The 59,207-nt window shown below is 44.9% G+C and overlaps 2 protein-coding genes across 3 annotated transcripts; one reads left to right on the top strand and one right to left on the bottom strand.

Annotated features, from left to right (window-relative positions):
- Positions 1-4,412: 4,412 nt before the first annotated feature.
- ABCG8 (ATP binding cassette subfamily G member 8) lies at positions 4,413-23,512 on the bottom strand. 2 transcript variants are annotated; one of them, XM_061155505.1, is made up of 13 exons: positions 23,304-23,512; positions 17,948-18,049; positions 16,920-17,070; positions 12,667-12,905; positions 12,072-12,204; positions 11,711-11,980; positions 9,944-10,106; positions 9,779-9,856; positions 8,736-8,935; positions 8,240-8,316; positions 7,293-7,560; positions 6,166-6,293; positions 4,413-6,081 (listed from the first exon to the last, which is right to left on the bottom strand). In XM_061155505.1, exons 1-13 carry the CDS (start codon positions 23,364-23,366, stop codon positions 5,944-5,946), a joined length of 2,010 nt encoding a protein of 669 aa, XP_061011488.1. In that variant the 5' UTR covers positions 23,367-23,512; the 3' UTR covers positions 4,413-5,943. The 2 variants fall into 2 exon arrangements, with proteins under 2 accessions (XP_061011488.1, XP_061011487.1); XM_061155504.1 differs by having other exon boundaries at positions 17,948-18,052.
- Positions 23,513-23,605: 93 nt separating this feature from the next.
- ABCG5 (ATP binding cassette subfamily G member 5) lies at positions 23,606-52,215 on the top strand. The gene is made up of 13 exons (XM_061155506.1): positions 23,606-23,882; positions 24,551-24,672; positions 33,625-33,761; positions 33,853-33,951; positions 38,428-38,560; positions 40,355-40,494; positions 41,498-41,627; positions 42,093-42,306; positions 42,389-42,594; positions 43,429-43,567; positions 46,974-47,159; positions 50,835-50,947; positions 51,768-52,215. Exons 1-13 carry the CDS (start codon positions 23,746-23,748, stop codon positions 51,959-51,961), a joined length of 1,950 nt encoding a protein of 649 aa, XP_061011489.1. The 5' UTR covers positions 23,606-23,745; the 3' UTR covers positions 51,962-52,215.
- Positions 52,216-59,207: the final 6,992 nt, after the last annotated feature.

Here is a 59,207-nt window from a genome sequence, read left to right on the forward strand (position 1 = left end):
CAGCATCAGGGTCTTTTCAAATGAGTCAGTTCTTCGCATCAGGTGGCCAAAGTATTAGAGTTTCAGCTTCAGCATCAGTGCTTCCAATGAACACCCAGGACTGGTCTCCTTTAGGATGGACTGGTTGGATCTCCTTGCAGTCCAAGGGACTCTCAAGAGTCTCCTCCAACATCACAGTTCAAAAGCAGCAATTCTTCAATGCTCAGCCTTCTTTTATAGTCCCACACTCCTAATTTACAGTCCCCCTGCCTCCCCTTTGGTAACCGCAAGTTTTCTATGTCTATGAGTCTGCTTCTGTTTTGTATATAGAGTCATTTGTGTTATTTCTTAGATTCCATGTGTGTGGTATCACATAACATTTATCTTTTTCTGTCTGACTGACTTGACTTAGTATGATATTCTCTAGGTCCATCCATGTTGCTGCAAATGGTACTGGAGTGGGACTCTGTCCAAGGCCAGAGAGTGGACTCTTGTTTAACACCAGGAAGTAAACTGAGGAGACACACGGACTGACCAAGCCAAAGACTTCATTGGAAAGCGGCTCCTATGTGAGGAACAGCAGAGTAAGGGAGCCTGGGAGAACAGCTCTGCCGTGTGACTCGGCATCGGGTGTGACAGGGACGGGGTCAGCCTTCCGAGTTGTCTTGGCTGGTCATTATCCCTGTGCCTGTATTTGGTCCTGTGCCTTGGGGTCCTCAGCCATGATGGATTCCAGAGTGAGGGTTTCTGGGAGGTTGGCAGGACATATTATGGGCTGGCATCTCCTCCCTCCTTTTGGCCCCTCCTGAATTCTCCTCAGTTTTTCGTGGTAGCACTAATATTTTTTTATCAGGACCTCCTGTTGTGAGACAACTCATGCAAGTGGTTATTATCGTGCCTGACCAAATCAGGCAGTTTCAGTCGACAGTTTCGTAGCACACATGGCAGTATTTCATTCTTTTTTACGGCTGGGTAGTATTCTGTTTAGTGTATGTATGTAAATATGTATATTTACACCACATATTCTTAAACCTTCATGGCAAATAGATGGGGAAACAGTGGAAACAGTGGCTGACTTTATTTTTCTGTGGTGATTGCAGCCATGAAATTAAAAGACGCTTACTCCTTGGAAGGAAAGTTATGACCAACCTAGACAGCATATTAAAAAGCAAAGACATTACTTTGCCAGCAAAGGTTTGTCTAGTCAAGGCTATGGTTTTTCCACTGGTCATATATGGATGTGAGAGTTGGATTATAAAGAAAGCTGAGTGCAGAAGAATTGATGCTTTTGAACTGTGGTGTTGGAGAAGACTCTTGAGAGTCCCTTGGACTGCAAGGAGATCAAACCAGTCCATCCTAAAGGAAATCAGTCCTGGGTGTTCATTGGAAGGACTGATGTTGAAGCTGAAACTCCAATACTTAGGCCACCTGATGTGAAGAGCTGACTCATTGAAAAAGACCCTGATGCTGAGAATGATTGAAGACAGGAGGAGAAGGGGACGACAGAGGATGAGATGGTTGGATGGCATCACCAACTCAATGGACATGGGTTTGGGTGGACTCCGGGAATTGGTGATGAACAGGGAGGCCTGGCGTGCTGTGTGGTTCACGGGGTCGCAAAGAGTCAGACATGACTGAGCGACTGAACTGTACTGATTTTTAAACCAATCGTCTGTTGATGGGCACTTCAGTTATTTTCATGTCTTCAGTGTTGTAAATAGTGCTGCTGTGAACACTGGAGTGGATCTATCTTTTCAGGTTAGAGTTTTATCTTTTCTAGATACATGCCCAGGAGTGGGATTGGTGGATCATCCTGTAGCTCTATTTTTAGTTTTTTGAGAAACCTCCACACTGTTTTCCATAGTGGCTGCACCAATTTACATTCCCATGAACAATTGTAGGAGGGTTCCCTCTTCTCCACACCCTCTCCAGCATTTATAATTTGAGGAGTTTTTGATAATAGCGATTCTGACTGATGTGAGGTGCTACCTCATTATATTTTTTATTTGCATTTTCCTAAAAACAAGTGATACGGAGCATATTTTCATGTGCCTGTTGACCATCTGCATATCTTCACCCTATTTTTTTTGATTGGGTTCTTTTTTTATTGCTGGGGAGTTGTATAAACTGTTTGCATATTTTGGATATTAACACCCTGTTGATAGCATCATTTGCAAATATTTTCTCCCGTAAGTTGTTTTTTCATTCTGTTGATGGTTTCCTTTGTTGTCCAAAAGATTTTAAGTTTGACTGAGTCCCATTTGTTTATTTTTGTTTTTATTTCTTTTGCCTTGGGAGGCTGACCTAAGAAAATATTGCTTCTATTTATGTCCAGGAATGTTTTCTATGTTCTCGTCACAACCCCTGCTTTTAATAATTACACAGAAGCAGGTCTCTGCCCTCTTAGAGCAGGGGGGGCTCAATGAACTGTGTGCATGCCTCTAGAACAGTGGTTCTTCTCCTTGGCCTCCCATCCCCTGAGGAGCATGTTTTAAAACAGACCAGTGGAACCAATCTCTGAGGGGGTGCATCCACACTGGCATTTACTAAAGCCCCAGGATAGAGAGAGACAGAGAGAGAGAGAAAGTTCTGCTGGAGTTTCTGCATCTCTCCTGCCTTGGCATCTTGCCCCTTGTTCCGTGACCCCGCAGTCCTGCACACCGTAGCCCACTGAGTTATTAAAACCTTTTGCAGAATGAAATCATATGATGTACCTCAGTGACTGTCAACTCTCCCTACATGCTAGAATCATCGGGGAGTTAAAGAAAAAACCCAGTGGTCTTCCCCCTTCTCCAGTCAGGCCTAAAGCCACTAGGTGACCACAGCCTGGGTGTGGGGGGTGTGGGCTGTGAATGGGGGTGGGAGGGATGTGTGATGGGCCAGAGCGGGGTGAGAAGGGCATCTCTGCCGACTTGGAGACAGCTTGATTTGGGAGTTAAGAGTCTTAGCAGGATATCCACACAGGCGAAGGAGTGCGGTGCAGTTGGAAGATTGGTTATATATAGGAGATGAATGAAATGAGCAAAAATATTAAGGTTAGTGAAAGCCAGGTTTCTTACAATGGGAGGAGGGAGTTACAATTGTGAAAAGAGAAAAATCCACTCTGTGGTGGTAGATTGGAATTGGATGTATCGGTGTGGGAGAAAAATATTAATATATATAAAAATTTGGACAGAGGCTACCCTGGTGGCTCAGATGATAAAGCATCTGCCTGTAATGCGGGAGACCTGGGTTCGATCCCTGGGTTGGGAAAATCCCCTGGAGAAGGAAATGGCAACCCACTCCAGTACTCTTGCCTGGAAAATTCCATGGATGGAGGAGCCTGGTAGGCTATAGTTCATGAGGTCGCAAAGAGTCGGACACAACTGAGCAACTTTACTTGTTCACGGGTGTGTGCACATGTGTACACACATATACACATACACATACATACCCATGTATATATTCCCACTGAGAGGGCCTGGAAACAGTGATGCCCCAATGGCAATGAGCATACTTATCACTCATATCTTGGCTTCTAATGGCTTCTAAATGCCATTTTCCACTGAAAGGAACCAAGATTCTTTAAAGAAATGTCTGCTTCCATGATTGGAGTGGGGTGGGGTGGGGTGGGAGGTGGGAAAGTAGAAGATGAGTCTGAAACAGTTGCAAAAGTGTTCAGAGAATGAGGGGGACTTATCAAAAGGAGGCAGAAGCCAGCTTGAAGAGGCTCTCATGGCCACGTCAGGGACAGTTTGAACATCTATATTAAGAATGATAGTAAAAGATTATAGCCCACTGAATAAAATAGAAAACCACAAGTTTATACTGATACAAATTTTAAAATGAATTAATGGAAAGTTTGAGGAGCAGTTTCAAAATACCTACCTACAAATGCTTATTAATAATTACAAAAGGAGGAAAGACTGTTGATCATGTGAAGCCTGGCAAGTATTCCTTTGATCAGGTGATCAAAGTTAACATCAGTTCAGGACAAACTGAAATCGCATGCCACTGAGAGGATGCAACGAGAAGGGCACAGTCCTCTGTGATACTCCTGCCAAAGGGGCATGACCTGAATTTAATCATAAAAATGTATCAGACAAACCAAATCTAGAGATAATCTACAAAACGCTCATGTGTCAAGGTCATGGGAGTGAAGGAAAGTTGAGAATTATTCTAAACTAAAAGAGACCAAAGTGAATTGACGCCTAGATCCAATGCTTGGTCCTGACCTGGCTTCTTTTGCTATGCAGGACATTGTCAGAACAGTAAATGAGTCTTGAGTACAGTCTGCCCTTTGGATGGTGGCAATGTAACAATGACACATGTGCAGTGTTACAGTGACCTGTGTGAAGTGTTACAGTGTAACATGAATATCCCAAGTTGGATGGATGTCTTACATAAGGGAAGTGTGCGAGGCACTGCTCTTCAAGCCTGGATGTACATACAGATCACCTGGGGATCTATTTATTTACTTTTTGGACGGGGATATTTTTTTTTAATTTACTTGTGGCTGCGCTGGATCTTCATTTCTGCATGTGGGCCTTCTCTAGTTGCAGGAAACAGGGACTGCTTTTTGTTGGAGTGCACAGGCCTTCTCACTGCAGTGGCTTCTCTTGTTGCAGAGCATGGACTCTAGGTGCGTGGTCTTCAGTAGTTGCAGCATGTGGACCCAGTAGTTCTGGCTCATGGGCTTAGCTGCCCCTAGGCATGTGGGAGCTTCCTGAACCAGGAATCGAACCTGAGTCCCCTGAATTGGCAGGAGGATTCTTAGCCACTGGACTACCAGGGAAGCCGGGGGATCTTTCCAAAATACAGATTCTGATCCAGTGGGTCTGGCTGGTGCCTGAGATACTGACAGTCTAACCAACTCCCAGGCAGGACCTGCTGGCCCAGGGCTCACACTTCAAGTAGTGATGGTCTAGGAAACCCGAGGAGAACATTCACTGTTTGCCTCCTAACCATCTACCTTGCTCCCTCTTGTTGTTTCAGACTCTGGTTTTCCTCTGAAGATAACTTCCTCTTTGCTTTCTGGGTATCTGTTTTGGGTCAGCTGGTCCTCAAAGCTCAGACAGGAAACACATGACCAGTCACTGCAAAAGGTTCCAGGCTGGTCTAAGACAGCCAGAGAGGTGAGATGTACCATGAGAGGCCCGGCTGAGCTGACACAGTGTCTATAAACCTCTTTATCTTCTGGAGCCTTTCTGGGCTTCCAAGCCTTACAGTGGCCCAGGACTTGCCTTCTGCCCACTAACTCCTATAGGCCTTTCTGACCTCACATGACTCCACCACATATTAGGCCTATGACCTTACTTAGTAAACAGTCTGTGCCTCTATTTCTTCATCCACAAAATTGGATACCGCCTACCACAAAGGGTTGTTTTAACAGAGAACTGAATAATGTGATCCACATAAAAGAGTGTTCTGCCCTGAATCTGGCGCAGAGCAATTGCTCAATAAATATTTAATTGTTCAGTTTAGCTCTTGGAGCACATGACCCCATACAAAAGAAGAGACAGCATCTCACTGGTATGTTTTAGATCATTTTCTGTATTGAGAATGGCTCAGAGTTTGGGGACCCTGGAAGATGAGGCCAAACACTCCACTAGCTATTATGTTACTGTTTCCACATGGCCTAACTCCTTGATTCATACCTAATTTGCTCCCATCTTGTATTAGTTGCCTATACAAATATATATATCAAAAGGAAATAAATTAATGACATTGTAGGTGTCCCCCAGGCATGGTATTCAGGTTCCCAGTAAACTCAAGCTCCAGCTGGTGATCAGAAATCCCTTCTGACTGTCTTTATTCTACTGCCATCCTGTGGCCATCCTGTGCCTCTGCAGCGGTGTGGACCGGATGTAGCGGAGCTTAGTCCTGGGCCTCCCCGTGTCTGGGAAGGGGCTCCTTGGGAGGAACGGAGTGCAGCTGAAGGGCCTTCTCGAGTCCCCCACCAGCAGGCAGGAGTCTGGGCGTGAATCACCAGTCCTGACTTGATTTCTGTTTGATGAACCTTAAGGACAGATAGTACAGGATCACGAAGCCACAACTGATGCCAATGACAAAGAAGTAGATGGCGTAGAGCGGATAAGAGTTCAGGCCCATGGAACTGAGGATCTGGGGACAGAGACATCAGGGAGCTTGTTAAGAACACGCTCAGAGGGCTGCTGTCTGTGGACAGCCAAGGCCTGGGCGACTCACCATGTCTCCTGGGATACGGATGGTGATGTTGCCAGCTTCCATGTAATAAGCGTGCCCACCAAACTGGATCTTCATCAGCCCTTCAAAACACCATCGGAGGAAGGACACCTTGGAAATTAGCGCGGGCACTGGAGAGAGTGAGAGTCATATTATTCACAGGGTCTAACTACCTGCTTCCAAGGAAGTGAGCCTGCAGAGAGGCGTGGTGGCTCTGACCCAGGGGCAGAAAATCCCCGGAGGGAGCTGAGCGCAGGGGAGAGAACAAAAGGGCAAAAGAGCAGAGGGGAAGCTGGAGACATGGACTGCTGGGACAGAGGGGCCGAGTGGCTGCAGGATCGCTGTGCACTTGACCTACAGTAACTCCACAGAGTAATTTCATTAGGTGTCCAGGATGTGCTTGACCTACAGTAACTCCAGAGAGTAATTCATTAGGTCCAGCACATGCTCAGCTTCACAGAACCCATGGACTTTGGAGTCTCAGCAGCCCCACACCAGAGATTACAGAGAGGACCGAGTCTGTACCCTGACCCCACGGAGGCACCCTGGCTCAGGGTGGAGGAGGAAGCAGTGAGCCCTGGCCGGCTCATCAGGAGAGGCCTATGGAAGGTGAAGAGGGGTGATCCACAGGCTCAGCTGTGAAGGTGTGGAGCCTACTGGGGGCTTCAGAAGAGTCGGGTGGAGGCAGCCAGGAATGAGCAGCCCCGGGACCACTGGGATGAAGCAGTGACTGGCTCTGCGCCTTAGGGAGCTAGCGCTGCAGGGGTGAGGGTTCAGACGTGGCGGAACCAGGGTCATAGACACCAGACTATCACAGTTGGCCCAAGATCAGCTGATAGGAGCCAGGGCGGGGATAAGGCAAGAGGACGTTTCAGAAAGACACTGGAGGCAGGAGTGATTTGGCTCACTGGTGATGCAGTGAGGGAGAGTCAAGGGTGGCCCCTGGGTGTCAGCCGGGCTGTATGAGAAGGTGCCATCTGCCGCACCCCACCATGGAGCCCTTCCTTTGGAGCCTGCTCCCAACTCTGAGCGGGACCGAAGTGATGAGCTCACAACGCCAGAGGAAAGCAGACTGATCCAGCCCCGGCGGGCCTCAAAAAGTTTGAGCAGCTGAGGAGAGCCGAGCTCACCTGTCCACAGATTGTCCAAGCTTATCATGAAGCCCCCAGTCAGGTAGAAGGAGTTGTAGAGAGCGTTGCCGAGGAAGGAGGACATGTGGAAGGTGGGCAGCAGGGCGGCGGTGGCCAGGGCCATGGCCCGGCAGCAGAAGACCACGAGCCACACCAGCAGGACGTGCAGCAGGAAGGGCTCCAGGCCTGGGCGCAGGTTGGCCAGCCAGTAGATGGGCATCCCGTAGACGATGATGTAGACGCAGTGTTCGGGAAGCTCCCCCAGGATCTGCAAGGCATGCGAGCCAGCGCCTTTATCTGCTGCTGATCTTTCCGTGTTCAACGGCAGCAGCCCCCGGTGTCCCCAGCCGTCCCTCCTGGTGGTGACTGGGGTGGCCACCAGGGGGTTAGTGGGCACAGGTGTGTGGGACCCACAAGCATGGACTCACTGCTGACTTCCCCCTGCAGGTGCTGTATGCTCCCTCTAGGGCATTTCAGAGCTCTGGAGACCTGGTTTCAAGTCCTCACTCTGCCTACCCAGACACGGTAGCTGCGTGGCCTGGAGGCAGCCACTTAACTTCTCTGAGCCTCCACTTCTTTGAAATGAGGACCATCAAACCTTCCAACCTGCTTTCCAGGGACGTGGAGAGACTAGAGAGGTGAAGTACGCTAGGTGTAGGTGTTTCCCACCTCTTCTTTGTTAGGTTTCTGGTGGCCAGAAAAATGTCATTCCTGGTCCACGGTCCTGGCCTTCTGATAAATGTTTAAAAAATTTATCAGAGACTCATCAAGTCTCTGAAACTCTCCTAAGTATTGTGGCGTCTGCAACCACAGATGATGCTCAGCCCCACCGCTGAGCAAAATGCTTCCCTGTAACTTCTGTATGATGTGGAGAAGATTCTTCTGCCCTCTCTCTGCCCTCTTCTGCCTCTTCAGAGTGGCACTCACTCTGAAGCCTGACTAGTCACCTTAGCAAAGAAATATGGCCCGGCCGTGTACAGCCCATCTTCTAGTTCATAGTAAAGCAGTGCCCTCTCCGAGTGACCTAAAAAGGGGAGAAAAGGAGAATGAAAAAATGAAATTACAGTGTTGCTGTTTTTGAGTCTCTCTTTGTACAATTAAAACTAGTTTTATTGCCTCGATGTCATATATTTTTTTAAAAAAGGCAATTTTTGATCCTAATTTAGATGTTTATAATTCTGTGACTTGCGCATTGCTGTCAATATAACTCCTGCTAGGAGAGAAAAGCCTCATACTCCTAGGTAATTTGTTCTCATGTGCATACTGATATTAATATATGAAGTTTAAAAACAACCCTCAGCTTTTATTTAGCAGTCATGGTGAAACTGTTCAGCAGACCTGTCTCCTCCAGGAGCTCAGCAGAACTCAGGCCAACCCTGGTCCAGTTCAGAGCATGGCTGACACAGCCGTGTGTGTGGGTCACAGACAGCAGGCCACACTCACATTTGGAGATGACATCCAGGATCACGTTGAAAGGGACAAGAGCTCCGATCATGAACAAGAGGGCCGCTGTGTCCGTCAAGGAGAGCTGGACAGCCCCGTGGCCGTAGTAGAGGAACCCGATGATCAGGGACATCAGGCAGGCCTCCGCCCCATGGATGAGGAGGGTTGGCAGGTCTCGGAAGTCGTTGGAAATCTGACGACTTAAAAAAACAGAAGAGGTGCCAAGGGAACACCAGACCCCAGCACTGTGACCTTGGCAATGTCCTGTAATCTCTGTAAGCCTCATTTTTCTCCTCTGTAAAATGGGAAGAGTGGTGCCCACCTCAGTTACTGTGAGGATCAAGTGAGGTGACTGATGAGCGCATCTGTCTCACAGTGGGTACTCAAGAAATGATTGTGACTTTTACCAACACTGTATCACCTTGCAATTTTATTTAAAGAAGTCATCCTGAGGAAATAAGCAATCAGAAGTGTAACGATGTATGTACAAGGAGACATAAGACTTCTATCCCTGGGTCAGGAAGATACCTTAGAGGAGGAAATGGCAAGCCACTCTAGTATTCTTGCCTAGAAAATCCCATGGACAGAGGAGCCTGGCAGGCTACAGTCCATAGGAGAGAGTCAGACACAACCAAAGCGACTTAGCATGATCTCATTTATATATTAAAATATTTATGTGCATGGAAACATCTTGGACTCACACCAAACACTCAGATCTCATTTTCTGAGCCCTATGAGGGCTCGCGTAGCAGGGAAAATTCCCTTGTCCACTTGAAGGTCTCCTGTACCGATTTAATTTTTTACAATGATTCTGGGTGATTTCTACGAGCATCTGGCTAGCAAGGAAATATTGATTTTGTTTAAAGACTCAAAGGAACAGGAGTTCTCTGTATCACATGGAGGGCTGGTGCTGTTTTTTTTCAAATGACTCTACCTCTTCAAATTAAATTCCTCCTTCAAATTCACTTTAGCTCTAAAGGGCTTGATTTGATACAACTAAGACTTTTGGGGGCCGAGGGGGTGATGAAGTGGCAAATAATTACCGGATCAGTATGGCAAACTGCTGTAGGGGACCGGGCAGCTTAGTGGGAGCCTGGAATGGGTTGGTGTCAGGTGCCGGGCTGTCAGGAGATAGAGAGTGTCACGGGGGTGTAGGGACAGCCACTTTCTGCAGGGTGCTCTCCCCCCAGGGCCACCCATTGCCTTACCTCTGCACACAAGTGCCCACACCCGGCTCCTTCGACTCTGCTGTCCATAGAAAGTCATCAAAGCCACGCACTTTTTCTTTAAACAAGGCCGCAAGGGACCGAGCCTTCTCCCTGGTGGCCACTTCCTGCTCTTTGCTTCGTCTGTCAATGCTGGTCAAGTCCACTGTAAGCAGTGGGAACGGGGCCCTGGGTGACCTGGGTCTCACAGGGGCTCCTGGCCCACGATGCGGTCAGAGGGGACCCTGGGACACGCTCCCCACCCTCTGAGAGTGGACCACAAAGTGATGCTCAGAACAGACAGAGGCAGCGAGATGCCCAGGGGGAATCATTCACCTCTCTGCCTCTTTCCTCTTCCCATTTTCATGACACATCTCAAGGCAGGAAAACATCTCAGAGGGGCCTTGTAAATCATCAAGGGTCCCCTCACTGTGTAGGGCCATAACTTCAAGTGTCAGATTCTCTGGGCACTGCCAGGCCATGCCCTCAGATCCGTGAGAGCCAACTGCCCCAGGGCTTGTGGGCAAGAACCACCCCCCACCAAAAAACAATAATAATATAAAATGAAGAAAAAGATTTGTTTTTTTCCAGATGTGGGCACCAGATTTCTGGCAACTTCTCTCTAGGGTTACAGTATGTTGCTTTCAGTGGCCAGGCTGGCAGATGGCCTCTGCCCCCTTATCTGGGGACGACTGGCCCGAGAATGACAGACTGGCAGGAAGCCAAGCTGGTATCTGAGCACAGGGAGATGGGTGACCTCCAGGTGAGTTCACAGGGTGAGTGAGTGCAGAGGGCGAGAGCGAGTGGGCCAGAAAGAGTGGCCTGTCCTCTTGGGGGGTTGGAGGGTGGATACTGGGAGAAGGGTGTTTCCTCCTGGGCATGGGAGGTGAGAGGCCCATTTCTGCACCTGCCTGCAAGGACTCCAGTCTTCTCATCTGTAAGGACGAAGATGACCGTGGCCTGGCAGGGCTGCAAGGGTCAAAGGGACACCCTCTGGTGCTTGGCACCTATGGGCCTAGTGTCTGCCCTCAAGGAACTGGTCCTTACCCACACGTGTACTGGGAAGGCCCTTGCTACACCAGGCCATCCTGGGAGGAAGGCTGGGCTCCAGGTGATCTATGTTTGGGACAAACCACAGCGGCTGCTCTCCTGGCCCTGGTGCAGCCATGCGGCCTGTCCAGCAGCCATGGCATTGCTCAGCACTCAGGACCCAGGGCCTGCTTTCAAGGTGGGCACCTGGAAAGGCAACTGTCCCTGCAAGATTTGAGGGCCATATGCTGAGGTCTCAGGACCCCAAGCAGGAAGGCATCTCTGGTGCTGATAGCAATTTTCATACCTAGAGATTCATGGGTCAAGGCCCCCCAAAAGGCACTGAACTGGTCTGTGCCCTGGGCCCACAGCCTCTGGGTTCCCTGCCTTTGTGGGGGAACCAGAGCATGGCTTTAAGATTTCCTAGTGGCTGCCAACTCCAAATTTCCTGTTCTCCCTACAGAACCTGAATAAAGACCATAATTCCAGAAACTGATTCAAACTCTCTTGGATTCTATCTGCTCTGGTTTGGAGCTCTCATGATGTTCTTCATAGCCATGCGCACAAGGGTGTGCCATTCCTATCATTTGATGCTGGGTAAACTGAAGCCTGTAATGCGCCCCATCTCCTCCCCTGCCTCCATCCTTGGTCCTATTCCCCTGAAGCCCCTGAGAGTTTCTCTTCTGCCAGGGTTGGGGTCGAGGGGAGCCCTGTTCCCTGCCTCTGGCCGGGCTGACTCACCATAGTAGTCGGCAGGGTTGCTGTACCGCGGACAGGGGTGGCCGACTGCGGCGAAATACTGAACCATATGCTGGGCTGTGCCCAGGTAGATGGTGGTGCCAGACGTCATCAGGAGGACCAAATCAAACAGCCCGAAGATATCAGAGCGCGGCTGGTGGATGGAGATGAGCACCAGCCTGTTGCCTTTGGCCAGCCTGGACAGTGTTTTCACCAGGTTGTGGGCCGTGAAGCTGTCGAGCCCAGAGGTGGGTTCATCCAGGATAAGGATTCCTTCCCAACAGAGAGAAGCCTGGTTTAATGGGCAGCACTCCAGTTGGACCGGATTAAGCCAGGCGGCTCACGTGGGCCCCTCCGGCCTCACCTGGGTTCCACAGCAGCTGCACCCCGATGCTGACTCTGCGCCGCTCGCCCCCCGACACGCCCCGCACGTAGATGTTGCCCACGCGCGTGTTGGCGCATTGCCGCAGCCGCAGCTCCGCGATCACGTCGTCCACCTGGGTGAGAGGCAGGGCGGTCCCGGGGCTTTAGAGAGGCTGCGCGGGCCTGCTCCGGGCCAGGCAGGTCGGGCTCCAAAGTGGAAAGATGCCTGAGTTTAAGGCTCTGGCCTACATTTCCCTGATGCAATGTTTGTTCCCGGATTCTTTCCACGCATCCGGAGCGGCTCGCACTGCTGAGCAAGGCACCACTTGCTGGGACTGTGGCCATGCCCCGGCTCCCCGCCGGCACGGATAACCGGAAAACAAGTAAGCAAATATTTATCCCACATTTGGGGCTAAGATGGGACAGCGGAGGAAGGAAGGCAGGGCTGAGCGTTTGGCGGACTTTTTCTGATGGACAGATGGTGAGCTGGGTTGTTCACAGTTGGCCTGGAATGGCTGGACCCTGAGGCAGGGAGGGAAGGATGGGCACGGGAAGGATGTCATAGCTTCTTAGGGTCACTGGGATGAGTTAGTTACCCTTTTGTCACGCTGGGCCTGGGAGAAGTTTCTGGGCAGGCGCAGCTGGGCAATGAAAGCCAGGGTCTCCCGGACGGTCAGGTTGGGGAGCAGCTGGTCATGCTGGCGCACGTGGGCCACACACTTCCTCACCAGCTGCGCTGTGCTGGGCTGCCCATTGATCCAGATTTGGCCTGACTTAATCTTGCCGCCAGGGCCTCGCCCGGTGATCACGTCCAGCAAAGAGGCTCTCCCACAACCTGAGAAGCCACCAGAAATATCCCTGAGGGGGATATCCCTCGTGGTCCAGTGATTAAGAGTCTGCTTTCCAATGCAAGGGACCCAGGTTCAATCCCTGGTCCAGGAACTAAATCCTGACCCAGAACTAGGAACACTCCCCACTCTCCCCACCCTCACAACCTCCCCCAACCCTGACCCAGCCACATAGACAAATATTAAAGAGAAAATGTATTCCTGAGAATGGAGCTTCTGCAGGGGCCAGGTTGGAAACTTCTGCTGCCCACACACCCTCCAGCCACCACCTTCTGCTCTGTCCTTCCCTACGGAAGGTGGCACAGCCCTCTGACCTGCATGGAACAGCCAACTTGAACATCCTTGGGAATCTTGGGTGTTCAGGTCAGGCTGGCCTGTGGTTACGTGATAGAAGGCCGGAGTCCTGGTTGTCACAGGACTGCCTGTGCCCAGAGTGTATGTCCCCTCCCCTAAGCAGGGCTGGTGTTAACTGCACTAGGAAGCTTAACTCTTTTTGCCTGGCAAACCTGCCAGCAACATTTCATCATTTCCCATCATTTGGCTCAGAAGCTGGCATTGTGGGAAAGACTAGTTTTGGAGAATTAATAAGGTGTCTTTTAAAAATGCAAAACTGGAATCTGTTTTCAGAAAGGGAGAAAAAAATAGAGAAGTAATAGACGTGGAAATGATTTTTAAACTACAACACAGTTCTGAATTTCTCTACACTCTTATTTTTATCAGTAGTACTTTTCACTTTCTCTTTAAAAAAATAGATCCATTACATACAAATTAATGCCATCTACTTCTGAATGACATAGTAATTGCTATCAATTTGGGGAAGTGTCCAACTGGATCAGGTTCCATGAGATTCTGTGACAGCCACTTAAACTGCAAGTCAAATAGGGCTTAGGGTCTGGGAAGGGGTTCTTAAACAAAGCTGCCAGGAACAGCTCAGTCCAATTCCCCTAGGCAGGGTTTTAGTTTCCTTATTGTAAATTCCTTTTGGAGTGCAAAATTTCCAAGTAGTTTTTAAACAGAGAAAGCGCCAACACACAGATGTAACGACTCTTTCTTGCCACATTCCCAGGCCTTCTGCAAGCAGCCCCCTGCCCATAGCCCCATGTCCCCTGTGCATAAAAGCAAAAATCAAGTGGCCTCTTCAGTCATCCTTCTGCTTATGGACCAGAGGTTCTCAGCATAGAAAGGGACCTGTCCACTGCCTCCTGGGTGCACCTCATTCAAGAGAACTTAGGAGGCACAAAATAGCCAGGGGGGGAAGCCAGAGGGAGGGTTCTGGCCCTACTCCTGGGTCAGCCAGGACATCATTGGATCCAGGCTCTGGAAGCACAGGGGACTTTCCCAACACAGGGACCTTAGGATTCCCAATCAGGGGGCAGGAAGACCACATTTCCTGACAAAACTGTGAGAGGTGTGGGTGGTCTTTCCAGGGGAGGTTGCCAGGGTATGTTTGGGGAGATCCTCCATGAATCAGGAGAAAACACCCACAGGCATTCAAGACCCTTTGCCAACTCAGTAAATTCATTCATTGGAAAAGCACCACTGCTGATTCTATAGAAGCTTAAATGCTTGAGGCTGTTTGAATTAATTTTATTTTACTATTATGATTTTGGTGAGCAGAGTATGCTTCCCTCCTGGATCAGACGGTAAAGAATCTGCCTGCAATACAGGAGATGTGGGTTCGATCCCTGGGTCGGGAAGAACCCCTGGAGAAGGGAGTGGCAATCCACTCCAGTATTCTTACCTGGAGAATCACATGGCAGAATATGTCACAGGTGGTATAATGGATAACCTTTCTAAAAAATGATTTAAATAATTTCAGTCAAGTAAACCTGTAGCTAAACAACACTAGCCTAGAGTCGAAAATCACACACTCAGTGTGTGATTCCTGCTTGGCCTCTCCTGACTTCCCCTTCTTCAACCACAAATCAGGGATTCTAAGAGCTACAGGGCTGTGGTGGTCAGGATTAATTGCGATGACTCTTAGCTTGAAGTGCCTAGTTAGGCTCATGTGTTCCCTAGATCCTCAGTTCATGAAGAAAAAGCAGGTGTAACCAAAAAGCCACCAGGTGTTAACAAACAAATAAAATTGGCCCGTGAAGTTTCCACATTTTTCTTGTTTAGATCAGAATTGCAGGGCCAGGGCCAGCAGTTGGCAGAACTTGATCTGTGGGTGTTGTTTCAGTGACAAAGTTCATTTGCACATATCCTCTCATTTGATCTCTGGTTAGACAGTAAACAGAACTTCCCCAGCAGAAGACTAAAAATTTAGAGCAGATGGTCAAAAAGTTGAGTAATCTCTAATTCTGGAAATGATTAATTGGGAGGTATAAAGTGCTCCCTCTGACACTGTGTAAGGGAGAAATGCCTTTGATCTGTGTTTAAAAAATAAACAACAAACCCCAAGTGGAGTCAACTTGTGCTAAGCCCCATGTCCCCAGACTGAGATGTAATACCTAATTTAATTATAGTTTCAGTCTTTCCTGGGAATAGAATCTTAAACCAGCCCATCTGAAATTGCCTGGTCAGCACTGATAGACCCCTTCTGTCCCCCAGAGAAAGGTGACCTTGCCTAAAACAATCAGCCCTTTGCTAGAATAACTTCCTTGTCCGATTTCATTCTGCCTGTAAAAATCTTTCATTTTGTACAGCTCTCCAGAGCTTTTGGGCTTCCCAGGTGGCACTAGTGGTAAAGAACCCACTTGCCAATACAGGAGATATGGGAGACGTGGGTTTGATCCCTGGGTTGGGAAGATCCCCTGGAGGAGGGCATGGCAACCCACTCCAGTATTCTTGCCTGGAGAACCCAATGGACAGAGGAGCCTGGCGGGCTGTGGTTCATAGAGTTGCAGAAACAGTCAGACACAACTGAAACAACTTAGCATGCACACCAAAGCTATTGGGCTGGAGCTAACCTCTTATGGAAAAATCCAGGTAAACTTTCCAGTCCACACAATACTTTCTGCCAGGTGGGATGCTGCCCAATTCATGAATTGTTGAATAAAACCAATAAGATCTTTAAAATTTAATCAGTTGAATTTTTTTAAAAACATCTGAGAACCAGGAGACCAGAGTTCTAGTTCTTATTCTGCATTAAATATATGTCCTTAGGTAAATCATTCCTCTTCTTTAAACTTTGGTCTCACCTGTTAAATGAAGGGGGAGTGATGCAGGGGCAGGAAGACCTCCTCTAAAGATGTTTTCACAGTGGTCAGGAGAAGGAAAGGTAGAATACTGTGAGGGGAACACAACCCTGTTTTCCAAGCCCCCTTCCAGCTTGTTATACACTTCTAAGTCTGGCCTGTGGAAGTGACTTTTTGAAGCACTCCAGAAATCTGAATTTTTGCCAATGGTTGAAGGTTGAACTAAGACTTGGGGTATCCAAGACATGAGTTGTGGCAGGGGCTGTGCCCACCCACTGTCTGACTGAAATAGGAATCCAATGGGGAGGGAAGGACAATGAATGAGTGTTTATTGTGGTGGAGGAGTCCCGTGGAAAGAGCATTCAATTCCAAAGCTGCCTGATGCACTGGTAAGACTTAAAGTTAGTTAGTTAGGTCGCTCAGTTGTGTCCGACTCTTTGCGACCCCATGGACTGTAGCCCGCCGGGCTCCATCCATGGGATTCTCCAGGCAAGAATTCTGGAGTGGGTTGCCATTTCCTTCTCCAGGGAATCTTCCCAACCCAGGAACTGAACTCGGGTCTCCCTCATTGCAGGCAGATGCTTTAACCTCTGAGCCACCAAGACTTAATCCTATATTAATGAAGGATCAGAGCTCTGGCTGCAGCTGCACGAAGCCCACTTGTGATTCATGAAAGCTAGTAAATAGAGGAGCTGAGATTTGAACCCAGTCTGTCGGACCTGGAACTTGTGCTCTCACAATTCTGCTGTATTCTTCTCTTGCTCAGCAAAGTTCTGTGAGGAGCATCCGTTTGTTCGAGGGACTGCCCTGCATCACAGGAGAGAGAGAACCCATTGCCCCACCATTTGCCCCTAGTGATACCTGAGCTCCCTATGACAGCCAGCATCTGTCCACTCCTCATTTTGAAGCTCAGGTTCTGAATGCCCTGCTCACAGGAGTCCTTGTGAGATGTCCAGGGCATCTTGAAGTGAGCCAGCTGCTTAAACCAAGGTACCTGGGAGGCCATATCCACCTGTGGGGAGACATAGAAAGGTTCCTCAGAAAGTTTCAACTTCTGTTCAGCTCCCTCCAAGAGAAATCCTCCTGCCAAAATACAACAGGCCTGAGGGGGTCCCCTAGCCAGGTTCTGTCAGATATGGAGGTGGGCTCCACCATGCTGAGAATCTGAAGCTGCCATTTCCAAGTCTGAAGAGGACAGTTGGGAAGCATGTGTAATAGCAGAACAGAAATAAAAACACAACATCGGGCAAAATGATATTTTCACTCAGCAGTGATTTACTAATAACAGGTGTTTAGTGTGTGCAAGGCATTGTGTTCATCTGTTTATTATGTCCCTTATCTCATTCAATCCTCACTGCAGACCTATAACATGTGTACTATTATTAGATTGGCTGAAAATTTCATCTGGGCTTTTCTATAACATCTTATATAAGTCTGTAGTTTGGTTAATAGTATTATCCTGTGGTTAATGTCTCATTTTTGGTCACTGTGCTATGGGTAAGCAAGACATTAACATTAGGGCAAGGTGGACAAAGGGTATATAAGAACTCTGCATTATTTTTGCAGCTTTTTCAGAAGTCTAAAATTATTTCAAAATATAAAGTTAAAAGTAAGTTTTAGATATTTTTTTCACACAGGGTCACATGGTTGGCTTTATGTTTTAACAAAGGTCTCGTTCTCTTTTTCATGCCCATCAACCTAAGCTCCAATATGAGTAGTTGAGGGAAGTTTCCATAGTGCTTGTACCCAACACATGAGGCATCAGTGTAGCCTGAACTCTGTCCTTAGGGGCAGAGATCTCCAGCTGGGACCCACCCTTCCCTTCTGCTTGGGGAATTGTTTGGCCCTGTCTGTCTGCTCCTCCCACCGGTCCTCAGGGGTATCTCTACCTGGTAGCTGAGATCTCGGACTTCCAAGGTGTTGGACTGGCCACTGTAGGTGAAGTACAGGCTGTTGTCACTTTCGGAGGAGAAAACGCTGTCCTGGAGGCCCTGCTGGGAGACATGACAGGTGAGGAGCTTCTTTAGAAGAAGGACTTGGGAGGGAGGAGATCTGGAGAGGTGAGAGCAGGAGCTAGTGCAGATGAGATCCCAAGTGGGCAAAAGATGGATTTAGGCAGGAGGAGCCCAAGGGCTCTGAGAAAACGGGAGCATCCATGAGGGCAGGGCTCCTCTTCTCTACAGAGAAAACTGTGGGGCTTCCCTCCAGCTCCTGATCCCAGAGAAGCTCAGCCACAGGCTGCTGGAACCTGATCCAAGTAACCTATCGTGAACAAGACCCAGACCCTGGACTGGAGAGAGCTTTGTGAGCCTCTGTGTTCAGAAAAGGCCTTTTAACTTTCCCTTTCCTGAATCTGGCTTAGTATCTCATCCCAAACAGACTTTTTGTACCCAGCATGTGAGAGGAAAACAGCTGTCAACAAACTAGTACTCAATACTTGTGAAGACATTGCCCTTAGAAAAGTTGCATCTTATCTTGATAAGGATTTTGCACAACAAAGCTCTTCAAAATTCTGTTGGGAGATTTTAGAGTAAGTCCCTGTCATCTCTGTTATCATCATCCTCTTCATCATCATCATCTTGCTGATTATGTTATTTTCATGTAAGTCACAAGCCATGTTGTATTCACATAAACATGGCTGCTTATCCAACTCTTTGCGACCCCATGCACTGTAGCCTGCCAGGCTCCTCTGTTCATGGGATTCTCCAGGCAAAGATACTGGAGTGGGTTGCCATGCCCTCCTCCAGGGGATCTTCCCAACTTAGGGATCAAACCCAGGTCTCCTGCATTGCAGGTGAATTCTTTACTCTGTAAGCCACCAGGGAAGCCCATGAATACTGGAGTGGGTAGCCTGTCCCTTCTCCAGGGGATCTTCCTCACCCAGGAATCGAACTGGGGTGTTCTGCATTGCAGGCAGATTCTTTACCAACTGAGCTACCAGGGAAGCCTGCTTTATTTGAATATACATCAAATAAATAATTGTTTCATGGTGTCAGCTGATAATGTGAATGATACCATCTGCAGATCTGAATTCCTTTTGTTTTATCAGTTCAATCATTTAAATAGCTGAGACCCAAACCAGGAAAAACTTGCCTTAAAAGATTTCCGCTTTTTAAAAATGCATTCAATTTCTGTTTCCTCAAGGCAGTGTGGGGAAAGTGTGCATTCATTAACCAGTTCCTGTTGATTCCAATCTTCTCCCCTCAGGACTGCTGTTCCCTCACTGATACATTCCTTCGATCAGTCAGTCAAGCATCCAGCAAACACGAGGAGGCCCACAACATGCTTTAGGCTTGGAATTTGCGGTGTGACTATGCAAAAGACAGTCTTTGGGAAGCTTAGAGTTTAGTGCACGAGACACTGAGGATGGAGGTCCTTGACGTGTCTGATCAAGGTGTATTTTCACTGTGCACACAGTGTCCATGTGCGCTTTATGTGAACACAACATAGCTTGGGACTTATGTGAAAATAATACCCAACAGTCTTTTTTTAAAGCACCCCTGCAATGGTGGAGGTAAGAGGCACTTAAAAATGACATCGAGCCCAGTGGAGGTGAGGGAAATAAATGTGGGTAATGGTCTGCCGCAAGCCCACTGTGAGTGGCCCCCAGAGTTCTGGGAGAGTGTGGAAACAGCCAACCAGAGCTACTTACTTGTTTAATGTTTGAAGCAATACAGTCAAGGTCAAGTATTATACAGAAGAACATTGGAAGATAAACAGCTAAGACAGCAGAAGGATTGTTTTTGGTGGTGTAGGAAGGAATACGGGGTGGGAGAGGTCACTGACAGGGAGTCCTGGGCAGGTGGGGGGGATGACCTTCAAAGCTATTGGTAAGTTTGTGATGGGTATGGGAGTTCACTGTTATTTAAACTGCTTTGTCTGAAATATTTCAAAATATGTTTTAAAGCTGAGAGAGGGTGTCCACGAGGGGAAGTCCAGAGTCTTCCCAGCTGGAGGAGCTGGAGGTGGAGGAGGTGAGGGGGTTGTGTCCTTGGAGATGGAGAATGAAACTCCTGGGGAGGTCACGGGCAGCTCTGGGTTCTGGTAGGTCAGCCCTGACCCTCCCTCCCCACCTCTGCCACCAGCATTCCCACCGCCTAGTTTTCCCATTTTATTTGGTTAAACCATCTGAAAGTTTATCCATTGCTGAGAGACTCACTTGGGCTAACATGCATTCTGCTTTTATTCTTTTTTTTTTTTTTTTTTACAGATTTTTAAAATGTGGAGCATTTTTAAAAGTCTTTATTGGACAATATTGCTTCTGTTTCATGTTTTGGTTTTTTTCGGCCTCAAGGCATGTGGGATCTTAGCTGTCTGACCAGGGATCAAACCTGTACCCCCTGAATTCGCAGTGTGGACTCTTAACCACTGGACCGCCAGGGAAGTCCCTACTTGCTTGTTTTTAAAAGGTAAATGTCTGCAGGAGGAATGCTAGTTGATATAAGGAATGAGTTAGCTCTGCAACGAACACCTGGGCCAGAAGCTCCCCAGGTTAGATTTTGAAGGTGGAAGAGTTGCTGAGAAAGGGTTGGACATTTTGGAGCCTGGAGCAACTTGTGGTGGTGACCTTAAGCCTAGGGGGTTCCACTCTCCAGGCGTGAGCTTGGAGAAGGTGAAGGGTGATGGGGCCCTGGGGAAAGAGGCATCAGGATGAGAAGACAAATAAAAGAAAGGAGAGAGGTGTGTGCTACCTGCTCCTGGGTTCCTCCAACCCCTCTTCATCCTGGGCACAGTAGGCAGGCACAGGCCAGCCCGGGGCCTCAGCCGCCACAGGCAGCTCAATGTTCAGAGGAGAACTCGTGGCTGGGCGGGGGCTGCCTCTGTTCCATTTTGAAATATTTTCCTTGGCTCCTAGGAAGGATTTGTTAGACTCTTCCTGAGGTTTTGACAAACCCTCTGTATTTTTCAAATGCTTAAATATCTATTCGGTTGACACCTTAATCAGTATGACTGTCAGATCATCACTTGAATTTCTGACAGGTGACATGGAAAAAAGCAAAAGCAGGTTTATTTGTAGATAACCAGCTCAGCTCCTGCTGGGCTACATTGTAATTTCTCCTTGTATTAACTTCTGATCATATTCCTGAGTCAGAAGCGTGGAGTAGAAGGAAGCTCAGAGAGCGCAGAGCCCAAGTTCCTTGTTCTCAGATGCAGAGGCTGTGCCCTGGGAAAGCAGTGATGTGCTGAAGACTCTGCACTGAGGCCTGGGCCCCTCCTGTCCTCCTCTGGTCAGGCTTTTGCCCATGGACTGAGGAGTCTGTGGGCCGAGGGCACTTGCCACTCTGGGTACTCACTTACGCCCAAATTCCCAGATGGCCTCAGGCCCACTCCCAGGGCTGTGTGAACCTTGTCCTCAGCGCATCCCTCAGGGCACCCCAGGTCAGAGGGGCATTTGTGTGTAGAGGCGTGGATGTAATGTGGGTGGGCAGGGTGGGGTGACCATGCCAGGGTGTGTGAGATCATGTGTGGTGCTGAGCGTGGGCAGAGAAGGGAGACAGGCTGTGGCTTGTGTTGGAAGCCTAGAATTTCTTGGTTTACATCTGGCTTTCCATGTTGTGAAGAAGGTATGACAGTTTAGGAGGATAGAAACTATTTTATTTAGTAGCTTTTAACTTGACTGATAATTTTTTAAGTATCTAGACATAGGATACAGTTCCACTGGAAAAGACCCGAAAGATTGAGGGCAGGAGGAAAAGGAGGCGATAGAGCATGAGATAGTTGGATGGCATCACTGACTCAGTGGACACGAGCTTGAGCAAGCTCCATGAGATGGTGAAGGACAGGGAAGCCTGGCGTGCTGCAGTCCATGGGGTTGCAAAGAGTCGGACATGGCTGAGTGACTGAACAACAACAAAGATATAAGATACGTAGCCCTCGGCCTCTTGTTCTGGGCACCATAAATGTTAGAGACAGGCTGTCACTTGGCACCTTGAGGAACAGGAGTGAAGGAAAGGAAATTGGAAATGGCAAGTCCTGCACACCTTCCTGGATGTCATATTCGGGCAGTTCTTTGCATCCCAAGCTGTGGTGTCTGAATTGTCAGACCTTCTAGAAAGTGTCCTTTTCAAAAATCACTGGAGACTTTGTATCCTAGGCAGACTGTCCACACTGCAGTCACAGCTCCCAGGAATCCTTTCCTGGCAGACGTTGGCTCCCTGGGGTATTCCCAGAGCACAGTGGTTACCTGCAGTGGCTGGGAGCTGACTGAGAGGGTGGGCTCCTGGGGCCTGGCTGAGGTCAGGTCCTAGCGACTCAAGGCCAGTCTGGGTGGCCTGAGGCCCTTCCTGTGGGGTGGACTCCTCAGTCCTTCAGTCTTTCTGTCTCCACCCCTCACCCCTTCACAGGCAAGCAAAGACTGAACGAACAGTGAACAGAACAGCGGGGTGGGGTGGGGTGGGGATGCTTCCTCTTGCTATGTTCTGATTTCACCTCTTGCTTCAAACCCTGCCGACATCCTGATTTCAGTCAAAGTCCATTTTTTTTTTTTTTAGGCAAACATTTCTCATGTAAAATGAGGACAGAAATCCTGGACCTATTGGTCCCCTGGCTGTCCTCTGTTCCTGCCAGCTCTCTCCAGGGTCTTACGACTGCCTGCTATAGCTGTGTTTGGGGCATACGTTCTGATGTTCTCACAAGCTTCTCTGCCACTCTGTCTCATCAGTTTGTTGCCACTGAGTCTCTGAACTTGACAGCCACAGGGACAGAGGAGACACCGCAGTGTCCCCCGGCCGTGTGAGCACGTTTCTGTGATGGGAAAAGTGAAAGTCTCAGTCACTCAGTCGTGTCCGACTCTTTGTGACCCCGTGGACTGTGCAGCCCACCAGGCTCCTCTGTCCATGGAATTCTCCAGGCAGGAGTACTGGAGTGGGTGGCGATTTCCTTCTCCAGGGGATCTTCCCAATCCAGGGATTGAACCCAGCTTTCCCACATTGCAGGCAGACTCTTTACCGACCGAGCCACCAGGGAAGCCCTTCTGGGATGGAGCCGCATTTAGAAAAGAGCCAGATCAGCCCAAGTCGCAAACACGACATCATTTCCCTGCAGGAGCCACCTTCAGGCAGGAAGTGACCTCAGAGGCCCCCCACCAACCCCTGACCCCGCTTCCCTCAGCCCTTTGATGCCCAGGAAGAAGAGTCTTGCTGCTTGCGGACCTGGTGGTGTCAGGACCGAAAGTTCCTTAAGAAGGAGAGAAGAGTCCAACTCACCCCCCACCCACCAGGACTCTGGTGACCCCCCATCACTCACCAAGTCATCCTGGGGAGCAGCGCTGCTCTCCAGCCCTTTCTCCTTTGGGGCCTCCTCTGCCATGGGGCGCCACGGTGTCTGCGCTTCGACTCTGCAGTTTCCTTTGGGCTTAGCTGCTGCTGACCAGGGCCAATATTGTCTGCTTCCCAGAGCCGGGCAACCTCTGGTCTGGCTCCCAGCATTCCTCTCTGGCAAGCCCTCCCACAAACATGGGCTGTGTGTTCTGCCCACTGCCGAGATAACGCATAGACACACTCTGACTAAAGGTACATCAGATAATGGCATCCACGACCAAGCCCAGGCCCGCCGCTGGGAAGTCCTGAGGAGGGCCTCCAGGGCCAGGTGAGGAGCAGACAGGACAGTCTGCCACTGGCTCCTTGGCGGAGGCCACTCCAGGGAGGGTCAGGCCAGAAAATCCACCAGCCTCTGCTGCTTGTTGGCCATGGGCGAACTCCCCTTTTTGACTCTTGGGGAGTCCTCAGAACTCCAAGTAAACAGAAGCTCCCAGTGCTCCCTAGAGGAGGTTCCTGCAAAGCCTCGACACAGCCTGGGCATTTTCCATGCCTCGTACAGTGTCAGGTAAGGAGGCGCCGCTTTCATCTGCTGGGAGCTTTGAGCCGTGGTCAGGGGCAGCTGTGGCCTGAGGGGAGTGGGCCTCGGCCGTCTGCTGGCTTTCCTCACTAGTGGGGGGCATGCACGGAGGCTTGGGCTCCCTCTTTAGTGGGTGTAGGTGGGGAGAGGGGAGGGGAAGGGCTGCCAGAGGGAACTGAGGAGCCACTGTGAACGGCCCCTCCTCCTGCCCACAGTGGGACTGGAAGTTAAGACTGGAAGCTGTGCCCTGCCTCATGCCCCTGCGTTTTGCCCCTTGCCCCTTCCCCTCATGTCTCCCTGGTCCATAACCTGCCCTATTCAGATGACAAGGACTTGGGAAATGGGGGTACTGGGAATACGAGGTGTAATGAAACCAGGTGAAGGAACGCAGGGTCAATTGAAGGAATAAACAGTGTCCTGTTTGCCATCTGTCATCCAGCCAAAGAGAGCTGGCATTCAGAGCAGCTGCCAGAAAAGTCTTTACAGAGGTGATCTTCTGTCACTAGCTGCCAGGTTCTACAGAGGACACTGAGGCTAAACCACACTTAGGAGCCTGTCCAGAGAGAACTTGGGCTGGGCAGAGCTGGGACTGGTGCTGGGGGACAAGGGTCTGGAATCTTCTATGCTGTCTTTCCCCTGTGTGGTTTCCCTTAAAGCCACCACGTGGGGCCCTGGTGGGACATTGCATCTCGCCGACAGAAGTGGACCAGGCAGATCCTCAAAGATGTCTCCTTGTACGTCGAGAGCGGGCAGATCATGTGCATCTTAGGGAGCTCAGGTAAGTCGAGGAGGGAGTTCCCTACATTTTCCATGAGGATTCAGAAGAGTCTTTGGCTTGTTTTGAATACAACACTAAGGAGACAGGTTTAAGCTGTAGCAGGATGGACAGAAGTCTGACATTAGAATGAAATCTGATGGCATGTCTGACTATGAATAGAACCTGGTTGTTGTTTAGTTGCTAAGTCTGGCTCTTTGAGATCCCACAGACTGCAGCACTCCAGGTTTCCCTTTCCTTCATTATCTCCTGGAGTTTGCTCACACTCATGTTCATTGAGTCAGTGATGCCACCCAACCATCTCATCCACTATTGCCCCCTTTTCTTCCTGTCCTCAGTCTTTCCTAGCCATCAAGGTCTTTTCCAATGAGTAGGGTCTTTTTCAATGAGTAGGCTCTTTGCATCAGGTGGCCAAAGGATTGGAGCTTCAGCTTCAGTCCTTCCAGTGGATATTCAGGGTTGATTTCCTTTAGGATAGACTGGTTTGCTCTCCTTGCAGTCCAAGGGACCCTCAGGAGTCTTCTCCAACACCACAGTTCAAAAGCATCAATTCTTCAACCCTCAGTCTTCTTTATGGTCCAACTCTCACATCCATACACAACTACTGGAAAAACCATAGCTTTGACTATAAGGACATGTGCCAGCAAAGTGATGTCTCTTCTTTTTAATATGCTGTCTAGGTTTGTCATAACTTTTCTTCCAAGGAGCAAGTGTCTTTTAATTGCATGGCTGTAGTCACCATCTGCAGTGATTTTGGAGCCCAAGAAAATAAAGTCTTTCACTGTTTCCATTTTTCCCCATCTATTTGCCATGAAGTGATGGGACTAGGTACCATGATCTCAGTTGTTGTTTTTTTTTGATCTCAGTTTTTTGAACGCTGAGTTTTAAGCCAGATTTTTCACTCTTCTCTTTCACCCTCCTCAAGAGGCTCTTTAGTTTCTCTTCACTTTCTGCCATTAGAGTGGTATCATTTGCATATCTGAAGTTGTTGATACTTCTCCCAGAAATCTTGATTCCAGCCTGTGAGTCATCCAGCCCGGCATTTTGCATGATATACTCTTGTGTAAGTTAAATAAGCAGGGTAACAATATACTCTCTTCTCAATTTTGAATTGCTCAGTTCTTCCATGTAAGGTTCTAACTATTGCTTCTTGACCTGCATACAGTTTCTCAGGAGGCAGGTAAGGTGGTCTGGTATTCCCATCTCTTTCAGAATTTTCCATAGTTTGTTGTGATTCACATAGTCAAAGGCTTTAGCATAATCAGTGAAGCAGAAGTAGATGTTTTTTGTAATTCCCTTGCTTTTTGTATGATCCAATGAATGTTGGCAATTGGATCTCTAGTTCCTCTGATTTTTCTAAACCCAGCTTGTACATCTGGAAGTTCTTGGTTCACGTACTGCTAAAGCCTAGTTTGTCGGCTCTTGAGCATTACCTTGCTAGAATGTGAAATGACTGCAATTGTACAGTAGTTTGAACATTCTTTGGCATTGCCTTTCTTTGGGATTAGAATGAAAACTGACCTTTTCTAGTCCTATGGCCAGTGCTGAATTTTCCAAATTTGTTGTGCAGCACTTTAACAGCATCATCTTTTAGAATTTGAAATAACTCAGCTGGAGTTCCATCACCTCCACTAGCTTTGTTTGTAGTATTGCTTCCTAAGGCCCATTTGACTTCACATTTAAGGATGTTTGGCTCTAGGTAAGTGACCATGCCATAGTGGTTATCTGTGTCATATAGACTTTTTTATAGTTCTTCTGTGTATTCTTGCCACCCCTTCTTAATCTCTTCTGCTTTTGTTAGGTCCTTGCCATTTCTGTCCTTTATTGTGCCCATCTTTGCTTGAAATATTCTCTTGGTATTTCCAGTTTTCTTGAAGAGATCTCTAGTCTTTCGTAGTCTATTGTTTTCCTCTATTTCTATGCATTGTTCACTTAAGAAGGCTTTTTATCTCTACTTGCTGTTCTCTGGAACTCTGCATTCAGTTGGGTATATCTTTCCCTTTCTCCTTTGCCTTTGCCTTCTCTTCTTTTTCAGCTATTTGTAAGGCCTCCTTGGACAGCCACTTTGCCTTCTTGCATTTCTTTTTCTTGGGGGTGGTTTTGGTCACCACCTCCTGTACAATGTTATGAATCTCCATCTATAGTTCAACAGGCACTCTGTCTACCAGATCTAATCCCTTGAATCTATTTGTCACCTCCACAGTATGATCATGAGGGATTTGATTTTAGTCATACCTTAATGGACTAGTGTTTTTCCCTATTTTCTTTAATTTAAGCCTGAATTTTGCAATTAGGAACTCATGATCTCAGCCACAATTAGCTCCCAGTCTTGTTTTTGCTGACTGTAAGGAGCTTCTCCATCTTTGGCTACAAACAAAGAATATAGTCAGTCTGATTTAAGTATTGACTATCTGGTGGTGTCCACGTGTAGAGTTGTCTTTTGTGTTGTTGGAAGAGGATGTTTGGTATGTTCGTTTCATTCTCTTCGCAAAACTCTATTAGCCTATGTCCTGCTCCATGTTGTACTCCAAGGCCAAACTTGCCTCTTACTTCAGGTATCTCCTGACTTTCTATTTTTGCATTCCAATCCTCTATGATGAAAAGGACATCTTTTTTTGGTGTTAGTTCTAGAAGGTCTTATAGGTCTTCAGAAAACCATCTAAAGGTTTAAAGAATCTTTAGAAAGATCCTTGAAAAAAATGACATCCTGCTGAACATGTAAGTTAATTCCTATTTCAGAGAAAATAGTGCTTGGCATATAGGGGTGCTCAGTAAACAATTTTCCTTCCTGGCGACGGGAATAGGAATTGAATAAGCACAAAGATGCTGTTTACCCCCCATATGCACTGGTCTTTTAAAAATTATGATGTATTTTAAACACACAGATTGGGAAGATCCCCTGGAGAGGGGAAAGGCTACCCACCCCAGTATTTTGGCCTGGAGAATTCTATAGACTATTCCATGGGGTTGCATAGAGTGACTTTCACTCACTTCACTTAAACACGAAGACAAGATAGAGAGTTAATAATATTCCTGTCTTAATAACTCACTTTATCAAATCTTAACTTTATACCATATTTACTTCAGATCCTTTTTTGGGGGAAAAAAAAACAAACCCTAAATAATACAGATTCCACTGAGGCTATTTACATGCCTGTTCTCTACCTTGTTCTTCCCCTCTTCTTTCCCTGCATCAGCCAATCATTGCTTGGGAGGGTGGAGCCCTTTGGGGGTGGGGCAATGCTCTGTGAGGGTCACAGCTGAGGATGCACAGCTGTGGGGGAAGGGGTGTGTTGGCCCTGAAGAGGGCATCCATGTGGCACATCACAGGGTCCACTGCACTAGGTTATCCTGCACATTTTAAGGTTGAAAGATTCTGACAAATTTGCTTCCCAGGAGCCTGTTTTGATTGGGTTCTTGCTTGCAAACTGTTGACACTTTCAGCTACTCTCCACTTGCATTGCTTTTTTTGATAGAGGTGGGCAGTGTAATTCTGTGATAAAAGTTAAGCGTGGTCAGCCTTTTTCAACTCAGGGAGTTACATCCATAGCCACTCTCCTGCCACAGTCAGGGGGTGGGGAGAACAACTGGATGGTTAAGAGTAGTGCTGTTAAGATGAAGTGAAAAGGAATTCACTGGTGAGAAGGGTTACGCTTTGCTGAGATTTCCTTTCATTTTGTTTTCTTTTTTCTTGGCCCATGCCACATGGCTCATGGGATCTTAGTTCCTCAATGAGGGACTGAACCCATGCCCTCAGCAGTGAAAAACGCAGAGTCCTAACTACTGAACCACTAGGAAAGTCCCTCCTTTCATTTTTCTTTTTTCAATTTTTAACCATTCCTAACTGTATGCATGTACCATAACACCCAGGGTCCTTCTCATTTTTATTTTGCTAATTATACTTCTTTAAAGAGAAAAGCTGAGTTGTTCCTATAATATTGTGTCACTTGCTTCCTTCTCTGTGTAGGATAAAAGGGGTGGCATGTAGCACAACAAGGAATTGAACCCACTTCTTGGAAGTGTGTGCCACAGGCCAGTATCACGCTTCATACACATCTCAGCAGAACAGGGTGGGGCCCCCTCTTCTAGGGTCCCATGGGCTGGTTTCTGATAATTCCTTGCCATGGTTTTATGACTGTCTATCCTTTTATACTGAACATGAATTCTTGGTAGACTTCAAGTTCCATGAGGATGGGAGCTTGGTCTTTTCTTCCCCTGATGGATCCTCAATATCTAGGACAGGGCTTGCCACATAATACGTGCTTAATAAGTATTTGCTGAATAAATGATTAAGCAAATGAATTAATTCTATGAATTGCTTTTAGTGTTTCATAACATGATTTCATTGGTGTCTTATCTAAGGCAGTGTTTTTATCAAATCTTTACTAGTGAAGCAGAAGATGACTTAGGTGTTCACAGTCTCACTAGAGAATGGTCTAATGCAAGCCTGCCTATAGTCAGCCACTCTCTGGGGGAAGGTAATTTTATTCAACTCATTATTATCTATCATGTAATTCTTAGACTCTAGGCTGCATGTTCCTTTGCAGAAGACTAGTTTCAGATGATTTTTGTCCTTCTAGAAGAGATAATCCTGAAGGTCATGGTTTTATTGCCCTGTAGGGCACTAACCTTTTTTTTCCCCCTTTTCCTTATTGTGGTAAAATATGCATAATATAAACTTTGCCATTTTAACCATTTTATTTTTCAATTTTTTATTGAAGTACAGTTGACAATGTTGTGTTAGTTTCAATTGTGAAGCAAGGAGATTCAATTATATAAATATTCTTTTTCAGATTCTTTTTCATTGTAGGCTATTATAAGATACTGAGTATAGTTTCTTGTGCCATACAGTATGTTCTTATTATTTTTATATTTTATATGAGTAGAGTATATGTTTAATCCCAGATCCTAAATGTATCCCTTTCTTGCCCCTATTTCCCCTTTGGTAACCATAAATTTAATTTTCTATATCTGTCAGTCTGGTATCTATTTTGTAAATAAGTTCATTTGTGTCATTTTTCAAGATTCCACACATTAGTGGTATCACATGATATTTGTCTTTCTCTGTCTGACTTAATTCTGTATTTAATTCTGGTTTAATTAGTATGATGATCTCTCAGTCCCTGTTGCTGCCGATGGCATTATTTCATTCTTTTTTTGTGGCTGAGTAATATTCCTGTGTGTGTGTATACATAGATATATATAAACATATATCAATATCTATACATACCTCATTTTATCCATTCATCTGTCTGTGGATACATAGGTTGCTTCCATGTCTTTGTTATTATAAATAGTGCCACTATGAACATTGGGATGTGTATATCTTACTGAACTAGAGTTTTCATCTTTTCTGGACATATGCCCAGGAGTGGGATTGCTGGATTATGTGATAGCTGTCATTAGTTTTTAAATGAGCTTCCATAACTGTTTTCTAATGTAGCTGTAGCAATTTGCATTCCCACTAACATTGTAGGATAGTTCCCTTTTTGCCACACCCCCTTGATCATCATTTATTACATAGAATTTTTCATGATGGCCATTCTGACTGGTGCGAGGTGATACATTATTGTAGCTTTGAGTTGCATTTCTTTAAAAATTAGTTATGTTGAGCACCTTTTCATGTGCCTGTTGGCCATCCGTGTGTTTTCTTTGGAGAAATGTTTATTTAGGTCTTCCACCCGTTTTTTAATTTTTTTTTTTTTTTTTTGTATTTTATTGAGCTGTATGAGCAGTTTGTGTATCTTGGAAATTAAGCCCTGGTTGGTAACATGTTTGCAAATATTTTCTCCTAGTCAATAGATTGTCTTTTCATTTTGTTTATGGTTTCCTTTGCCATGAAAAAGCTTATAAGTTTGATTAGGTTTATTTGCTTATTTTTGCTTTTCTTTTGCCTTGGGAAACTGGCCTAAGAAAACATTGTTATAATCTATGTTAGGGAATGTTTTGCCTATATTCTCTTCTAGGAATTTTATGGTGTCATGTCTCATATATAAGTTGTTAAGCCATTTTGAGTATATTTTTGTGTACCATGTTAACCATTTTAAAGTATACAGTTCAGTGGTATTAAATGCATTCACATAGTTGTGCAAACATCACTGACATCCATCCCCACAACTTTTCATCTTGTAAAATGGAAGCTATATTCTCATTAAAGAATAACTCCCTTTCTGCCCTTCTCTCAGTCCTGGCAACCATCACTACCCTTTCTGTCCTTATGAAAGTGTAGTTATGTTCCATACTACTCTGAGTACCTCAAATATGTGGAATCACAATATTTATCTTTTTGTGGCTAGCTTATTTCAGTTACCATAGTGTGTTCAGTGTTCATCCATGTTGCAGCATATTGCAGAATCTCCTTAATTTTTAAGGTTGAATAATATTCCATTGTATGTACAGACCATAGTTTGCTTATCCATTCATCCATTAATGGACACTTCCCTTCCACATTTTAGTTATCATGAATAATGCTGCTGTGAAAAAGGGTGTACAAATATTTCTTCAAGACTCTGTTTTTCTGTTCTTTAGGGTATATACCCAGAGTGGAATTGCTAGATCATATTCTATTTTCAGTTTTTATAGAAACCACTATACTGTTTTCCACAGTGGCTGTACCATCTTATATTCCCAGCCACAGTGCACAAGGGTTCCAATTTTTCCACATCTTAGCCAACACTTGTTATTTTCTGGGTTTTTTTTTGATAGTAGCTATTAGGTGTGAGGGGATATCTCATACTAAGTGTTGATTTCTGTTTCCCTAAATCTTTTACCCAATCTTGAATCAGGTGATTTGTTTGTTTGTTGTTGTTGTTGAATTTTAGAAGTTCTCTCTGTATATTCTGGATATTAATCCGTTATATAAGATTTGCAAATATTTTTCTGTCATTCTGTGGACTACCTTTGTACACTATGAATAATGTCTTTGTTGAAAAACTTAGGTTTAAAATTTTCATGAAGTCCAGTTTGTCTATTTTTTTCTTTTGTTACCTGTACGCTTGGTGTCACATCCTAAGGCATTAACCATGTAACTTTGCGATTTACTCCAATCTTCTTTTCTTCACTGATTATGCATACTAGTTTCTCATACCCTTTTTTGCTTGAGCTTTGTTATCCTCCTGGTACCCCCAGAAATGAGTTAATAAATATTTAATACATATTTAAACAAAAGACAGTATTAGTTACCTATTTTTATGTTTAAAAAATACCCAAACTAAGTGACTTAATAAAAATCAGGTATTATCTCTCAGTGTTTCTATGAGTCAGAAATTTGGTATGCCTCAGTTGGATAGTTCTGTCTCTCATGAGGTTGTAGTGAGATGTCAGCTGGGGCTGCAGTCAGCTGAAGGCTTGACTGGAGCTGGAGAAGCTCCACCTAAAGCGGTTCCCTCGCACGCTGAGTACTAGTAGCTGCTCACTACCGCTCACTGAGGATGTGTGACATGAGAAGAACCCCGAGGGTCACCATAGGAGGAGAGAAGGAGCAGCCAGACTGACAGGATTAAACCAAGAGGATGAGGTGACACTCGAGCCGAGAGAGAGATTTACAGAAAAGGGCAAGCCACAGTATCAGATGCTGCTGAGAGGTCAGACAGCACACAGAGAAACTAGCCCCAAGGGAGGCTAGTTCTGAGGTAGTGGTGGAACTGGAAGCCCGGCTATATGCTGTTGGAGGGTCTGTTAGAGTTGAGATGGGATGCTAGAAATGTAAGGCTGAGGAAGTTCCTAGTTAGAAGAACCACAGACAAAGCTTAATATTGTGGCTGAGAAACTTCAGGGCACATTCTGAAAGACAACCCTAGTGAAGTCACATTTTGTTTCTTTTCAATCACTCTGCTCCCTTCCTGACACTGACCTCTCCCTGAGCACACTGGGGCTGATTCTGAGCTTTGTCAGTCGTGGGTCAGATAAGAAAACCACTGCTCCATGAGCTTGGCTTTTCATCTTTGTACCTCTCAGAGCAATCAGCAGTTTCTTTAAAATATTTGAACAAAAGATCCTTTCTTTTGTTTTGCACAAGTCATCACGTCCTCAGTAGAATTCTCTTGCCATCTTCTCAGAGAGCCCAGAGCCTCCAGATAATTTCCTTTCTTACTCATTCTAACTTCTTAACAGCCTTACTCAGGAAAGGACTGGTGACTTCTGTTCCAGGGCCCATGTATTAACTGGGCCCACGTAAACTTGTGTCCAACAAGAATGGGAAGGGCCAGCTGGTGTCTTACCCTAAGAGATCACTCTAACCCCAGACAAAGCCAACCAGGAGAAACCTCACCTTCCAGTCACTCCAGTACAGGGAATTTAGTTCATCCCATCTCATGGGAAAGTTCTTAGCAACAACCTGCTAGGTTATGCTCAAGACTCTCAGTGTAGGCTGAGGCCAACTTGGTTTTTACTGAAGGACTCACTAAGCTAGTGCTTCTCACACTCAAATATGCATGAGAACTACCCAGGCCTCTTGTTAAAATACAGAATCTGAGTTAGGAGTTGGAGCCTGAGATTCTGCATTTCTGACAAGCTCTCAGACGGTGCTGATGCTGCTGGTACTCAACCACACCAGCGAGGCTCTGGGCCGTGTCCACTACATCCAGGAACCAGCAGAAGATCCCAGGGGGTCACAAACAAAAAGAAATCCAAACGCCCTAGAGTCTAAATGTTTCCAAGAGCCATGGTTTTCATTTGAGTCTGATCCTGTGTTTTCTTTTTCAGCCTCAAGCAGCTTTAAGAGAGAATAAATAGGCAGACAGAGCTCCTCCAGCTCAGACCTGGAGGAGAGAAACAGCTCATCCCCTCTCATTGAAAGGGGACAAGCTGGAAGGACTCATTCCAGCCATGAGTCTGGCCCACGAAGCCAAAGGGAGAACAAGTCAGGGCTGGACAACGGATTCACCGAGGGTCTTGGGAAGTCCTGTGAGGCCTCGTGCATGGCCTCCTCCAGGCCCTTCTCTTGTCGCCTCCCAGGCTCAGGGAAAACCACGCTGCTGGACGCCATGTCCGGGAGGCTGCGGCGCACAGGGACCCTGCTTGGGGAGGTGTTCGTGAACGGCCAGGAGCTGCGCAGGGAGCAGTTTCAGGACTGCTTCTCCTACGTCCTGCAGGTGCCCGCGTCCTGGCCCGCCCACAGGAGTTGGGAGTTGGGAGGTGGGGTGGGGGGCACCTCAGAAGATGCTGACAGGTCCCTCCCCGCAGAGCGACACTCTGCTGAGCAACCTCACTGTCCGCGAGACGCTGAACTACACGGCACTGCTGGCCATCCGCCACGGTTCCCAGAGCTTCTTCCAGAAGAAGGTGGGTACCGCCCTGGGGCCACCCAGGGCATCACCTCACTGTGGCCTCATTATCCCTCGTCCCTTCATTTGCCCATTCCTCCCCATCAGTCTTCACCGTCTAAGAGTCTAGAGCTGCTCTGTCCACTGTGGCTTTGGGGCACTTGAAATGTGGCTTCAAATGTGGCACTTGAAATGTGGCTTTTGTCATGTGGCTTTGGAGCACTTGAAACATGACTAGACCTAATTGAGATGTGCTATGAGTGTAAAATACACACCAGATTTTAGAAAATTAGTCTGGAATAACAGAGCTTAAAATATCTCATTAGTAATTTTTAAAATATCAATTGTTGGTTACAATGGTAATGTTTTGGTTGTATAGGGTTAAAGAAATTATACCACTAAAATTAATTTCTCATTTCTTTTCACTCTCTAAATATGGCCACTAAAATGTTTAAATTCTAAATGTGGCTTGCATTATATTTTTATTGGATGGTGCTGTCCTGGGAGCTCTCTATTTGAACGGATGTGGTTGTTTTCCTCATTCACTGCCCTGCAGTCCTGTTGAGATTTTTCTCAACTTTATTTGAGACGTCTTGAATGTGCCTCATCCAAACTGGATTCAGTTGGTGAATTGTCAGCTCTTCCTAGGTTCTAATGTTTCCTTAAGTGGACCCAGTTTAGAAGTAGTTGTGGGTAAACTCATAGGGATCTCACCTAAAAATATTGTTTCATTTCTGTCTGGACTGGAAACACACAGGGAACCAAAAACAGGTCAAGATGCCACCTGCAGAGCAGGCACAGTTCCCTGGGAAGGAGGTTTCTGCCCATGATATCTGCCTCAGAGACTTCACCCTGCAGCTCAACGAGGTTCCTCCTGGGTACACACATTACATCTGCACTTCAGTTGCCAAAGCTGGTCTGTCTTCAATGCCACTGAGGCTCTGAGGGAACCCTTCATCTCAGCTGAAGGGGCAGCAGTCACTCCATTTTTATCAGGCCCCTTTGAACCTGTCATCAGGGAATTACTCCTCTTGACCCACATGCTGGGCTCTCAAACAGGGCTTGGTGAGTGGAGCTAGGTCTGAATGGTGTCTGGAGTACCGGCAGGCTTGCTGTTGTAATGCTGGGTCAGAAAAGGGCATTCTTCTGTTTCAGAGTCCTAGACTCACTGCTCTGGATGTCCTGGTGTATAGCTTTCACTCTAGAGGAGCCTTCAAGAAGAGCCATCAGCCCCACAGAGGGAGGGCTAGCCCTGTTCCTCCCTGGAGGTTACATTAGAGTGCTCAAAAGGCATTGTAAGGTTCCTGCTATTCTCCCAGCTTATACTCTGTACTCTCATCCCGGCTGACATCCATCAGACTTTGTTCACACACAGTATCTGATTTCATTCTGGCATAAGCTCTATGAAAGAGGCATTACCTCTGTCTTTAAGCTCAAGAAATTTATACCCAAGGAGACCGAGATCCAGCACCTCAGACCGGCAGAACTGGGACACAAACCAGGTTCTCTGGCTCCATCATGCCTCCCTGGGCCCCATTGTGGTCTGAAAAGATGGAGGTTAGAGTTCATTCCATGGGAAGGCACAGGCATGTTCCCATGACTTAGCTCCCTTGACAGTGACAGATGAGCCCTCTGCAGGCTTGACTCTCTGCTTTAGTATTTTTTCCTCTAAAACTGGTAGGAGAAGATATCATTGGTATCTGAGTTGAAGAAAGAAAGTCATAAGCAGATTCTTTTGAGATGGTGATCCATTTATATCACATACCCCAGGGAGAGAATCTGAAAAAGCCACTGAACTTTACCTCCTGAAAATGCATACATTTGCACAAATACTCAGAAAATTCAAGAGTATCTGAAATTGGTCAATGGCAAATTCACTTCCTGTGAGTGGTCCCTCTTCCTGGCACTTGCAGCCCCTAAGTGTCCTTCAAACTTTCCTATCATAACATTCTCCCTGCTTGAGGGTACTTTCTGAGCAGATACAGTCTATAGGATGTAAAATCCTGACAAGGTAGTTTAGGGAGAAGGAAATATCTATGATAAACAGAGCAGTCAGTCAGTTCAGTCACTCAGTCATGTCCAACTCTCTGCGACCCCATGGATTGCAACATGCCAGGCTTCCCTGTCCATCACCAACTCCCAGAGCTTGCTCATACTCATGTCCATCGAGTTGGTGATGCCACTCAACCATCTCATCCTCTCTCGTCTCTTTTCCTCCTGCCTTCAATCTTTCCCAGCATCAGGGTCTTTCCAAATGAGTCAGTTCTTCGCATCAGGTGGCCAAAGTATTGCAGTTTCAGCTTCAGCATCAGTCCTTCCAGTGAATATTCAGGACTGATTTCCATTAGGATTGACTGGTTTGATCTCCTTGCAGTCCAAGGGACTCTCAAGAGTCTCCTCCAACACCACGGTTCAAAAGATCAATTCTTCGGTGCTCAGCTTTCTTAATTGTCCAACTCTCACATCCATACATGACTACTGGAAAAACCATAGCTTTGACTAGACAGAGCAGAAAGTGCAACAGATCTGCTTCTGTCCTCTGCAAATCCAAACTTAAAGCCATGATTGATGTGGGCAGACTGTGCCCGCCCTTATACTTCTTGGACCACTTGAGAACCCACATGGTTTGCTCTGAGTCCCAGCTCTGCCATTTGTTAATGCTGTGACCTTTAGCAGTCTATGGACCTTTCTTCCCTGTAATAGAGTAATGATGCATCTTTCCTGGAGCTGATATGAAGAATAAATCAGTTTATGTGAAATCACATAGCATGGAGCGGATTGATGATCCCAGTGATCCTCGTGGTCCCTTCCAAGATGCTGAGAATTATTCTGTTCTCAGTGCAGTTTGCAAAACGGGAGAGGCTTCTAGCCAGAGACATATGAAACAGATTTAGTAAATGTCTCCTCTCTCCATCCCTTCCGAGCCAGGAGGGGCAAGCTTTACTCCTTTCTTGCTGTTGCAGAGCAGATGAAAGTGATGCTCAGAAATCTGCCCTGGCTGGTGCACGTGTAAACCCTGCCATGTCAAGTGAAACTCAGTTCCAGAATCCTTCCACTCTGATGGCAAGAAAACACCCTTCTTTTTTCCAGTACAAATCATACCAGCTTACGTACGCATTTTTAACCACCTCATTATTCCTTTGTATCTGTTTCAGATGTGTCTTTTCTTTTGGTGAAAGCTTCCTGTATTGCTCCAACTCCCTGTTTCCTCTGGAACTTTGTTCCATAAGTTATTCCCTCCCTTACTCCAATTTAGTTCTTTGTTGTTGTTATTTTTTAATGTGGTATTTTGTTTCTTTTTTCATTGTAAAAGAAACACAATCTCATTAGAGATGTATGGGAACAAAACTCATTGCCATATATACAAGTATTCTCAGTCTCTTTCTATCTGCTTTCCCCAGGGTCTAATGCAGAGAAGGGTATTCAATCAGGGGAGAGACAGAAATAGATTTTTGAAGGGTCTCTGGAGAGGGGATAAGCTGAGGAAGAAAAGAGGGAGAGGGAGGGAAAAGGCCAACCTTCTTGATCTGAGAGTCAGTAAAGAATTTTTTTTAGTGATTATTGTTTTGGTGAGTTGAGTGAGGAGAGGGTTTCAGGGAGCTGTAGGGTGTAAGATAAGCAGGGTGACAAGAATTGGGAAAAAGGAACTTTTTAAAGTGTGGCTGGAGATTATAAACTATGTCCCTTTTAAAGTCCTTAAAGAGATTCAAATAAAGATTGGCTTTGTTTTTAAGTATTTTTGATAGCTGGAGTATATTTGATCCAAAACCACAGTGAGATTGGATCACATGGGACTCAAGGACTTATTTGGGTTACAGAGGAAAAGTGAGGTTTAGTTCAAACGAAATTGAATCTTTTCTTAAACATATGAAACATTTATTATAATAAAGTTTCAAAACCCAAAGATTAAAAAATTAAGCTATTTCGTAACTACATCTTTGGGGGTTTTCTTATGGGCTGGACTAACTATAGCATCTGAAAACAGGAGTTCAACAAAATCTCCATTGTTTCCTGCTGAATTTCCCTGAAACTAGTAGAAGCAGTTTTTTGTTGTTCTAAAGTCTTTCGGGGAAAACAAATTCATATTATTTATTTTAATCCGATTTGTTGTTGTTTAGTTGGTAAGTCATGTCCGACTCTTTGAGACCCCATGGACTGTGGGTTACCAGGCTTCTCTGTCCATGGGATTTCCCAGGCAAGAATACTGGAGTGGATTGCCATTTCCTTCTCCAGGGGATCTTCCCAACTAGGGATTGAACCCACATCTCCTGCTTGGCAGCTGAATTCTTTACCTGTGAGCCACCAGGGAAACCCATTGTGATTTAAACCAAATTGGATTCTTCTGTATTAAGGGTGATTTTCCTAGGATGTGGTGAGTCTAAAAGTGGCCCAAACACTCAAGAGAAGTGTGTTGCCACTCCCCTGCCATCCTCAGCCTATGAATTGGAACAGCAACCCAGCAGTGACCAGCCTTCCTGGACGTTGTGTCTTACAGGTGGAGGCAGTCATGACGGAGCTGAGTTTGAGCCACGTGGCAGATCAACTGATTGGCAACTACAGCTTTGGGGGAATTTCCCATGGCGAGAGGCGCCGGGTCTCCATTGCAGCCCAGCTCCTCCAGGATCCCAGTAAGTGGGACCCAGAACTGCTACTGGCTGTTGCCTGGCATCTTCCACATGTCTACAGACATTTTCAGCCCTTTCTTCACAAGTCTCCATTTGGAAAGTGGTTTGTGTTGAACTGAAGCCACTGAGGTTTTTCCAAACTGGGAAGCCAGTTTCTTTGGAAATGCTATATAGTTCCTAAGGTGATTCCATCATCCAAGTATAAAACAGCTCTTAGACTTGGAAGCACTGCTTTTGTGTTGATGTTCAATTAAGGTCTTCCTTGAATATGGTCCCTGCCCTATCCATCCTCACTTCTTACTATAGTAGTGCCACTGTGTCTGCTCTGGAGAGTCAGTGAGTTTTGGTATGACTAGAAGTATTTATGAAATGGTAGGAATTAAAATAGCACTTTGAGTGATATATGAGAAAGTATGTATACTGGAGGAAGGGCCACCAAGATGAGGTGGCCATCTTTCCTTCCTGCCTTGATCATTTTCCCCAATACCTGGAGAAACTTTGTCACTTCTATACACTTGGAAGGAGACATAATGTATCTGCATACTTTCTTTACAGTGGGGTGGACCAAGACTGCCTGCTCTTCAGAGCAAATAAGAGGGATGTTCTTAAGAGCCCCCATACTTCTTGGGTAGAAATAAGCTACAAGCAAACCCTCTAAAGCACTCAAATGCCTGCCCCATCTTGGACTTTGTTTCATGGGTCAGAGTTTTTTGCAGTGCGAAAACCCCGTTGGTATTGGAAAGTGCTAGACATGAAATGAGAGTGTGTCTTTTTTTTAAATTTATTTTATGCAAGTATAGCTGCTTTACAATGTTAATTTATGCTGTACCTCAAAATGGTTCAGTATTACATATATACATTCTTCTTTGTATTCTTTTCCATTATGATTTATCACAGGATATTGAATATAGTTCCCTGTATTAAACAGGTGGGCCTTGTTGTTTACCCATGCTATATATAATACTTTGTATCTGCTAATCCCAAACTCCCAATCCATCCCTTCCTACATCTCCTCCCCCTTGGCAACCACCAGTCTCTTCTCTATATCTATGGGTCTGTTTCGTAGATTACTTCATTTGTGTCATATTTTAGATTCCACGTATAAGTGATATCACATAGTATTTGTCTTCCTCTGACTTACTTCATTTACTATAATTTCGAGATTTTTGTCCTTTCATCCAGCCTCTTCTCAGCCTTTTAGAAACACCTTAGTGCCAGCCGTCAGCCTTTGTTCCCTGTTAGGGTACTCCTGCTGCTGCTGCTAAGTCGGTTCAGTCGTGTCTGACTCTGTGCGACCCCACAGACGGCAGCCCACCAGGCTCCCCCGTCCCTGGGATTCTCCAGGCAAGAACACTGGAGTGGGTTGCCGTTTCCTTCTCCAATGCATGAAAGTGAAAAGTGAAAGGGAAGCCGCTCAGTCGTGTCTGACTCTTCGCGACCCCATGGACTGCAGCCTACCAGGCTCCTCTATCCATGGGATTTTCCAGACAAGAGTACTGGAGTGGGGTGCCGTTGCCTTCTCCATTAGGGTACCCGAGATGGAGCCAAAATGGTCCATAGTGCCATGTGGGAGGCCTGATCTGGTTGCTGCCTTGTTCCCCGAAAGGATTGAGGCTGAAATGTGCTCAGAAGCTGGGAGTTGGGCCCTGCCAGCTCAGTTGTTTTCTCTTGGGCTCTGGCTGCATTTGTTTGGATGGGACAAGACAGCTCAGTAAGGAACTATTCAACTTTCTGAATCTAGAGCACAGACTGCAGGCTTGACAGTGACCCAGATGTCTGGCCGTTCTTTGCCTGCAGAGGTCATGCTGTTTGATGAGCCAACCACCGGTCTGGACTGCATGACTGCAAATCAGATCGTCGTGGTCCTAGCAGAGCTGGCTCGCAGGGACCGCATTGTGATCCTCACCATCCACCAGCCCCGCTCTGAGCTCTTCCAGGTGAGGGCGATGTCTCTTGTTCCAGCTCAACTCGTCAGGGGTGGGCATGTGTGTGCTGGGCTGAGATCTACTTGCATGCATGCACGCGTGTGTGCTAAGTCACTTCAGTCTTGTCCGACTCTTTGCAACCCCATGCACTGTAGCCCGCCAGGCTCCTCTCTCCATGGGGTTCTCCAGGCCAGAATACTGGAGTGTGTTGCTGTTCCCTCCTCCAGGAGATCTTCCCAACCCAGGGACTGAACCCGCGTCTCTTACATCTACCTTCATTGGCAGGCAGGTCTTTACCACTAGTGTTAGATGGAAGCAGGGATCTACCTAAACCAGAGCAATTGAAGCCAATAGCTCTGGATTTGGGAAGGGTAGAGGTTGGAAACTTAGTTCCTTCAGCACCTACCCTAGGTGCTGAAACAACTACCATGTTCCAGACAGCTTCTGTACACTAGCTCATTTGATCCACACCACAGCCCCTTGAGGTGGATACCAGTATTTTCACTTTACAGAGGGAAAGAGTGAGACTTAGAAATGATACATAATGGAGCCAACATCACGGTTAATAAAAAGCGGGAACTGGCCTTCATATTCTCCTAATAGTTGGCTTCTAAGTCTGCGTTTTTCCTCTAAATCATATAGATTTCCTATCCAAAAATCTCACCTTAATCTCTCAGGATCCTTTTAGGGAGCTATTATTTGACTTTTATAGATGAAGATCTGAGATGTAAAAAAAACTTTGTCTAAGGTCTCTTACTTAGGGGCACGGCTGGGACTCAAACCCTGGTTGTCCAGGTCATGAATTGCTTTCTATCCTAGACGTGATGCTGGGTGTAAGCTGGGAGGCTGCAGGATCCACAGTGGCAAGCCAGGCTGGAAAGAGTAGGGATGCATTTTGAGTGGCTCGAGTACTCATGAATGGCTGAGACGCTCAAAGGACTGACTGCTTGAGACTTGTTTTCCACAAGGATGAAGTTACCTGATAACACACTGAGACTGTCTGTCGTTTGATCAGCTCTTTGACAAAATCGCCATCCTGAGCTGTGGAGAGCTGGTTTTCTGTGGGACACCGGTGGAAATGCTTGATTTCTTCAGTGGCTGTGGTTACCCTTGTCCTGAACATTCAAACCCTTTTGATTTTTATAGTAAGTTTTTCTTTCACATTCCCGATCATAAATGTTTTTAAAACCTCATCTCAGCTTCCTGCTTAAATGACACCTGTACAAGTGGATTTTATTTCTGCTTTTGTCCTGGTGATTTTACTCTTCAAAATATTAATTTGGCCGAGTCAATTAACTTGCCATAGATGACCTGTCAGAATGAGGTGGGGGATCTCTCTTGAAATGGTACCCTCTACTTGATCAGAGGAACACTAGCTGAACTTCAGGATTCTCCCAGACAGGCCTAAGGGGATCCTCATGGCCTTTCTGATAACTTTAAAATATTGAAAAAGATTTTTACAGGTGGGCATTAACAACAGGTATTATTTTGATGAGATGAAGTGTTATGGCTAGAACTCCTAAATCAATAATGAAACATATATTAGCCATTGTGTTTATATATGCATTTAAAAGCACATGTGTTTTTTTGTGTGGCAAAAAAAATTTCAGTGGACCTGACATCGGTGGATACCCAAAGCAAAGAACGGGAAATAGAAACCTACAGAAGAGTCCAGATGATTGAATCTGCCTACAAAGAATCAGCAATGTATCACAAAACCCTGGAGGCTATTGAAAGAACAAAACACCTGAAAACATTACCAAAGATTCCTTTCAAAACCAGAGATTCTCCTGGAGCCCTTTCTAAACTGTGTGTTCTCTTGAGGTAAGAGCCTCACCCCATTTTAGATGGGTAGACATCCACCCATAAAAGAAAAGCAATTGAAATGGGGTTGTTTGGCTTTCAGGAGAGTGATGAGAAATTTACTGAGAAATAAGCTGGCGGTGACGATGCGTCTCACTCAGAATCTGATCATGGGTCTGTTCGTCATTTTCTTCCTTCTACAACTCGGGAAGGATGTGCTGAAGGGTGCCATCCAGGATCGCGTGGGTCTCCTGTACCAGTTTGTGGGTGCCATGCCATACACAGGCATGCTCAATGCTGTGACCCTGTGTGAGTGCCTTGCCCAGGAGGTGTGCCCTTGGAGTGGGGGCGGGGGCTTCTCTCTCCCTGAATATCTCCTTTCTCCAGCTGACACCTTGCGAGACTGTACCAACATAAGGGTATTCCTCTGAGCTCAGCCTGGCCCTCTGCAGGTTCTTTCCCTGGGAAAAGGTAACTGGTGAATTGCTAACACCTCAGTGGGAATTAGGTCACCACGCGGATCTCCTTGAGGGTTTCTGAGGATCCAGGTGAAACAGGAAGTTATGAGGAGCTGATGGGGCAGCTGATGGTGGCGGTTTTAGAAGATCAGCCCTGGTGTCCTATCTTAGCCATGAAGAGGCGAAGCTCACCGGGGCCTGGATGCCTGGCCAACTTTGCACTGTTGACGTTCTTTATGGAGCCTAATTTAGGACAGCCAGCATATGGTTTTCAAACTCAGTGGGAATCCAGAAGCAATACCTAGGTGCCTGATGTTCTGTGCCAAGACCCTGCACAAAAACAGGACACAGTGCCTAACATCACTCATTTGTGTCTCTTTTGCATGTGTACTCTTGAATTGGTGACACCCCTCCTCCACTTTAGAGACACGGAAATAAATGATCCTACTGTAATCCTACTGTAGTTTGGGTAGAGTGTATGTTTCTGGGGGCGGGGGCGGTGTCCATAGTTCTGTGGATGGCAGTTCCTTCTCTCCGTCACCAGGGGACCCCAGCTGGTCCTCACCACCCAGCGCTGATAGACCTCAAGTTCAGCCTGGGCTAGCACCACCCCCTGCCCTCCCAGCCACCCCCCCCACCAGCTGTGTGGTGACCGGCTCTTCTGAAACCTGCCTTCTGTGCCCAGTCCCCGTGCTGCGTGCGGTCAGCGACCAGGAGAGCCAGGACGGCCTGTACCACAAGTGGCAGATGCTGCTGGCCTACATGCTGCACGTGCTTCCCTTCAGCGTCATTGCCAGCCTCATATGCTGCAGTGTGTGCTACTGGTAAGGAAGAGGGTGTCCAGAGGCCTTCCGTTCTCCCGGGTCATGCCTCCCGTGGCCAGTGGGACCAGTGGAGCGAGAGGCCCAGGATAAACCGCTCCTACTAGTACAGAGACCCATGATATGCGATGTGAATAATTATTACGAATCAAGTGAAATACAGGTAGAAGATAAGCAACAGCCTGGCTGGTTTGAGCTCTAAGATGAAGAGTTGGAAAGGCTTGTTGCAGGCTCTTAGATGTCGGTGTCAACCTGGGGAGTGAGAGAGGCAAAGCTGCTTGTTCTGGTTAGCAGGAGGGTGAACTCTCACAGCTGAGGGTGTGGCAGGGACCACGTGGCCGTCCTTGCTGGTCCCCATGAAGCCTCTTTATCCTCTGACACTCAGGAACACCCTGAATCTCTGATCTGTGATGTACACTACAGGCCCAACCCATCTGTGCATCCTCAGTCACATCTGACTCTTTGTGGGGACTGAAAGCTGGAGTTTTTTGACGCTTAGCAGCATATCAGACCTGAACTCAGTAGCAAAATCTGATCGGAACCAACATGAGGCTCTTTGTACTTTCCTAAGAGCAACACTTCTGTTTAGTAGAAATACTAATGTGCTTGAATGCAGGTGAAGTCCTGAGCCCTACTTTGGCAAGCATGGTCTATGCAGTGTGACACCTTCTGCAAATCTGTAAATTGCCGCATTCCAAAACACATCTGCCCCTGAAGTATTTCAGATGATGGATTGTGGACATAAGCAAATCTCCACATGACTTTAATTCAAGAAAGTGTAAGATTAATATAAGGAATATTAATAAAATATTATTATTATTATAAAAAAACACTGTGCTGAGGAATATAATGACAATAATAATGACTAACATATTGAGTGCTTGCTTTTATGTCAGGCACTAAGAAGTTTAAATATATCCTTTCAAGTAATCCTGGTGACTATTCTATGATGATGGCATTATTCATTATCCTTGCTTGAAGATGAGAAAGCTGAGGCACCAATGGGATATGTCTCTTCCCCGTCATTATCCCAGGGAATTACCCAAAGGAGACCAAAGGTCCATTTGGTTGGGCAGGGACAGGGCCTCTTGGAGGCTTTATAAAGAAGAACTTGAGAGATGAGCAACATTTGAACAGATGGAAAAGGAGCAAGGGTAGTCCAGGGGAAGAAAGAGAAGGAGCATAAGTTTAGAAGCAAAAACACATGAGACCTTTCCAGAGAAAAGGTTCAGTTGTGCTGTGGGGAAAGGGGAGTTGGAAGGGTAGTGGAAAATATGACTGATGGCTCTGAAGTCTGGTAGGCGAGGTGCTGAATGCCAGGCTAAGAGGCTGAGGTGGCTTAGATATTGGGACATAGTGGAGGATTTCAAACCTCAGGGAGTGACTCATATCTGTTTGACTCAGGAGGCTGAGGTCCACATCACTCTGGTTGCAGATTGGAGTTAGGGCAGTGACCCTGGCCAGCCCAGTGAGGAGCCTTGGCAACTGTCTGGGAAGGGCAGAGGCCCTGGTGAAGGGAGTATCAGTGGCAACAGAGTGGGGGGATCACTTTGAGACGTTGGGGAAAGTAGAGTTGAATGAACTAAAATGAAATGGATTTGTTGGGGGTAAGTAAAACCATGGATGATGCCTGCATTTTCAGCCTGGGACCATGGGAAAGTGACAACCTCCTTATTGAGTTTGCCAGGAAAGAGAATTGATTTGGTTTTTAACACATTGCATCTGAGATGCTACAGGACACCCAACTGGAGATGTTAGTCTGAGGTCTGGGTAACAGGTTGGTGTGGGGAAAAAAAGGCAAGAGGAGTAAGAGTCCAGACCTGGGAATGGGATTCTTTAGGAGAGAATGTTAGAAAGGGAGGAAGAAATCTGAGTGTAATATCTTAAGAGGCACATTCAGGAGAGTGGAAAGAGGCAACTGACTCAGTGAGAGAGGCAGAGAGGTGGTCAGAGGTGGAAGGAGAAGCAGGATCAGGCAGCATCAGAGATGCCAAGAGAGGAGAGAGTTTCAAGGGCATATAATAAACCTGTCAGTACTGCAGATGTTCAAGGAGGTGTATCATAAGATTAAGGAGGTCATTGGTGCTCTTCCAAAAAAGAGCTTTAGCAGAGGGGTGGGTGGTTTATAAGGGAAGAGGGAGTGAGATGGAAGGAGATGCTGTTTGAGAAGCTTGGTGGTATAAGATAGAATGAAGAGGGGAAGTTGCTTAAAAGGTTAGCAGACTCAAGGAATGGTTATTTTACGACAGGTTAAGTAAGACCATTGAGAAAAACCACTAGATTGAGAGTCGATGAAACTATAGAAAATTGGATAGTTCACAGATCGAGTTTCCAGATTAGACCAGAGACAGGGAAATCAGGTTAACAAAGAACAGTTTTAAGTAACAAGTAACATTTAAATACAAAACCTGGTGAATGATCAAGATTAAATGGGTGGAGTCACTGGAATTGATCAGGTTACCTAATTAGGAGGCACTGGTGTTGATGAATTATTAAGATTAAAGACCTTGAGGATAATGATGATGGACAGGAGTGCAAAACTGACCCTGGTTCAGAAGCTATGAAAGCATGAAAGCTGAGACATTGCCTTCACAAAGGACTGCACTGGGGCAGAGAAGTGATAGTATAAGCAAACTTCGTGATTTGTATAGGAGGAAAGGCAGATGACCTTGAAGAGTGGTAGGGAGGGAGGGGTGGATGTTAAAACATGCTAATTCCTCCTCCTTACTCTATAAATGGAAGAAAGAGCAGCCATGTCTGAGGGCTGTTGAGGACATGCTATAACCAGGGACATGTTATTTGGTGAAAGGAATATAAGGGGATATAAGGGTAGCTTGTTTACAAGAAGATGAAGGTCAAATCAGTGGAAGGGTTTGGTAGAATAAGACAAGAATGGAATGGAACGGGCCTGGGGAGGCTAATTCCCTCCCCAGAAAAGCGGTGAAGGGTTCTCATATTGGCAATAACCTCAGGATATAGGAATGAGGCTCCAAGAAGCAGGGGCTGAGAACCAGGTTTTGTGAGTCCTTAGCATTAGGGTGGGAGCAGCACTGGCCAGGCAGCATGTGGTTGCTTATGGAGAAGCCTGGACACTTCAGCCCTACTTACTGCAGTGACTTGTGATCATCCTCTAAGTGCTGGTATTTTTCTGGGAGAGCTGAGGAGCTGTAAAAAAAGAAAAGGGGGCTCAGTTGACTTGGGGCCAGCAGAACAATTCCCAGGACAAAATGGCCTCAAATGCTGGCCCTGTTCCAAAAAGGCCTTTCAAAAGTGGGGGCGGGGGGCTTGGCTTGCCCTGCAGAATCTTCCCACCCACTAACTACCATGGATTTATTCTTAGAAGGCAACTGTGCAGTTTTTCTTATATGATGACCCTTGGAGAGGAACTAAAGACCTTTTGTTTTTCTAGGACTCTGGCCTTATACCCCGAGGCTGCCAGATTTGGATATTTCTCTGTTGCTCTCTTGGCCCCCCACTTAATTGGTGAATTTCTAAGCCTTGTGCTACTTGGCGTGATCCAAAACCCAAATGTGGTCAACAGCGTGGTGGCCCTGCTCTCCATTGCTGGGGTGCTTATGGGCTCTGGCTTCGTGAGGTAAGATCTAATAATACCAACCGATTTAGACTGGTGTGGTTTGATGTTAATGATCACCTAATAATGATGATTGTAAGGCATTCCAGAGGAGCCTGGTGATACTCTTATCGCCTCACAGTCCAGAGTGTCTATAGTGCTTACTAATCAATATTGCTTAGACTGTGAACTGTTTACAGTTTATTTAATAAAATGTCTTCAGAGTGAGATTCAGGAAATGATGATTTAGGTGTGTTATCAGTATGATTCATATGTCATAAGCCATTATAGCTAAAGGAGAAAAACCAAGCTATCCCGCAGAAGCACAGCCTATTACAGGCTAACTAGCACGCATTCAGTCCATTTCTTCCCCTGGCACTGTTGAGTTTCTATTCCAGCTCTCAATTCCCAAGTATTTTAAGGAACTTAGAATAGTCAGATAAGAAAAGAGCCCACCAGGTAAGAGACTGCTGAAGAAAGTATCAGGACCAGAAGGACATGCACCAAATAAATGTTAACAGTAATTATCTCTGGGTGACATTCATTTTAATTTTTCTTTATATTTTCCTCTATTTCGTGAACTTTCTATAATGGACAAGCATTATTTTATAACCAAGAAAAAAATACACATGCACACCTACATATATTTTTAAAAAATAGTAGGAGGAAGGGTGGAAAATTTTAGGAGGGTGAAAGTGGTCCCTGGTGGGTGATGTGAGTTGGATCTAGTAAGCAAACTATAGGTCCCTGAGAAAACGTGAAGACGGCTATTTCTTTGACTTAAAAACCAGACAAAAAAGCTACTGAGCAGCTATTACATGTAATCACGTTTCTTTGTTTACTTATTTAAGTCAGAGCAATCCATGTTCAGGTAAGGAAACTAAGCTCAGACTTGACTTTGTTCTGCTCACACTGTGAAGAGCCTCTCAGGAAGCATGTGGCTCCCTGAAGTCAGAGTCTTCCTCCCACCACTCAGCTGCCAAGTGACCATTGGCAAGTCACTTTTCCATCTTAATTAGTTTCGTTTATAAGATGGAGATAATGATCTCAGCACCCCCTGTCTCAAGGGAACATGAGACTCGAATGAAGTCATTAGTGTGGAAACACTTCATGAACTGTAGTGACTTATAAAAGGTGAGATATCATTAAACAAAGTTTCCTAGGTTTTGGCCAGTTAAGGAGATATTTTTTGTACAGCGACACCGTGACATTGTGTTTTTGCCTATGTGGCTTAAGTGGCTTGTTGGCATCTATGAAAAATGCACGGGATCCAGTCACCCCAATGGCATGAAATCAAGCCCACAAGTTACAGACCCAGCCTTCAGCAGCATTTCCTCTTTCTTATTTGAATCATTATGTGTTTGGTTTATAGGAAGAGAGGGATTGATTGCTCTTAAGAGGGAGGCAGTGGCCAACATTACCAAAATGCTCTCAGGTTCTTTGCAAAACCTCGATATCCCAAGGCTTCACCTGGGTTCCACTCCCATCATTGGGATGAAACTACTCCTGAAGGCCACATCAATGTCTTAGTCATTGAGTTTATATTTTTCCTTCAACTCATCTTTCCTGACTGACTGCCTACAACATTTGCACTTTTGGCTCCCTCTTCCTTTAAACTCAAGTGGAAATAGCTTTGTTCTTTCTCCTTACAAAAGAATGCAGGTTCTTTGGGGAAAAAATACACACAATGTAGAAACATATTAAGTAAGTTATTTACCTGAAGTATCACAGCCGAGTTAAATTTTGTTGTGTATTTTGCTAGACTCTTATGTAATCTTTAAAATAAGCTCATACTGTTGTGAAAGAGTAAGGTATGCATGCTTTTTTCCCCCTTGTGGAAGGTCCCCTGTCAATAAATTTGGGTCTGTGGTTCCTCTCTCTTGGATATATTGTGAGGATTTCCGTGTCATTGCCTGGTTTTCCTCCTGTGTCTTTCACTGATTGATTTGTCCCCCTCTGCGCCTGCACAAAGCCTGCCTACCATTGCCTTGACAGGACAAGCTGTCTCTGACAGGCCCCTTTGTTAGGTCTCACTGCTCATGTTGCAGTCTTCCTTAGATAGACTGTCAGCATCTTGAGGGCAGCAGATGTATCTCATTCATCATTACAGCTTGTCTCAGTGGCTGGCCCAAGGCCTTTAACCAATTAGGTTTGCAAAAAATATTTGGACTGAGTAAATAAATGAATGACTACTCTCTTCTTGGACTTACCTGTACACTGAATCAGTGACCAGGTCACATTGGTTTTCTTCCCCGCTGTCAAATCACAAGTGCATGTGGGGCCTTTGTGTTTGCCCTGTGGGGTGCAGTACAGGACAAAGACCCACGGTTCCTACCTCCTCACACTCCAGCCAGCTGGGCAGCTGACTTCTCCTGGCCATCATCCTGTTCCAGGCCTTTGTCATCTCATCCTTGAACTTCTGCTGTAGCCCGCTCCCTTGATTGCTGTTCCTCCTCTGTCCTTATTCTGGTCCATCCTACTTGCCGGTGCCACATTAATACTCCTAAAACACTGATTGACATGTGATTGTTTTCATGGTCCTTCAATGGCAAGCCCCTACAAGGCCCTGAAAACAGCCGGTCATGGCTCCCGTTCTCAACTCACCTCCTCCTGCTCCCAGTTCAGATCCTCTGCTCGAGGCTTTTAGCCCATTCAGTGGTACAGGCCTGTGCTCACACTGTCCTGCTGTCCTACTGTCCTTCCTCTTCCCCAGGCTCCCATCTGTCCTTTCAGCTAGCCGCCTCTCAATGTGGCTAAGTCAATTTCGTGCCTCAGAACATTGTCAATAACTGAAAGTCATGGAGTTGGGGGATCACTTGGTGAAACCGTAAATACTAAATACAAGAATATCATGGACCCTTGGTAGGTACTGTTTTTCTATACTTTCTAAGCACAAATGGTTCACCACTGTGTATTTTTATAGTCTTAAGGATATATAATCTATGTCTCCCAAATCCATCATGAGTCCTTAGGGGTAGGGCACTTCTGAATTCCTTAAGCACCCTGAATTAGTGCCTTGCAAACAGAAAGAATTTAATGCATATTTGTTGACTGATAAAAGCTACAGAGTGAACCAAGAAGGGCACAAGGCCGGCATGAGGTGTCTCCTGACATTCACAGTGAATGTCTGCTGGTTCTCTCCGTCCCTTGCATTACAGTTCAGGTCTCACTTCATACTCTAGCACGCTCAAGTCTATTTAACCACAAACATCCTCCTCTAATGTGATGTGTTAACGTTATTTTCTTTTATGTTTATATCAATGGTGCCTAACAATAAAATTAAATACCAGACCATCATCAGGGGTGTGTTAAATGAAGGTTTCTTCTATAGTGGAACACCAAGCTGTGATTAAAAATGATGCAGTGCTATGCTGACTGACTTGAAAGTATATCTGAGATATATGTTTGAAAAAGCAGGTTAGGAAAGAGGATGAGTAGTTTGATTCCATTTATGTAAAATGTTATATGTGTTACATATATCACCAAAATGTTAACAGCAGTTATTTCTGGGCAATGGTATTTCTCTATACTTCTCAGTGTTGTTTGAACTTTTTGTAGTAAACATAATTTTTATCATGAGAGATGAAAACCTATGTACATTCCTTTTGGGAAACATAGGGTTGCCTTTCTTTTCGTTTGGTAGGACTGTTACCAAAGCCTACTGAAGTTTATCTTTCTCTTTTTTTGCTTTTTCTTAAGAAACATACAAGAAATGCCCATTCCTTTTAAAATCCTCGGTTATTTTACATTCCAAAAATATTGCTCTGAGATTCTCGTAGTCAATGAGTTCTATGGACAGAATTTCACTTGTGGTAAGTATTCTATTTTGGAATTTATTTTTACATATTCATTTGAAAACATAATTTCTTGAGGGAAATGTTTTTAACTAAAAAACTGTTGTAAAATGTAAAATAGACTTAAAACTTTGTTTTGAAGAGTCTAACATTTTCTCTGATTTTTAAAATAGTAAGCATTCATCAAGCTAATCACTTATCAAAGGTCAGCAACTTAGGGGCATTCTGATGTTTTTAGAAAAGGACAGATTTAACATACACTGAAGTAAACTCTAATATATTCTGGATGAAATCAGTTCCTATACCTACTGAACAGGTTGAAACAGGCTGCAGTGGCTTCCTGTCCCCCCCAGATGTACAGAGTATGTAGCTGAATGAAGCCATTTTTGGCACAAGTGTTCCCTAATCCCACAAGAAGGCAGTGGGAATACAACAAGGCCCTCCTGGCCACTGGAAATCCCAGGCCACTCTGTGAAGACAACGAAAGAACAAGGCAGAATGTCATAGTTGTTTTAAATCTTTCTAGGTGACAACATTAGTAACCTTGGGATACTCAGTGCTAAGTGATCATAGTTTTTTTCAGTACTATTCATTCATTTGGGTAATGGATATATACCCAAAATGGGAACAAACCCATTTCCATCTTCAAGGCTCCCAACACTCACTATTGCTTCATCTAATAATGAATTCTGGGCTCTCTAAAAAGTCCTGTATCTTTATGAAGAAGGGTACTTAGCAGAATACTAAGTATTTGGTAAACTAAGCATTTGGTAAACACATGTGGATTAAATTATCTTGGAAGTACCATATCTGACATTGTCGATCTTTTCCCTGGCAGGCAACTCAAACGCTTCTGTGTCAACTAACCCAATGTGTACCATCACTCAAGGAGCTCAGTTCATTGAGAGAAACTGCCCAGGTGCAACATCCAGATTCACAGCAAACTTTCTCATTTTGTATTCATTTATCCCAGCTCTTGTCATCCTAGGAATAATTGTTTTTAAAATAAGGGATTACCTCATTAGCAGATAGTAAAGGACACTGCTACGAAATGGAACTTAAGCTCCTAGATATACATGACTGCTTTGAATTTCTTAAGTAAGAATGCCACATGATTCTCAGTAGCACATTGTAAGTCTTTTAACCATTAAGACTCCATCTGTGCCCATTGGATCCATGCAGGCCTGAAATGCTATTCCAACTTGGAGGGACATGTATTATTTGGAAATTGTGACGGAGCAGGTTCAAAGATGTAAATAATAATTCATAAAGTTATGGGAGACTAGCGTGACTATTTGTCTTTGTTCTAGACACAGAAAACATAGGTCAAAGATTATGCTTACATTTGATAAAGGACTTGGTAAAAAAGAAAATATTTGAATATTATCAGCTGTAAGTAACAGAAAAAGAGTTGTTTCACTGAAGCAAAGCATCACACAGAATTGGGTAAGAATGGTTTCATAATCATTTCAAAACCCATATTTATGTGTCCAAGTCCAGATAAGTTACCTAGTCACATGGAGAGGATGTTGGATAGATGGTGAGTGAAGACCCCTGACACAGAGCATCCACTGATTTTATTGAGGGTTAAAAATGAAAAATGGCAGGAATGGGCTGAACTGAAAACAGCACACTAGACAAAAATAGTTTGCTATTTTTCACTGTCAGCTTAGTCTACTTACAAAATTAAATGTTACTAGATAAAGTGTATGCATGAACTGAGAAATGACCTTTTTAAGGTTAGAGAGCAGCTGTTATTTAAAGTCCACATAGAAAAGATGCTCAACTGACACAAAATTTACACTAAGAAGAGCAGAGTTACATGCTAGGAATTCATGTTCCTGAATTAAAAGAATGCTGATCAGTACATATTTTTAAGGATCAAATGATGTATATAGATTATTAAAAGTGGGTTCTGGACTAAATGATGGATTATCTTTCTGATCTTCAAGTAATTCATGTACAAGTCTGAAATGAAAGTGTCTCCATGTTACCATGGTAACTTTGAATGAGACTATCTTAGAGAGTACATGAACTTATTCAGTTACTGTGACCTAACTTGTAAAGAATGATAAATTATAGTATTTGAAATATCTCACATTATAGTGAGAAAGATCATTTTATTAAGGAAACCATGGTAAAATTCTATTTCTCAGAACAGTATTCAAGAATCTGGAGACATTGGTAAATTACCAAAATAGTATTGTCAATTTTTATAAAAGGTCTTTGACACTGATGATTATGGTATAATAGTTACATAATGCCTTACAGATTATATATGTCACATCAGTTATAGACAGTTCTGGAGAAGATAATCTATTAAAGCAGTTCAAAGAGAGTCCCACAGGAACCTCTTTTGAAATCACTGATTTCAACTTACTAAAGATATGGGTGTACAATCTAAGTGGAAACATTTTTCTACTATTCATATGCAGATGGAATTTCATTCTAGCTCAGAAACATTTGGAAAATTGACATAGCATGTGACTTCAAGCTATTAACTGTTAGTGATACTATCTTAGAAAAACACAATGACTTTCAACATGTGACAGTTTCTCAAGTTAAAAATGGACAGTGATGTATAAGAAAATCAAATAGTACAAAATCCTGTTTCCACCCAGTGAGTAATATTTCTGAGATCACAACATTCAGTGTTAAAGGGAGCTCTTTCTTTGCAGCACTCAAGAAAGGTGCCTGTCTGTTTCTATGACTGTAGTTCCTTGGAGACATAGTGAAGGTGGAGACATGGAGACAAGATTTATTTCATTTTTTGGCTGTGGTGGGCCTTCGTTGCTGCACATGGGCTTTCTCTAGTGGTGAGCAGGGGCTGCTCTTCATTGTGGTGTGCAGGCTTCTCATTGCAGAGCAGGGGCTCTAGGGCATGTGGGCTCAGTAGTTGTGGCACACAGGTTAGTTGCTCTGCAGCATGTGGGATCTTGAACCTGTGTCCCTTGCATTGTATGGCAAATTCTTAACCACTGGCCTACCAGGGAAGCCCAGTTTGTTTGTTTTTTTTAACTGAAGTATAGTTGACTTACAATGTTGTTAGTTTCTGTTGTACAACAAAGTGATTCAGTTGTGTGTGTGTGTATATGCATATATATATATTAGATATGGTTTATCACAAGATACTGAATATAGTTCCCTGTACTATACAGCAGGACTTTGTTTTTTATCCATTCCATATACACCAGTTTGCACCTGCTAACCCCAAACCCCCAGCCCACCCCTCACCTACTGCCCTCTCCCCCTTGGCAACTACCAGTCTATTCTCTATGTTCCTGATTCTGTTTCTGTTTCATAGCTTCATTTGTGTCATATTTTAGATTCTACATATAGGTGATATCATATGGTGTTTGTCTTTCTCTTTCTGACTTGCTCCACTTAGTATGATCATCTCTAGTTGCATCCATGTTGCTGTAAATGGCATTATTTTATTCTTTTTTATGGCTGAGTAGTATTCCATTGTATATATGTGCCACTTCTTCTTTATCCATTCATTGTCATTGGACATTTAGGCCATTTCCATATCTTTGTTATTGTGAATACTGCTGCTGTGAACATAGGGGTGCATGTATCTTCCTAATTATAGTTTTGTCTGGGTATATGCTCAGGGGTGGGATTGCTTAATCATATGGGAATTCTGTTTTTTTGTTTTCTGAGGAACCTCCATGCTGTTCTCCACAATGGCTGCACCAACTTACAGTCCCACCAACAGTGAAGGAAGGTTCCCTTTTCTCCATATCCTCTCCAGCATTTGTTATCTGTAGACTTTTTAATGATGGTCATTCTGATAAGTGTGAAATGTTACTTCATTGTTTTGATTTGCATTTCTCTAAAAATTAGCAATATTGAACATCTATTATTTGTAATATTGAGCATCTTACAAGTAGCTGTGAAAAGAAGAGAAGTGAAAAGCAAAGGAGAAAAGGACAGATAGATCCATTTGAATGCAGAGTTCAAAACAATAGCAAGGAGAGATAAGAAAGCCTTCCTCAGTGATCAGTGCAAAGATACAGAGGAAAACAACAGAATGGGAAAGACTAGAGATCTCTTCAAGAAAATTAGAGATACCAAGGGAACATTTTCATGCAAAGATGGGCTCACTAAATGGTATGGACCTAACAGAAGCAGAAGATATTAAGAAGAGGTGGCAAGAATACAAAGAAGAACTGTACAGAAAAGATTTTCATGATCCAGATAATCACGATGGTGTGACCACTCACCTAGAGCCAGACATCCTGGAATGTGAAGTCAAGTGGGCCTTAGGAAGCATCACTACGAACAAAGCTAGTGGAGGTGATGGAATTCCAGTTGAGCTATTTCAAATCCTAAAAGATGATGCTGTGAAAGTGCTACACTCAATATGCCAACAAATGTGGAAAACTCAGCAGTGGCCACAGGACTGGAAAAGGTGAATTTTCATTCCAATCCCAAAGAAAGGCAATGCCAAAGAATGCTCAAACTACGGCACAATTGCACTCATCTCACACGCCTAGTAAGGTAATGCTCAAAATTCTCCAAGCCAGGCTTCAACAGTACGTGAACCGTGAACTTTCAGATGTTCAAGCTGGTTTTAGAAAAGGCAGAGGAATCAGAGATCAAATTGCCAACATCCGTTGGGTCATCGAAAAAGCAACAGAGTTCCAGAAAAACATCTACTTCTGCTTTATTGACTATGCCAAAGCCTTTGACTGTGTGGATCACAGCAATGTGGAAAATTCTGAAAGAGATGGGAATACCAAACCACCTGACTTGCCTCCTGAGAAATCTGTGTGCAGGTCAAGAGGCAACAGTTAGAACTGGACATGGAACAACAGATGGGTTCCAAATCAGGAAAGGAGTACGTCAAGGCTGTATATTGTCACCCTGTTTATTTAACTTCTATGCAGAGTACATCATGAGAAATGCTGGGCTGGATGAAGCATAAGCTGGAATCGAGATTGCCAGGAGAAATATCAATAACCTCAGATGTGCAGATGACATCACACTTATAGCAGAAAGCAAAGAAGAACTAAAGAGCCTCTTGAAGAAAGTGAAAGAGAAGAGTGAAAAAGTTGGCTTAAAGCTCAACATTCAGAAAACTAAGACTGTGGCATCCAGTCCCATCACTTCACACAAATAGACGGGGAAACAGTGACAGACTTTATTTTTTTGAGCTCCAAAATCACTGCAGATGGTGATTGCAGCCATGAAATTATAAGACACTTGCTCCTTGGAAGAAAAGTTATGACCAACCTACACAGCATATTAAAAAGCAGAGACATTACTTTGCCAACAAAGATCCATCTAGTCAATGCTATGGTTTTTCCAGTAGTCATGTATGGATGTGAGAATTGGACTATAAAGAAAGCTGAGCACCGAAGAATTGATGCTTTTGAACTGTGGTGTTGGAGAAGACTCCTGAGGGTCCCTTGGACTGCAAGGAGATCTCCAACCAGTCCATCCTAAAGGAGATCAGTCCTGAATATTCATTGGAAGGACTGATGCTGAAGCTGAATCTCCAATACTTTGGCCACCTGATGCAAAAACTGACTCATTTGAAAAGACCGAATGCTGGGAAAGATTGAAGGCGGGAGGAGAAGCAGACAACAGAGGATGAGATGGTTGGATGGCATCACCGACTCATTGGAACTGAGTTTGAGTAAGCTCTTAGGAGTTGGTGATGAACAGGGAAGCCTGGCATGTTGCAGTCCATGGGGTCGCAAAAAGTTGGACATGACTGAGCAACTGAACTGAACTAAGCATCTATTTGTATGCCTATTTGCCATCTGTATTTCTTCTTTGGAAAAATGTCTATATTTTCTGCTGATTTTTTTGACTAGGTTGTTTTGTTGTTGTTGTTCAGTTGTGTGAGTTGTTTATATATTTTGGAAATTAGGCCCTCGTTGGTTACATCTGTTGCAAAATTTTCTCCCATCCTGTAGGCTGTTTTTTCATTTTGTTTGTGGTTTCTTTTACTGTTCAAAAGCTTGTAACTTTGATTAGGTCCCATTTGTTTACTTTTGTTTTTATTTCTATTGCTTTGGGAGACTGACCTAAGAAAACATTGGTATCATTTATGCCAGAGAATGTTTTGCCTGTGATCTTTTCTAGGAGTTTTATGGTGTCATGTCTTATGTTTAAGTCTTTAAGCCATTTTGATTTGTGTGTGTGTGTGTGTGTGTGGTGAGAGGGTGTGTTGTAACTACATTTACATGTGGTTGTCCAACTTTCTCAACACCACTTGCTGAAGACACTGTCTTTTTTCCATTGTATGGCTTCTCCTGGAGGATAGCACAGCAACCCACTTGAGTATTCTTGCCTGGAGAATTCCATGGACAGAGGAGCCTGATCAGCTACAGTCCACAGGGTTGCAAAGAGTCAGACAGGACTAAAATGACTTAGCACATACACAGGCCTCCTTTGTCAAAGATTAATTGGCCACAGGGGTGTGGGTTTATTTCTGGGCTATTTTGTGCCAATGATCCATATTTCTGTTTTTGTGGAATCAGCTGTTATGTTTCTTTTTAAGTTTCTTAATGTGTTTATTTGGGTTCTCTCTCTTTTTATTTTGGCGAGCCTGGCCAGAGATGTGTTAATCTTATTTATCCTTTCAAAGAACTTGCTCTTGGTTTTATTGATTATATTTGTTAAGGTCTTTTATTTTCTCTCTGATCTTTATTATTTCCTACCTCTGACTTTAGGTTTTGTTTGTTCTTCCTTTTTGACTCTTTTAAATGGTAGATTAGGTTACTTGAGATTTTTCTTTTTTTTTCTTTGGAAGGCCTTGTATTACTATGAACTTGTCTCAGAACTGTTTTTGCTGCATCCTATTGATTTTGTATGGCTGTGTTTTCATTGTCATTTGTCTCAAGGTATTTTTTAATTACTTTCATTGATGACCCATTGGTTTTTTAGTAGCATGTTGTTTAACCTCCATGTAATCTTTTTTTCTCGTTTCTTTTTCTGTGGTTTAATTTCTAGTTTTATGTTTTTGTGGTCAGAAAAGACGCCTGAAATAATTTCTGTACCCTTAAGTTTGTTGAGGCTTGTTTTGTGCCCTAGTATGTGGCCAGAATACTGGAGTGGGTAACTAGTCCCTTCTCCAGGGGATCTTCCCGACCCAGGAATAGAACGCAGGTCTCCTGCATTGCAGGCAGATTCTTTACCAGCTGAGTCACCAGGGAAGCCCAGTATGTGGTCAGTCCTAGAGAATGTTCCATGTGCCCCAGAAAAGATTGTGTATTCTGTGGGGCTTTTTGGGTGTAATGTCTTGATAATGTCAATTAAGTCTAACTGTTCTGTTGTATCACTTATGATCTTTGTTACTTACTCTGTCTAGAAGATCTGTCCATCGATATGAGTGAGGTGTTCAAGTGTCCTACTTATTGTATTCCTGTCTATTTCTCCCATTATGTCTGTTAGCATTTATGTCTTAGGGTACTCCTACATTAGGTGCATCTAGACTGACAAGTGTAAAATCCTCTTGTACTGATCCTTTTATCATTATCTAGTATCCTTCTTTTTCTTTATTGCCCTTGTTTTAAAGTCTATTTTGATATGAGTATTGAGACCCTTGTTTTCTTGTCTTTTCTATTTGCATGAAATCTTTTCCCATCCCTTCACTTTCAGTCTATGTGTGTCTGTTGCCCTAGAGTGGGACTCTTGTAGGCAGCATATGTAGGCTCATGTTTTTTATTCAATTTGCCACCCTGTGTCATTTGATTGAAGCATTTAGTCCACTGCCATTTAAGGTAATTATTGACATATATGTATTCAAGCTATGTATTTATTGCCATTTTAAACTTTGTTTTATCATTGACTATATTTCTTCTTTTCCCTTTTATGGTTTATTTCTTTTGTATTATACTTACGTGCTCTTCTTTTTAGTATTTTATGAATCTATTGTATGTTTCTGATTTGTGGCTACCCCGTTCTTCAAGTATGTTAATCCCTTTCCATATCTACTTGCTTTGAATTGGTAGTCATATAGACTCAAACACATTCTAGGGGAAAACAAAACTATATGTTCTTACTCTCCTTCCCCACATTTTGTGATTTTGATGTCCTCTTTAACATCTTCATGTTCATCCTTCTGCTGTTCATTGTGGTTTATCATCACTTTCATAGAATTTTTTTAATTGTATACTGGATTATTTAAGTGATTTACTTTCCAACTGTGATTTTCTCTTTCCTACAGATTCTTTCTTCTTTTCTATTTAAAGAAGACCTTTCAATATTTCCTTTAAGATAGGCTTAGTATTGCTGTATTCTTTTAGTTTTTGCTTGTCTGAGA

The sequence above is a fragment of the Dama dama genome, chromosome 11 (genome assembly GCF_033118175.1).
Source record: "Dama dama isolate Ldn47 chromosome 11, ASM3311817v1, whole genome shotgun sequence".
NCBI lineage: Eukaryota > Metazoa > Chordata > Mammalia > Artiodactyla > Cervidae > Dama > Dama dama.

Excerpts from the sequence above, each read along its gene's own strand:
- ABCG5 (XM_061155506.1), top strand. The coding sequence starts at position 23,746 with ATGGGCGAACTCCCCTTTTTGACTCTTGGGGAGTCCTCAGAACTCCAA. Across the intron at positions 33,762-33,852 it reads GCTTCTCCTACGTCCTGCAG|AGCGACACTCTGCTGAGCAA; the intron begins GTGCCCGCGTCC and ends CCCTCCCCGCAG. Across the intron at positions 50,948-51,767 it reads TGGACAGAATTTCACTTGTG|GCAACTCAAACGCTTCTGTG; the intron begins GTAAGTATTCTA and ends TTTCCCTGGCAG.
- ABCG8 (XM_061155504.1), bottom strand. The coding sequence starts at position 23,366 with ATGGCAGAGGAGGCCCCAAAGGAGAAAGGGCTGGAGAGCAGCGCTGCT. Across the intron at positions 12,906-16,919 it reads GGCTGTCATAGGGAGCTCAG|GTTGTGGGAGAGCCTCTTTG; the intron begins GTATCACTAGGG and ends GTGGCTTCTCAG. Across the intron at positions 6,294-7,292 it reads CTTGGACAATCTGTGGACAG|TGCCCGCGCTAATTTCCAAG; the intron begins GTGAGCTCGGCT and ends CACTCTCTCCAG.